The following is a 60,948-nucleotide window of genomic DNA, read 5'->3' on the forward strand; positions in this document are numbered from 1 at the left end:
TGCTTACCAGCAAATTGTAATTAGTGCTAACATTAAGAACATGTATGTAATTATTTCTGCATTTCTTATTTTGGAATGATAGTTATTTTGGCAAGATCTGGGGGTTTGTGACAACTGAGGAATTATGAGCAATATCAAATGTGGCAGTAGGTGGCTCCTGTTCATAGCTTATGCGAGTAACACTCTAGAAGTAGACAGCATGATTGGGAACTTCTCTTTTAAAAACAATACAGCTTTAGAAATAAAGGGAATTGCGTTGAAGAAAGAGAAACCATAGTAGCTCTTAAGTATACATTAAATGGCCCCCTTGTTTGGCCTGTATATCTGACATGCATATGGAGTGTTTGGCCTGTATATCTGAAGTGCATATGGAGTGTCTGAGGCCCAGTGCTTGGCTTCATTTCAGACAACCTGGAGACTATTGGCTTCTCAGACACGGCACGGTAGGTATGTACTCAGGGACCGTGTTGAATGCACTTGCGCATTGATTTCTCTCCTGCGTAGTTTTCATCTCATAAGGAAACACACTGCCATGCCTAGTGGCGAAGCAGTTGTTGTAGACACAAAGGGAGTTTGTGCAATCGGACATCTCGGGCAACAAGTCTGGCACTAATATCTCAAGGCTAGAGCAATTGCACGCGTGCCAGCTGAAACCTGCCTCTGGAGCCCCTGCCGACCCTTCCACACAGTAGACTGGCTGCCTTACCCAAACAAGGAATGTTCCTGTCTACAGTAGAGATGGCCGTGTCAGGAAGGGGTCCATCTGAGAGCAGGATATCTAGGTTAGAACTCTGAACAGCTGTATAAATGTTGTTGTATGTAATGTTCCTCATGAAATTAGAACTATGAATCCAAATGGGTCTCCTGAAGATCAAATTCATAATACGGATAAACTGTTTAATTCAGTGTTGAACCATAGGAAATGCACTGTGAACCAGTACATCAATATAAATCTTTTTTTTTCTTTAAAGGAAGAGCAGGGTTTTTCTTTGTCTTGTGGTCCTAGAGAGATAGAGTCTATATTGGCAGGAAAGGTCTGGCAGTAGGAGCAGGAACAGTCAGATCAGATTTCATCCACACAGACAACTCGCCATGAATCTTAACCATGTGTCTTCTTCATTATTAAGAATCAAATAGGGCCGGGCGGTGGTGGTGCACGCCTTTAATCCCAGCACCCGGGAGGTAGAGGCAGGCGGATCTCTGTGAGTTCGAGGCCAGCCTGGTCTACAAGAGCTAGTTCCAGGACAGGAACCAAAAGCTACGGAGAAACCCTGTCTCAAAAATCAAAAAAAAAAAAAAATCAAATAGTATTGCCTTTAAAATACATGTTAATAAATAAACAAATGACTTTTATTCACACTTGAAATAACATTAATAAATTATTTAATGTATGACTTTAAAATACCTGGGCCCTTGGTTCAGAAGCTTTAGTTGGTTTATGTTTCTCCTTCTAGATAAAGGAGCATTACCTAAAGGCTAAAGAAAGTAGCTGGAAGTGTTTTTTTCTTTTAAAACATCTTTTTAGATGTCTTTGTCTTATTTTTATGTATATGACTGTTTACCTGTGTGTCTACATGTATATCAGGTGTGGGTCTGATGTCCTCAATAGCCAGAAGAGGGCGTAAAATCCCTTGGAACTGTAGTTACAGATGATTGACATGTGGTGCTGTGGATCGAACCCAGATCCTCTGCAAGTGCAAAAGCTCTTACCCACAGACCATTTCTTTAGCCTCGGAAGTGCGTTTTCATCTGAGGGACACTAACTTTGATCGGATCTGCTAACACTATGTTACCACCCCTGATTCCTCTTTTCATATGAAATGAAACAGAATGTGTGCAATAAGCCGGGACAGGAAAGACAATGCTGTGGGATCTCACTCTTTCATGTGTAAGAGAAGGATTATTTCACAGAAACTTAGTACTGTGGGGGTCACCAGAGGCTGTGCTTGGGTTTGGCAAATGTTGGGTAACAGATGCACAATTTCAGTTGAGATGAAGAATTTCAAAGGAGTTGTTTTACATCATATTCATTACCGATAACCATAGCATATCGATTATTTCCAAATTGTTAAGAGAATCGATTTTGAAGGCCTAGTCTTCACGCCACACCACATAATGAAGCTGGGAGGCCGTTCGCTTTAAATAGCATGATTGGGCCATCCTACACAGGTGTGTGAAGCGTCACGTTGGAGGTGACAAGCGTGTGTAGTTTCTTCAGTTAAATTAAGCAAATAAAGGCACAGACATTTCCCCAATTGCACCTTTACCCCTTCAAATAGACTCACTATTGATCATTCAGCCTTGCCATTGACTGGGAGAAGCTGGGTACTGCTTTCCCAAGGCTGAAATCCCCTCATGCCCATTGTTGAGTTTTGGAACTTTTTCATAGGCGGCTCAGGAAGATAATTCAGGCTGTTGAGCAACTGGAGAACTCTGCAAGCTTAAAGCAAGACCAGCAACAAAATAACTCGGCAATCCGGATGCTATGAAATCCACATTTTTACTTAAGATGTATGTGTGTATGTCTCCGTGTGTCCGTCTGTCTGCCCCTCTTCCTTTGAGAGCTGCTCAAACTCCGAATTCCTAGAAGGGGAAGGCCCAGGCATTTCTTGAGCACTGAGAGTCACAAGTGTAGTAGTTTCCACACAGCTTAGCATGTTTCCTATTTGCATTTTAATCATGCCCAACCTTACACTGGGAGGTGTCGCCACTGGATTCAACTCCGAGATGGTTTTTCTGTTAAATCGTGGGTTGAAGGTATTGTGAGGAGAGATGTCAACTCAGCTTCCTGAAGTTGACAGACAGCGTTCAAGTGCTCATGAGGAAGCACATAACAACACAGAGTGAACACAGATGGTTTGGGTATGGATAGCGATCTCTAGGAAGGCGCGCATGTGAAATCCCACACTTGGCTATGACGAAACCACCACCACTCAGTCAAGTTGCAGATGCCAACCAAGTTTTTCCTGATTTTCCTGGGCTGCAATCAAGACTTTCCCCTGGGTTTGGTCTGAACTTAGAGGGCTACTGGGGCAAGTCTCGACAAGGAATAACTGTGGGCTTGGGTGGCAGGGTTTAGAATTTCACATGGATAGGTGCCCAGAAACCATCGCCAGCAGGGCACCTGGAAGAGACTTCCAAGTGACTAGGACAGCTGGAGCACAGCTTTCCCACCTAGAAACTGAGCATTAACTGCAGGCCAGAGACACAAGGAGGATTTCCCACCTAAATATTCACATCACACCCAAATCCTGTAATTTATGAAATGTCAGATAGTTTAGCTTTTGTAAAGTGCAAAAGCTTCAATTTTTAAAGGTATTTATAAGTATTTTTTTGAAACTTGATTTTTTTTGCAATCTAAATATGCATATCTTTATGGGGACAAAATTGTTTGTTCCCTGCCGAAACGTGGATTTGAATATCCCCAAAGAATATTATTTTGTTAGGTACAGTTCTGTTTCTGTGACAGGGAAGTTCTAGAACTGCCACCTCTTTGAAAGCTTCGTAATGAAGTCAGCCATTGCTAAGAGGAGCTCAGAATTCAGCAGGAATCTTGGAAGAAAATCAAGTTTTATCTACTTGATACAAGTAGAGCGTTGCTGTCAGATTTCTGAAGGTTTCAGGACAGGAAAATAGAGGCATTTGAAGAGTTAAGCACAAAGGTTAGCGGGCGTGTTGGTCAGGAGCCGAAATCCCATTCTACATAGGAGGATCCACGGGGAAATGAGCACGATCAGGATGATTATCTTGCTAGTGTGACTGTCAGCTCATTGCTAATGTTAAAAGTTGGATTTGCAGTAAATAATCTAATTCTTCCCGAATGGCCCGCATACAGGTAACTGATGCTCTCTCAAGCATCACAATATTAGCAATACTGTAGAGTTTACATATATGAAGCTGCTTATACTAATAAGGCTCTTAGTCATCTCTCCTTCTTCCCATTGTGGGTCCAATATCTGTAAAATGATATTAAATAGGACAGGAACGGAGTATAGTAATTCTATGAATCATTCAGATGGCAGAAGACATTAAAGCAAAGACAATTTGGTAAGTGATTTCTACGTTCTTTACAGTCATTTCCAGTGCATCTAAAGACTCTGGGCACAGCACACACTTTAAAAATAAGTAAAATAGGAGAACACCATGAACACTTTAAGCTGCTTTCCTCATGTGAAAATAGTTTAACAAGTATGAGGGTCTAGGGCAATGGTTCTCAACATTCCTAATCTTGCAAACTTTTAACACAGTTCCTCAGGTTATGGTGACCCCCCGCCATAAAATTATTTTTGTTGCTGCTTCATAACTGCAATTTTGTTACCAAATTTTAATGTAAATATCTGATATGCAAATGATCTTGGGCAATAAGGTTTGACCCTCCCCTAAAGGGTCGTGATCCACAGGGTGAGAAAGACCCATCTAGGGGCTGCCAATGTGCTTCTGGAGTGAGGCTCCTGAGGAGGGTTATCTTCATCTACTGCTAGTGAGGTTTATCTTTTCCCAGGATGATACGTGAGAGACCAATGGGAGAAAAGCAAGATGTGTTTCAGTTGAACATGTGCCAGCTCCAGTGAGTCACGGCGTCCTCAGCAGACGGGTGGGACTTCTCACTGAGAAAAAAGGCTCACTCCACCCACCCTGTGCACCACGCTTTGCCAGAGCTCAGCACTCTGTAAACTACTTTCTAGACATGTCACCAGGCTCTTTGTGGGTTGACGAGGAAACTGTAAAAGCACTGACCAGAGCAGGAATTAAATCCTACTTGAGTGAAGGCTGACTTTGCACATAGACTCAGCTGTGTGTGTGTGGATGTGTGTTTAATTGAAAAGCTAAGCACCTTTATTTGTGGATTTTGAATTTGCTAGAAACGTTTCAGCAATATATAGGCTATACTTTTTATGTCCCATTTACTTTTTTTTTTTTTTTTTTTTTGGTTTTTCGAGACAGGGTTTCTCTGTGGTTTTTTGGAGCCTGTCCTAGAACTAGCTCTTGTAGACCAGGCTGGTCTCAAACTCACAGAGATCCGCCTGCCTCTGCCTCCCAAGTGCTGGGATTAAAGGTGTGCGCCACCACCGCCCGGCCCCATTTACTTTTGATGAAAATTATAAAAATATTTGCTTATATTTCTTTTTTTAAAGATTTATTTATTATTTTATATGCATTGATGTTTTGCCTTCATGCATGTCTGTGTGAAGGTGTCAGATCCCCTAGAACTGGAGTTACAGGCAGCTGTGAGCTGCCGTAAGGACACTGGGAATTGAACCCAGGTCCTATGGAAGAGCAGCCAATACTCCTAACTGCGAAATCATCTCTCCTGTCCCTATATTTCTTTTTCACATTGTTAAAAATTTATTATAGAATATGTAGGAAAACCCATGAACTTCTGATATTAAAAGGCATGTGTCATGAAAATAGTTTTTTGGGGGGGCAGACCCTCATTATGTGGTATAGACTGACTTCAATGTAGTGATCCTCATGTCTCTGCCTCCCGAGTGCCATGACCATAAGTTGTGCCAACACAGCTATCTTGGCGCTGACTTGTGTAGGTATTGACAGTGGACACCCTGTACAAAATGGTTGCTAGAACATTAAAACTAATGACCTAGTGTTGTGATTAAATTCTGAATGAATACCCAATAGAAACCACTGAAGGTCTCTCTTTTATTTTGGGGGTTATAAGGATCTCATATTATTTTGTATCCAAGAAAAATATCAAAGGACAGAAACCACAGAAATTGGAGTTGGTCAAATGCTACCAATAGCCTTGTGCCAGGTAGAATCACAAGCCAGGACTGAATTGTAGAGAGAGCATTTTATGTAGGATTTTATGAACCCTAATTGTCCAAGACCATTTTTTCCCTCATCTTAGTTGTGTCCTTGCCCAATAGTTCAGTGAGTCATAATAAATGCACCAAGAAAGGTATTTCTGATGGTGTCTCTTTGATGTGTGAGTGTGGTACATGTGCGTGGTGGATGCATGTGTGGTATACATGAATAAGCACACGGAAGCTAGAGAAGTGTGTCAGTGTCCTGCTGTCTGACTCCCCACCTTATGCTTTTGAGGCAGGGTTTCTCACTGAACCTGGCTCTAAGATGGGGTCCTTCACGCTCCAGAGATTCTCCTTTTCTGTTCCCCTGATCACTGGGGTTACACCAGGGTTTTTTTCATGGGCGTTGGGAGCCAAACTCTGGTCTTCACTCCGGCACATCAAGCACTCTTGCCTTCTGTGCCGTCTCACCAGCCCCTGTGGCACTTTGTGACATCCCAGTTAGACCAGAGGAGAGAACACTGGACCACGGGGACATTCCTTAGTGCTGGTGTGTATGTTCTCCACTAACCCTCCTTATCTCCCTTGAATGGCACGGCCCTCCCTTTGCTGGCCAATTCTGCTCCTTTTTACCTCCATGGTTTTAAGAAGATAATTTAAGCATAATATTCTCATCAAGTTGTGAGTGGCTCAATGGAAGCTTCAGTCTTTTTAAACTAGATTTAAATGACAGTTTAAGGATATTCATATTTTTGCTGGTGAAGGCACAAGTTAATCTGTTGTAGGAGTGACTGGAGGAAAAGAGAGGGACAAAGAGGCACAGCAGCTTCCAGACAATGGTGCAGTTCTTCTTCTGTTAGTCTATGGGCCCCTTCTCTTTTTCCTAATTCTATGTTCTGTGATGTGGCAAGTTTTCCTTTTTAAACTCTAGCAGTATGGACTGTGTTTCTATAACTTGCTTATAAATAACACCTGAAATGCTCTATGTCTCACATCCTCCTTAAACCCACAGTCTTTACCTGCCCCACGTAATGCTGGGAAGAGGGAGACGGCCCTGGAAATTTTATTATTGATTATTGCCACAGAAATTTTATTTCTGGATATTCTCTGCAAAAACAAAAAGCCAAGAGGATGGCCACAGGGCATGAAAAGCATCTTTGCTTTAGATTCGGTCAAAAGGAGAAACAAGAGAACAGGTCCCAGAAATGTCACTTTCCTGTGGTTCATAGCTATCCTTTATACAACTAGAGCTACAGTTTGAGTATAATAAACTAATACTGAAACGTAAGTTCAAAATGACAGTAATTTGGGATATGATTATACTTATTGTAATCATGTTAGGCAATTTCTTTCTGAGACAGGGTCTCGTGTAGTCCAGGCTGGCCTCATACACACTATGTAGCCATGGATGACCTTTAACTCCAAATCCTCCTGCCTCTGCTAGGGTTATAGGTATGTGAGATACTGCTTTACTTCTTGCTGGGGATGGAAGACAGGGCTTTGTGCATGTCTGATAATCACTCTCCTGCCTGAACTACATCCCTGTCCCACTGAACACACGTTTTCTAACTCCCAGATAGTAAAGATGTCCAAATACGCCTCTGGTTTTGACAGCAGTGGTAGCGCACTTGCAGTTCTGGCGACTGGTCAAGTGAAACTTGGGACGAGCATGGTGATGCTGAGACACGGTGTGTTTTCATCTGGATTAGTCTGGTTGCCACCGTCTTTTTCAGTTCCTGTGTCTGTAATCCAAAAGTTTGAGTCATTTCATAGACCCAATACATTTTTCCTTGAGTTTGCTGAGGTCCTGTTTCTTGCATCATCTGAAGACATGAATAATATGTTGTACGGCCATGGGTGCTGTTGACTGCAGAGCCAATTGCTATTTGTGACTGGCATGGGAAAATCTACAGGAATGTGTTTGCATTTGTAGCCACCAAACACTGAGTGTGCATAGTCTGCTATGCTTGGCATTTGACAGAGGGATTGTGGGATGGCTGAAATGACCATGGGAAATGGTAGCTCTGTGTTAACATACACAGCCTCATCAGAAAACATAAGGTTATTTACACTTTTCACTGATTTTGATTAGAAGTTTAGAAAAGGAAATGCAGACCAGATTGATTTTCCTGGGAAATACGGAAGTTTTGAGGTACCAGAATGAATGATGCATCAGGTAGAGCAAAACGAAGATTGCTGGTCCTGGCTGCCTCTTGAAGCGGAAACTTTCTATATAAGAGTATGATGAGCATTGATGAGGAAGGGGCTCATGAGCCCCACCCTAGCTGGGGCTCTTTGGACAGTTGATGTGCTAGGGGAGAGTCAGTTTTCTTTAAGGGTGTGGCCCTGATTGATGCCCTATGCTTCAGTGGGTGGCCCCACACCCATCCAAGTATGTGCAGTACTGATTGAAATTACTGGTCTGCTCAGGAAAAAAAAAAAAGAGGACATGAAGTTGAGATGGGTCTGGAGGGTATGAAGTGGATCCAGGGGGAGACAAAGGGTAGGTTGTGAAAGGACTAAAATATATTGTATACATGTATAAAAATTTTCAAGAATTAATAAAAATATTGCAATAAAAATTAAAATAAAAATTAAGATTAAATATGCTGATTGAATAATTAATTTGGCAATATTTAACCTATAGAGCGACAGGAAATTCTCTGTCTTCTGAGGCCCCTCATTCCTTGGTAGGCTGTTTAGTGAGAATGTTCATTGTATTTAACTGAGATAAGTCTAAACAGAAAATTTTGTCCCTCTCTGGTTAAGTGCCTGCTGTCCGCAGATGCCAGGATGTTCAATCTACCAGATGAGTAGTGAGGAAGAGGATTGGGATCTTTAATGCACCCTGAAATTGTGGGAAAGTCCTCATGTTGGTGAGAACTTGAAAAGGTGAGCATGATGTTTTGATAATCCTACATTTATTTGAAACAATTCATTCTAGAATTTTCCTTCAGTATGATCAAAGGGGGAGAAATGAATGGATAGAGAGTTTAAGTTCTGAAACATTTCCCAGGCTCCAGACTTCTTGTGGGACGAAAAGATGGATGTACTGTATCCACGTGTATCACTGCACTGAACTCCCCCAGAACACTGCAATGGGTACCATTCTTTGCATTCCTTACTGGTTGCGTGAACAGGGTGAGCACAGCTGGCAATTGCTCACCATACACTGCTGCTTGTTAGTTCTTGTTTTCTGAAGATAGGTCTTTAGATGTGGAACTCTGTCCTCGTACTAATCTGTAAACTTGTACCCAGTCTCCGGTAACTTGTACCAGTTTCGGGTAAGGCAAGGCCCAATGTCATAATTACGTGCCAACGAAAGGCACACGCTAACACTATCTGTGTAAGCCTGGGTTTCTGGTTAGCATCATTTAAGAGCACCAGGGAGTTCTTGCTAAGAGCAGACTAGCTTAGCCTGGAAAGCCATTGTACCCCAGTTCTTTTCTCACAACCTCTGTCACTGTGTTATGTTAGGAAATGTCATCTTACAACTTCTGTTCAAAAAGTTTCCCCATTTTTCTAAGGGATGCATTTTCAGACAAACCCTCTGAGATTCTGTACAAATTCTAAGAAAGAAATTCTAATAGCCTTAGAACAGAAGTAAAGATGTTTCTCAGTCCTCGTGTCTTCTGCTCATAGGGTGGGGCTCCCTTTGATGGTACATTCCCTTAGTCTCTCAAGGTTGGAGAGGCTGGGAGTGTAACTTAAACTTTATTGAGTCCCCTGGGATTGCTATGCCTTCATATCTCAGGAAAAGACAAAATTACTGTAGAATCCCTTTGAGGTCCTTGGTGAGAGATGACTTGATAGTGTAAAGTACCATTATAGCAAATAGACCCTGCGATCCTGTCAATGAGTGAGTCTAGAGTCAACATTAACACAGTGAGGAGAGTGACTTCAAACCTCCATTGACTCAGGTTTCTGCTAAGGATGCTCATTGTACTCGATCAGTAAATGTTTTCTCAATCCAGAGCGAGCATTACTTTTCATATGAAGATGACTTAGCAAGAAACTGAAACTCGTTCTATCTGCAAAGACGAGATGAATCAAGTTCTGACATGGGATAAGCCCTGACACAGGCAGAGGCTTGTCCAGTGACACACATCGGCGTCAAACAGGAGAAGACTCTAGGTTTGTCAGCATTTCCCAAAGGACAGAAGACCTGATAATATTAATGTGCCAGCACCTTTAAAAACTCATAAGCCTAAAAGAAATTCTAATTTTCTTATGCATTAAACTGAAGAACAAGGAATTTAGTGTTGGCTTTATATACGTGTAACCTTGCATACTTCAATTATGAAATGCATGGTGACAGAATGAATTGATTATTTTCCATAGTCTATTTTCTTTAATTCCTATTAGCTTATGGATTTGAGAATCATTCCTTGGATTCCATTGTGCTCTGGATGGAAGGGGTGTGATGAGGTGATAGATAACAGAATTATAACTTACCACTTCACTTAGCAACAGATATTTATGCCATAGGGTTTTTTTTATGGTTAGGTGTGAGAAAAATGTTTCTTACTGCAAAGTAGATTTTTAGTCAATTTCTTGGTCAAAAGGCTGTGCAGTGAGAGATGTTCGCATTAATATGTCTTCTGTTAAGAAAGACACTTTGGACAATCTTGAAATACTGACAGAAGGCAATGTAACAGCAGACGCATGGACTTTTGATACTGCTAAACTCTCTGTATACGGGTGCGGTGGGGTGTGGTTAGTTATACCAATCCTTTTTATGGGTAAATTTGGTTCTTATCAGTAGGAAATGAGACTGGGCTTTCCAGTCTGTTTTCTGTGTCAAAGGGGAAACGGTTCACAAGCTCCTTGTTTATGATTGTAACCCGAGGTGTTGGGGATTTAGCTCAGTGGTAGAGCTCTTGCCTCGCAAGCACAAGGCTCTGGGTTCTATCCTCAGCTGGTTTGTGTTGGGGGGAGAGAAGTTAAATAATTGTAGTAACCCGATATCTAGAGCTGGAGAAGAGTGGAGTGAAGGGAACCTTTCACTCTTGCAAGCCACAAAGGAACTCAACCTGCAGAAGGGTTGCGAAAGCTTCAGCTTGCATCAGTGTTACCTGTGCGGCTTGCTAGACAGGAAGTTTCCTTGATCTTTCCCATCTCAGGATGGCTCTTCTTGTCTGGTTGGAAATCAGGAATTTCTAGTTTACTGAGAGCAACTGATTGTTTCCCAACTTGCTTCATCTAGATGCTACTCAGAGAAAAGCTCCAAATCATCACACACTAGGACTTGGGCTAGGGAGAAACCAGTGCCGCAAAGGCAGCAGGGTGTGCTGCTTCTCATCACTCTGACTGCAGTGTTGGAAAATGTGTCAAACAAGGCTGTAAAGTCTTATTTACTTGCTATCCCATCTCATTTCCTCATCTTTGCCCTGTACACTCTAGCTTCACCCCTTCAGGGTAGACCCTGTTTGTCCTCATCTCTTTAGAATGCTATCTGCTGTAATTCTGCAAAAGTCCATTTCCCATAGCGAAATCAACTGTTTTAGGATATTCTTGGAATCTACTCCTGCTTTTATTTGAGCAAAGGAAGTTTAGTCCAGTGGCTAAGACTGCCTGGATTCAAAAGCTTCTGAATTATCAACTAGCTGGGTGTCCTTTAAGGGGCACTTTATGTTCCAGGTTTGTTGTCTTTAAGATGGGATAATAAAAGCATCTATCCTATGTCTGCTAATATATTCACTCCTCACAGTTCCCAAACCTGTGTGTGTGTGTGGGGGGGGTGACAGATGTAAAACACCCAAAACAGTGGAAAGAACCTGGTAAAACCATTTAAGTGCTACGTACTATTCATTGTGTTTAGACCACTGGGCCATTTGTCTGGCCCTAACTGTTTGATGTAAAGGGTTTTACTCTTGGATTTAGGAAAATGAAGAGTATTTGCTCCTTTACTCGTTAAAAACTATTGGCTTCTTTACAGGCAGATAAAGATATAAATGCTCTCCAGAAAACCACAACCAATCAGTACACAGACTTGTGAGTCCAGTTCCATCAGATACACCTACAAAACATGCCCATGGGAACACGGTGGAAGAAGGGGCAAAAGCCAGCCAATCAGGGGATTTCTGTAATATCATGTCTCCTAGTAACATAAAAGGCTATACTTGTAAAGCAGTCTCACCAACATGACCACTCAAATGTGGGTTGAATAAAGAAGACACCATGAAGCCTAAGGAAAAGCCTACGAGGCCTCAACCCTACACAAAGAACTATAGACAACCGGGGGGAATTGGTTGTCCAGTGCCAAGTGATCAGCACTGAAAAGAAACACACAAGTGACGTTATAGGGACTCAACAGGTCATATTTAGGAATGTATCTGCATATCCAAATACATATATGCATATAATAACAATTGATTAAAAATGAATTTGAAAGAGAGCAGAAAAGGGCATATGGGAAAGTTTGAGGGGGGAAAGAGAAGGGAGAAACTAATTAAAATGCAATGTCAAAAAATTAAAATGCAACGTCAAAAAGAAAATAATGATAAAAAGGCATAGTGGTGAAGTGAAAGAAATGCGGAAAAAGTGTGACAGCACAAACATTATTCGTAAGTGAAGCGGAGCCTTTTATATCCACATGGGAAAGTGAATTCGGAAGATTCCTGTTTCATACAGTTTGGCAGCTACTCCTAAAACATGTTTCGATTCATTCATTCATTCATTCATTCATTCATTCATTCATTCTCTCGCTCCCTCAGACAAGGTCTTGTTACATAGCTCTGGCAGACTTGGAACTCATTATGAAGACCAAACTGCTTTGAATTTGAGATGTTCCTCTTGCCTGCGTGTTTTGCTTGCTGGGATCACAGGCTTGAGCCACCACACCTTGCATACTTCTTGAAGCATCTGAAGAGATGTTTTATCACTGACAACATTTTATCAGCTCCACAGGTAAGTCACTTCATCCTTATCAGATTGTCTCCTCAGGACCTCTGAGGTGGTGGTGATCTTTGCATTTTTCCAGGTAAAGGTTGCTTTAAGAGTGAATACCTTTGTCTACGGGAATGCCTTGATAAGCTTATTGGTGACCAAAAAGGAGGTTTCGAAGGAACATGAAAAGAAATAGATAAGGAAACTAAGGTACGGGTCGCCCCCTCACCATTTTCCCTTCATTATAACTGCATGTTGCCTCCTCTCCCCGCAAGCAGAAGGTGAGACCCATTGCTGAAGATAGCACATACTGTTTTTGTTGGACATAGAGAAATAAATGGGGCACTGAACTGGACTAGTGCCCCTTTGCCTGCTGCATAGCTTTCATAGAACTGGGGGATGCTATGCAGTCTAGTGGGGAAAAGTCATCAATGGGCTTATCCGGTGGTAGACCCTGTGTCTGCAATACGTACCTGCCAGGCTAGGGGTGCTCACTGTGCGATAGTGGTATGAAAGACGCAAGCTTAACCAGCCTCTTTCTGGTTGGATTTAAGGCCTGCTTTGCACTAGAGAATTCATATCTGGTGCTGTAAACCCCATCAAAAGCCCCTGGCTCTGGAAAGTATAGGCCCTGGGGGAAGCTGCTACTGTTGTTTTGTTAAATGGACATGTTGTCAAACTGCCTCATAAATATTTATGTTTATAACCATAAATTAGTGCTGATGTCAGCCTTGGTTAGAGAAGTTTTTGTTTGTAGTGGGAGATAGTTACTGCTGAGACGGGCTAAGAATAAGTGAGTGTTGAGTGCTTAGCTTTTAACAGTACATCTCTATCAGTCCTCCAAAACTCAGAGGATGTCAAAGAAGAAGTGGAAAGATGTGAAGAGCTGGAGGCTGGGAAGGAGAACTGTAAAATGGGGTCTTTGGATATGGTATGGCTGTTGAACTCATGAACTCACAGCAACTGTGGTTGTCAGCACAAGACTTGAACAAGATGGGGCCAATCAAGAGTCCATCATGGATTGGGAAGGGCCTCACAATGCCCCTCCTTCTGTGGCGTGCAGTTGGTAGGCCACCCCTCTCCAATCTGTTGTTGCCAGAAGAGAAATAATTATTTGATTCAGTATTGTAGGCTCTAGTAAGTTGTCCTTGCTCAAGTAAATAAGCCTCCACCCATGTTCATATAAGCAACTCAAATTGAACTCAGTAGGTCAGAAAACAAGCAAGTAAGCAAGCAAACAAACAAAAGACGAATGTAAGCAAAAGGGGAACCTGTTGAGAAGCAGTGCTTTAGCAGTATTTGAGGGAAAGAGAGAACATAATGGGACAAAATGTCAGAAACATGCTAAATACAAGCATGAAAGTACCTGTATTAGGGTGCCTGCATTAGTTCCTTTACTGTTGACGTGATAACAATCAGTTACCAAAAGTAACTTGTAGACAGAAGTCTTTGCTTCAGAGTTTCAGAGAAATAAGTGTGTACCGTGGTGGGGAAGCAGGTCAGGCAGTTGCAGGAGCAGAGAGGCTAGAGGCCACATCTCATCTGCAAACATGATATAGAAACCTGGCAATGAGATGAAGCTAACTCAAAGTCCAACCCCAGTGATTTATTCTTCAACAAAACTCCATGCTTTAAAAGTTTCATGACCTCCCCAAACAGTGCCACCAAATGGGATCAAGTAGTCAAATATATGAGCCAATGGAAATGTTTCATTCAATTCACTACAGTGTCAAATAATCATTATATATGTATAATATAATGATATAATATATAAATAACCACGGACTTGTGTGTGTGTGTGTGTGTGCAAAGCACCATAGAATCAAAGGAAAATAGAGAAAACAACAGAAATATGGAACCTCAGTAGAAAAGATTAAAGAAAAGTGAAGAAACCCCTGACCAAGCACTTGAGAGTAGCAGAAGCTAGCTATTCAACTGTCCCCATGATTGACTGGGCAGATTGTAGGGTTTTCAAAGGTGTTCTTACTATTGTAAGATTTTGTTTTGTTGTTTTGCTTTCTAGTGCCCAATACCTACTCTCATTTCTCTAAACTCCCAGTGAGACCTGTTATTACTCCTCCACCCCCTTTCCCCTGTAGGATAGTTTTGTAGGGCCCAGACTATGGAAGACTGTACCTTTGACCACACACACACACACACACACACGTTCTGGAATTCCAGGTGCTAAATATCCAGGAGGCATAGGACAGGTTAAGAAAAGATTGGGAGCACAATGGAAAGCTGCTTCCTGGTGGTCCTGCAGCTAGGAAGGCCACCTCCCTTCTCCTTCCCTGCTTAATCAACCACATATAGTGGCCAAGTACTTCAAGTCATACACTTACCATATAATTTATACATATTATCCCATGTTCCACAAGAAACACCAGGTGGAGACTATTATTATGCCTTGAGATGGATAAGAAAGCAGAGGCAAAGTCATACTAATTCTCTAGTTAAAGATCTCACAGCTCAGGAGACCCAGGCTGGCAGAATCAATGTGAGAAAAAGCCTGCCCAGATGTCAGAGGCAGTGTGACACCCTTGGCACCTTGAGGATGGGGGTAGACAATGACCTATTTGTGTCTGAGGGCGGAAAAGTTGAATCTTGGGTGGGATGGGCTTCAAGTTGGATCCAGATGAATACATATACTTTGTGTATCCAGGGAGCCAGGCAGGGAGAATGACTGTTGGCCAAGGACATCATCCTCAGGAAGCTCTTTCCAGACTTTTGCCTGTTACTGGGTTATGGTGTCATTGGAAAAACAACTCCATTTAAAGCATGTTCAGTGAGGAAATACTTAATCAGCAAACAAGAGGGGGCTCTTTACAGAAGAACCTTGGGAAACATAGCTTTATAATTTCTTTCATTTAAATATTTATACTCAAACAGCTATGGGTCTGATTTTTGCACAGAAACTTAGTCAAAGTCAATATTTCCTTTTGTCTTCTTTACAAAGTTTTTAATCCATCCTCAAGGCATTGTTAATCATAAGTTTTTGACCATGATGGTTAAACATTAACCCTGCATCATATTTTTCTCCTGTATGGTAGACCTTTGACCCAAGCAAATGCAATCAGTTTACAGGTAGATAAAGCAATTCAAAATGACTTCAAAACAATTAAAAAGGAAAAGAAATGAATAAAAATCAATATATTTGAAAAATGAAAATATTTCTAGTTCACACCCCCTTTCTCTCCCCTCATATACACATGTCATATATATACATATATATATACTTATATATATGTATATGTATATGTGTGTATGTGTGTGTGTGTGTGTGTGTGTGTGTGTGTGTGTGTGTGTGTGGTGATGGGGATCAAAATGCTAGGCAAGTACTCTACTAATTGACCGATATCCCAGGGACGTTTTCTGGTCTAAGGGATATCTTTACAGTTCTCCCTAGCCTGAGCTGTAGAACTTAGTAATTAATATATATGTGTGTGTGTATATGTGTGAAAGTATACTATATTATATTATACACATATGTATATGATGATATCTAGGTGTTTTGGAATGGAACAAAAGTAGAAAGAAACTTCCTTCTAGGAAATAGCTTTCTGTCAGAACAAAATAAAATTTAACACTATGGCTAAAAGTTATCTTCCATTCACCAGCTTCCTTTACACTGGGACAAACTCAAATACATTTAATTTATAAATATTCAATATAAAATAGAAGGATCATAAAATGGCCTAAATAAAAAATACATAGCATTTCTATGCAGAAGATTATGAACATTTACTAGATTTTATAAAATGATTGCTTGGCATCTTAGCTCATTCTTGGTTTAGAAGACTAAAATGTCCAAAGAAGTCAGCTGTTTATGCGAACATCAATGGAATTAGAAACTTTGAACTTTGGTTCCACAGCTTAGGCCAGGGAGAACTATAACGATGTCTCCTAGACAAGAAAACTTCCTTGGGATGTAGGCCAGTTGGTAGTTATAAGGGGGAGGGGGGTTGTAGGCCAGTTGGTAGTTATTGCTTAGTGTCTTGATCCTCATCACCACATGGAACTAAGTATGTGATCTGCTTGTCTGTACTCTCAACTGTTGAGGTTACAGATAAACATAGGCATGTTTTTAACATGGATTCTGGGGATTCACACTCAAGTCCTCATTCTTGGCAAGTGCTCTTACTCACAGAACAACCTCCCCAGCCCAGATTCCAACATCTTATTCCAGTCAAAGGGCCTCAGCCGGTATCAGTAGGCTCATATTTATGTCACCATTTACTAGCTCTCTGACTGGGAAGAAGTTATTTAAATTCTATGGGTCTCAATTTACTTGTCTATAAAATGTGATAATAACAGACCCATTTCATGGACTTGTTATGGCCATGAATTGAGATAATACATATACAGAATTTAACAGTATGTCTAATGTGTAGAAGTCAAACAGTAAATGAGAGCCACTATAATTAGTGTGGTGTTTGTGGCGATGGTGATGATTTTAGTCTAGTTCACCATCTCTTACCTTTGACCCTTGGTTTCTGTTGAATATGACAAAAGATCTCAAATATCAATTTACCATCTCGTCATTTCAATTGGACTATTGAGTATCCTGAACTAGTAGATAGTCAATGGTTCTGAAACTCAAAGTTATGAGCCTAGATTTGAGATGGCGGTGTCAAATGTCTTGTGTGACATTGCTAGTGGTATCGTCCTAGACAGATGGTCTCTGTGGCAGGCCATCCACTGTACTTTCTAGGGGTGAAATCTCCCCGACCACTTCTAGTTTTGTGAAGTTGGTTATGAGATTTTCTATTGACTTTTGTGGTGTGACTAAAACTATGTCAGTGAATTACTTTTCTAGTTTGCTAGCTGGTGTCCACTCCTCTGGAGGAACAAGTGCATGGTTTCTTTTTTCTGGGGATAAGGTCTCATATAGCCAAGGTTAGCTTTGAGCTTGAGAATGAGCTTAAACTTCTGAACCTTCTGTGTCCACCTCCTGAGTTCTGGGATTAGAGGCATATAGCACTACTTTCTGGTGATGGGAATCAGACCCAGGACTTCCTGCATGGTAGGCAAGAACTCAGCTATTTGAGTTTTATCCATAGACTCTGTTAACAGCTTCTTGAAACTTGATTTCCATTAAAGCACATGACTTCTTTATTTCTATCCAGATGCTCCTCAGTCTCATGTTCCTACGATGTCTCTGCCAAACTTTTATTTTTTTCTCCCTCCACCATCTTTCTGTTTCTCTCTGTCTTGTTTCAAGAGAAGTGCTCCTTATGTAGCCTAGGCTAGCCTCAAATTTTCATCTCCCAAGTGCTGGGTTGATCTCTTAAATAATTTTATCTTATCCTGTTTTTCCATCCCCTTCCTATACTTATGCCAGTCCCATCACAATCTTCCCTTGATGGAGTTCATCCATGTCAAAATCTTTATCTACTTTGACTATAAACAGTGCCTTTTACGTTTTGTTAACTTCCTGAGCCTCATAAGTGTCCCACTTTTCTTCAGAATGGTATATTTCAATTGGAAAAATGGGTTTTTAAAAGTATAATTTTGGAAGGTCTCTATAACTGATTGAAATATTTAGATCTGATGCAGGTTACTCACGGACATCACATTGGTACTACACAAGCACACTGACCCCAAATTAGACCTTAGCATGAGAATCTGATCTGAGCAATGCATGGCTGTAATCCCATTGCTAGCGAGGTGGAGGCACCAGGATCCTTGGGACGTTTTGGCCAGCTAGACTGATGGAAGGAATTCCAGGTTCAGTGAGAGACTTTATAAAATCATAAGGTGGAAAAGAGATTAAAGAAAATATTCTGGCCTCTACATGTAGAAGCACACACATGCATGCACACTTGCACATACACATACACACATAAGAACATGTACACACATACCACACACACACACACACACACACAAACAAAAATCCACATTCCTTGCCTATTATTTTAAGAATCTGATTCAGTAAGTCTGTGGTGGACCAAGGAAACTGATACCTTCCAGACACAAACCTTTGAACTTCTGTCTCTGGTAAACACTGGCTGAGGCATACAAAAGGAACAAATGAACTGAGGCTATCCCATAGAAAAGGAACAAATGAACTGAGACTATTCCATACAGAAGGAACAAAATGGACTGGTTTGCTTTGTTCTAATGACAAAACTTTCTCATGCTCACTTTAATTCTTATTTTTCTACTTTATTCTCATGCATTTTTGCATATTCATAGTTTGTCCATTGGTTCCCTTAAGAACATGCTAAATAAATGTGTTATGTGCACATATGGTGGATTATGTTTTATCCACCTAGAATCATGTCTATACAGGACATATAAACAATGACTTGGAGTGCGGAAAATTTTATATACTCAATCCCAGTAAAGTGCCTATCAGATGATATTTTGTGGGAGGACCATTACTTTCTTTTTCATCTTTGGACACCTCATCAATTCTCAGTCAGCATCTTCGATTCAAAGGAACATTGCATTCTTGGAGTCTGATAGCACTGCATACAGAATGGCAGGCAATCAAGCCTGTTTAGTTCATATTCTTTGACTCTCACCTCTTGATCCTTGTTCCCATTTGGGAGGTAATTGGGAAGGGCAGGGAGGTCCGTTCTGCTGACTAGCCTCTTCTAGAGAGCCAACCAATGGAGCTTTGCTCAAGTTGCTTCTTTTTAAACAATTTTCTCTCAAGTAGAGATCAAACTGCCGTGGTCAAGTGCAGACGAGTTGGGCAGGGAAGGGGAGCTCCTTCTACATTGTCATAGCTTAAATATTGCATGCTGGTCGAACAGCTACATGGCCATCTTAAGCCAGAACACCTGGTTCCACATGCACAGAGTGCAGTAACCATTCCTGCATGCTTGAGAATGGCACAGTGCTCTGCACCACATCCTGAACTCTCGAGACACAACTGACAGTGCAAAACCAGCCTTGTCTGCAGAAGAAGACCCTAGCCACCTGCCACCCATACTCAGCCTCTCCTTTCCCTCTTCTTAGTCCCTAATCTAAAAGAGAGGCACTCTGACTACTTGTATGGTTTGAGTTCTCAGATTATCCTAAATAAGTATGTCTGTGCTAATAGCTGGCTTCTGTTCCTTGACTCACATATATGGTATCCTAATTCATAGATCTATTCATAAACATTTGCAGTCTAGAATCAGCATGCAAGTCTAGAAAGATACATCTCTCTTTTAGGAAGTAAATGTGTAGTGACTGATACAGCGACAGAAGGCATGTTCAACAGTAACATGATAGAATGTGGGTCTCATTCTTTGTTTCTCTTTCTCACTGCGGTCTCCTTTGTGTTCAGAGCTGCTTGTCATGTAGCTATCAATACGGCATACTGCTCTACTGACTTTTTAACTTACCGTCAACCTACATGTGTATTCTGTTAATGCTATAGGAAAGAGAAGTGTGTGCATTGTGTGTAATGTGTGTGATGTGTGTATGTGTGTAAGATCACTATCAGGGACAGAAGAAGATTATTGCAAAGCACAGAAAATGAATCATCAGTGTTATGATGATTGATGTTTAACAATTGACACTGAGGAAATTAGAGACCATTAGAGACAAATCGCTTATTCAGAATGTTTTGATTTGTGTGATGTAAATTCTTGAGTGTCTTTCTGCTTCTAGGTTTAACTAATGTCTCAAGACACTGACTGGTACAAGACTGCACTGAAGGCTGCTCTTCTTCTGACTTCTTCTAAATGCTTCACATCTCTGAAGTGATCTCACGAGCTTCTTCCTGTGACAGAGTGACGCAAACAGCATCACTGTCCTTCCCTACCATGCTGGGTTACTGTCTCCCTTCTCTGTAAGACGTGGGGCTTGTGCTATAGCTATAGCTTCCCACTCCCCACTGCATGTCAGTCTTTTCCTCATCGGCTTCTTCATTACCCTCTGACGAGACTAGAGCAGTTCCAGAGTCAGAGAGAGGAGACACTAAGTGTCTGTTGAGAGAAGTTGTTCCTACCTTGACCAATTTCCCCTTCAGCTCATTTTGCCCTCTTCCCTGTTATATATCCTTCCAGCTTACCCTCTTTCTAGAGTTTTCCATTCCTCATGCAATCTAGCTCCAAACTAGATGTCAGCCTCCAGTAAAGGACATACTCTCATCTTTTGTAATCTCAGAAACATTTATAGTGAGGAAGACAAATTGATTTGTCTCCCTTACTCTGTGCGTGTGTATGTGTGTTTATACATGTGTGCCTTAGGCCAGAAACTGATGCTAGGTAGTTTTCTCCCACATATCCCAGTCTACCTTGAACTCCTGAAACACTGAAATTCTATGCTTAAATATGCATGTGACCACATATTCCTTTTATTTTATTTTATACATAGACTCCCTTTCTGTTTGCCAGTAGTGTCTTCATCATCACGCACAGTTTCTTTTTCCTGCTCATTCTGCTTTCTTTACATTTTATAGCAGCATTTTGGATACAATAGATGATTATTCATCAGTTCTAGACACACGGTGGAATAGCACTGTCTGATGACTTGCAACATATTGAGCCCATTCCAATCTGAATCTGGCTCTGAGAGTGGAATCTGGGCGTTCCCAAGCTCAGCATTTTTTTTAGATTCATGTTCCCTGACCTATGACATTGCGGAAGGGTTGTCTGCTACCAATTGATTGCAGAAGCATCATAGCATAATGATAATTGGAGGCCAGTCACTAATTGAAGCTATTTCATAGAGGGTGGATGCTTTAATGAGAGTAGTTTCTTTTGTTTAATGGTAATCACTCTTAATTCATTTGCACAAAAGAAACCATAGTTAACACAACTGTAAAGTGGAGAAGTGTGCTCTTAATGGAACTTCTTCTAAAAATATTCCCAGATTATTCCTTTTTCCATTGCATATTTATTCTATACATTATATTGTGCATAACTATTATGTATAGAATTATTATATCTATAACTATAAGGACCTCATTTACCTTATTAATGAGAATAGAAATAGAACTGCATAAAATATTTATTTCTAATGAATGTCTTGCTATTATATGGCACAATTAAGAATATTAAAGATTTTAAGTGTCATCTTCAATTGAAATTCACCAAGAGAGTTGCATAATTTAAACATATGAGTGTCTTAGCCTATCAAGTACTTCAACATCAAATTCTGAAAATGCTTAACTTAAAAGAGTTAATTTAGAACATTGCGAACATAAAATACCTCTAGCTCAAGAAATAGTACTAAATCCACACAAAAATTATGTATAAAGTTGGTCCTTATAATGAGTAAATATTAGGAATGACTTAAATGCTCAGTTAAATCAGTTGTGATGCATTTACATGAAGGAAATCATGCTTCACTTAAGCAGTTTGAATTAAGTGTGGGTGCTAAATGGAGGGGGCCCTAATTGCCCTTGGATGGGTGCTGACATTTCTTTTCTTAGGCCTGACAACTGTTTTGATAATAATTTGGAGTGGTCATTTTTATTTTATGTATAATTAATTAGTAATCTCTGTAAGAACCCTTAAGAAGTCATTCCTAGTAATTTTCACAAATAATTTATTTCTAAATTTAATAACTTTTTACACAGACAGTTTCCAATTTCAATGGAATTGAAGAGCCTTTCTCTCTAGGTAGTGAGAATATATTCTCACCTTCAAAGGCAGCCTTTAATAATGTGATGCTTAATACAGAAGAAGACCAACTGACAATAAGTTATAATTAAAAATAGATTTTAAATATTCAACTTTGAAGGTCACCAGAGAAAATTAATGCTTTTTTGTTTGTTTGTTTCTGTATCATACTGAAATCAAAAGACTCAGGATGCTGGTTTCAATAGCTCGGACGTCCTTTTTCCTTTGTTTATATGTTTTCCCCATAGGATTGCAGCCAATATTTCCTCCACTGCAGAATTTGGCTTTTTCCATTCATGTATAGCTTTATCAGTACAGTATTCCTACAGGTCTAGTCTTAGAATAAATAAGCTCACCTGGGAGATACCTTAGAGTTGCTTAAAATAGTAACTGTTTGAATGTCTTGAGTTTTTGTCTTAAGTAGTTCTCCCTTTAAGTTGACCCCTGTAATCAATTTCTCTGAAATGTGTTGTCCTGTCTCCTTAGAACTTACTGTTTAGGTCATCGAGATGCCTTCTTGATGTACCTTAAGCTAATGATTAAAGAAATACACGTACCATGTGAGGCTTTACATGTTAAGCTTTCTCTTTATGACAGTAAGTTTGTGGTAAACGAGAGATTATGCAATATTTGCATAATAAATTAGACTGAATTATGATCTTAGGATCTATTACTTACCTTGTTTTTAAGTGATAAGATCTTTAATATTTTGTAGTGTCCTTTTTTTATCCTTTAAACTTTTATGCGATCTCCAAAAAGTGGACTATTTTTGGATTCATGAGATTTCCAGTTCTTTTCTCCTTAAATGATACTCCTTCTTAGCAGAGTACAAAGCCTGTTATGCGAATCTTTCAGTATTTGTCCAGTGGGTTCATCTGTTTGCACAACTGTAGGTAGCTTCAACAAATAAGGAGATGAAATAAAAGGTACTACTTTGGTGGTGGGCAGACACTGTCTACTTGTTTTTTTAGGACAGAATCTCCTTTATCCCAGGCTGTCCTTTAACTTTCTAAACAGCCAGAGATAACCATGAATGTCTGACCCCCTCCTCCACCTCCTGAGTGCTGAGATTACAGGCATGCACCACCACTCCTGGCTTACGTGGTGCTGGGGAATGAACCCATGGCCTAAGCTGTATGTCTAGTCCACTTTACACATTTGTTCAGGAACACAGGGATGTGGTTTACCTTCCCAAAGTTCTGTCCAGTTGCTAAAAGGAGCCCTTGTTGGTCTATTGGAAACACGAACTGAAATGTCTGCTATGGCTCTTGATTTATAGCAATCATCCAGAAAATGTGAACTTAGTTCATCCTCATACCTAACACTGAATACCTGGCAGTATTTATCATTCTCCCCCAGCTTCTGTCACTGCTGTCAAAAACAACTGAGACTGAACAACTTGAATTAAAACAGAAGAAAAGACACTGAAGTCCCCACTGCAAGAGTCGTTGGTGTTTACAAAACCTGAATGCTGTGACATCATTACACCAGCCCTCTAGGTCAGCTTCCGTATTACTTGTAATACACAATTAGGGAGAATGGAATGATTTCATGTGATTAGTGGGGTAGATTTTAGTTGTTCTGCAGGGGGAGGGGCTAACAATACAAGAATAAAGTTTCCAGTGTAACAAAAAGAAAGCAATAAGGAAACTATGTTCTTGTTACTTTATTATTATTATTTTGTCTTTATGAGGTTGATCTACTTTGGGATATTCCTTGTGATGTCTAGAGGACTGACTCCTTGGAGACAGAAAATAACAGGAGAGAAACACAATGCACTGGGGGCATCAGCTGGAATGTCATCTCTCCGGCAAAGCTGTAGAGCTTCATGGCACAGGCTATACCTGAATGCTTTGATGGGGAGATAACTCCAGATGGAAGCGATTGCACAAGCATACGTCCTCTGATTTGCCAATGCACCCAACAAGGCATCTTTTCTTTCTTTTTTTTTTTTGCATGGGGTTTATGCACAATTTCTGTTTGCACCCGGGGGGCAAGGCAGGTTAATAAGGCCAAGAAGGAGCGGAGGCTGTGGGAGGACATAATAACTGGGAGGACTTCACAGCCTCTACCTGGGGGGAAAGGGAGGAGGGCTGAGGATGGAGGGTGTTGTCTTCTGCTTCTGACTATGTGTTAAGTGGCAGGAGAAATTTTGAAAGCTGCTGTGAGGAGGAGCCAGTGGCTGGGCATGGGGTGTTTTGTGCCTCACTCTCCCCACTTGTAGGAAACCTCTCTACATTCAAAGGTAGTTGGACTGGAAGGAGGGAGAGCAGCCAAGGAAGAAGGCCATTCCATCGCTCCTCCTCCTCTAACTTATCTCTTGTCTCCTGACTCTCTTCCAAAGCCACCTCAGCTGTGCCAACGTGGCCGCAGAGCATCTTGACAAGTAGCAGCCTTTGCCTGGCCTCCCTGTGTGCTCCCGGCCACCCTAGTAGCTGTTCACCATCCCCGGCCATTGGGATCTCTTCTGATGGCTGTGGCCTTCGCTGCCCCAGGGAGCACCTTCTCTAAGCAGCTCCTTTTCTCTCTCCTGGTGAGTAACCTCCAAGGATTAGGGAAGTAGGCATGCTCTCACCTGCTTCCTCCTGCCAGTTGGGTCTTGAAAGTGAGTCTTGGCAGGAAGGAAAGGCAAGGAGGATAGAGAGAGGGGGAAAAAAACTGATGTGAGAACAATTTGGAGAAGAGTCGAGGGGCTTGGGACCTTGGATGGGAGGGGATAAGCTTTCTCTTCCAGCTCCAGTACCTGCGTCCTAATGTCTTTCAAGGGAATCCCTCATTCAGGTTTCTGTGTCCCCCCGCCCCCAAGGAGTGGTGAAATACCTTTTTGGAACTTGGTCCAAATGTTTCTGAGATTTGTTTTAGATACCAGGCATATATAAAGCTCATGCATTTAACATGTTATTCTACTGAGCAGCAAAAAGAGAAGAGAATTCTGGGTGCAGCTATGAATTACTCAAGATGTTCTTAGTTCACTAAGGAAGCCTTAAAAGATGGATAGAATGTTTCACGCGAGGTTGTAGTTCAACTCAGCAAGAGGAATGTGTCAGTCACTGGAATAGCCATGAAGCTGCCTTCCACTTGGGTGGTAGTCACTTTGACCTGTTTACAAGATGCTGCTATGTTTGCTTTTGATGGGGAAAGTTTAACCTCCATCTAGAAATTCTGCACTGTGATTCCTGTTTTATTTGTTGTTGTTGAGTTTTTATTTTACCAAAAATACTTTATTTGTAAATTATGTTTTCAGAATTTGGGGATTTTCATGATGAGCACATACATTTTCTTCATATGAATAATTCATAGTGCAGGTTTGATGATCCACTTCCATGCTATGACTACCTGGAGAAGAACACACAGAAACCACTGGAGTTAGCATTGCTTAAGTAAAATGTGGTTAAACCCAGTTCCTTTTTGCTTTTGGTTCTGGTCCTTGCCTGGCCCCTTATCCCTTGGCTCATCCTTTGCCCTTTCACCCTTGACTCCTGTATTGACTGGGAAGATCACAGCTCCTTTCAAGCCATTTAGACCCCAATTTCACTTGGAGGCAGAGGGACAACTGGTTTTCTGGAGACTTCCATTATTTCTGTCTAAAGAAGATACATTTATGAGGAGGGGTTCTTAAGAGAGGGAGGAACTAAAATGAGGATAGGTTTGGAAATGTAGATTTATCCTATAAAATGTATGTACACGGATATTTGCTTATAGAAATGTATATGTTTGTGCATCCCTTTCTAATTATGAATGGCTTTTCTCACATTGCACCTGTAGACAATTGCCTAGACTTTATCCCCAGCAGGACTGGAGGCATGGTCTAGTGTAATTCTTGGCATTAGAGATGACTATATTTTTAAAAGTCAAATGAATAAGAAGGTCTCTTGTTTTCATATGTGGTTATTTAAATTGTAGCTGTATGCAAGTGTGACCTATACAATGGCAGCTTGCCACATATATGCCTACCAGAGTTGTAAAACAGATTCACAACCTGTTTTAAGCCGCTATGATACACCTAGTAGACTTGAGTTGAGGAAGAAGGATACAGCATCCTTAAGATGAACATTAACTGTTTTGTTAATCCTTATGCAAATATTGAGTCCTGTAAGTTTAGAACTTGGTCTTTGAGAAAAACTGATCACAAATTGATCTGTGTGATACTAGAAAATCTAAACTGTGGTCTTTTTTTATGACCATGAAATTATTTTAATAAAGAGGAAAGTGGATAAATATAAAGTGACACAGAAGAAATAAAAATGTTTTATAGAATTCTACAAGCTCATAACTTTTACTCATTTTTAAAAAAAAATATAATTTGTCTGTGTGCCTTGGAATTCCTATAACAATAGCTGTTTCTTGAATATTATTAAAATTCAGAGAGTTCTGTTAATTTAAAACATGTAGCTAGGTGATTTGAAAACAGATTTTGAAGTTTTTTTTTTCTAAGACAGTCTGAGCAGTGAGTGGATTTAATGACAGTAGATTGATTCTAAGTATTATTTTTATGAGCCTCAAAAATGTTTCAATGAGCCGGGCGGTGGTGGCGCACGCCTTTAATCCCAGCACTCGGGAGGCAGAGGCAGGTGGATCTCTGTGAGTTCGAGACCAGCCTGGTCTACAAGAGTTAGTTCCAGGAGAGGCTCCAAAACCACAGAGAAACCCTGTCTCGAAAAACCAAAAAAAAAAAAAAAATGTTTCAATGATTTCTCATTTCCTCAACAATAACCTCAAAGAGCAAAAATAATAATAAAAAGCGGTTGGAGAGTTAGTGCATCAATGCATATAGAATTCTAGAATTCAGTTCTTTTTCAGGCTGAAGGCCTGTGCAGTTTGTGGGCAGTCGTGCGGGCAGTACTCTATAAATCTGATGGTGTATAACACATTTTGCTGCAATTATATATTAGTATTGTAGTCCTAAGAACTAGTCACTTAATTTTTTCACTGATACTAAATGACCCTGGAAATCCTAAAGACTGTACCAATCACTTCAAAATGAATGTTAAAAAAAGTAAAGGATTAAAAGGTTTGTTTCTAAAATTACTAATAATTTTATTGACAAGACAAAATTGTAATGTAAAAATATGTGATCCAGCATGATACTTGAATTTGTTCTTTTTTTTTTTTAAAGGTTCTGGTGTTATTTTGCAATGCCTGTCAAAAAATTTATCTTCAAGTTCCCGCTCATCTTAAGGCTGAAACACTTGTAGGCAAAGGTGAGACTCTGTCATGGGAACTGGACAGTTGCTACTTACTGCGATTACTTTTTGGCTGCCCTTAGAAGCCTTGGCACAGAAGTTATGTAATTGCTGCTCGGCGTTGAAACTTGCCATACACTGGAAAGCAGCTCCCTTTTCATTCATGGTAGTTGACAGTAGCCAAACTACCAAATTTGGTTTTGTATCTTTCTTGCTAGAAAAATTAGCAAACATCACAGAATGAAGAAAATCCTCTTGGTTTTAACACAGGAAAGCATTGAAACCAGAAGCTTATCTCAAATCAGCTCTTCAGGCACCAGAACCCCTGTGTCAGGTTTCTTGACTGATGAAACATGAAACGAATCTCAAAGTTGAAACGCTCCATATAAAATCTGCACTTGTGGTCGAGAGCAATGAGTACATATTTACTGAGAATTTATATGGTCTATTCCACAGACTAACTTGTGAAAGTCAAACAAGATTTTAGTGCATTTTGCTGTCACAGCCATCAATATGCAATAAGCACTGAGCTTATCAAACTCAGAAAGATTTTATGTAAAGAGTATTTGCATTATTAATGAGAAATATTACACAAGAACTTACTAGGTTTCGCACCTGTTGCAACTTAACTTTTATCTTATTGCCAAATAAATTTTAACTTAATCTAAAAATCTACTGACACCATATTATGATGAATGCAATTTAAAGCTATATAAGTCTATAATGTTCTATAGAACAGCAATTTACATATAATTAAATCATGTATATAATACATACAAATTACACATGTATTAATCATATATATTTTGTTTCATAGAACATTGTATACATATATATCTGTTTCATAGTGTATTATATGTATATAGTACATTGTCTGTATTTATATATGTATATGCACGTTTACATATGCTATCTATAAAGATATAAATACATATATATTAACCTATCTACATCCAGATAGCTTTTGAATCATGACAGAGTCACCACATCCCCTTAAACCCACTATAAGTTGAAAGTAAGGGAAAATGCATTCAGCATACCTAGTTTACCAAGCATTGTATCTTAGCAACAGGGCCCACTGTACAGTTGCAAACATGGTTCCTTACTATCACCTCATCCGAGGATCACTAGGAACAGCTTATAACTCTGGCCACATATTCCTAGCTTGAAAAAGAGATCAGTATTAAAGCCCCATGCTCAAAGTCACCTGCTCCCATACATATATCATTTTCACACTGTTATGAAGTTGGACCACATGTATATCATTTTCACACTGTCATGAAATCAAGGACTTGTGTTCACAAACCTGTGGACACTGGGGAAAGTAGAAGCAAACCAAATCCAATAAAGTTGCAGAACAGTTTGTTTCTTAAATTAATTCATGATGAAAGTAATGGGAGAGACAGGGATGTAGCTCAGTTGGTAGAGGCTTCACTTTTCTGGATGAGGTCCTGGGTTGGATCCTCAGCATAGCCAAAAAGGAAGGAAGGAAAACGGAGGGGGGCAAAACTCCATTAGTCTAGTTTTTACAGCCCCCACGTTTCAGAAGGGCAGGTGTTCAGTGTCACGCCCTCTTTCTGCTCCTCCCGTATTACTGGTGGTTGTCATTCCTGTAAGACTCGTTCCCTTCCAGTTGAGCCTGACATTGCTGTGAAATGTCTCCCTGCAGTGAATCTGGACGAGTGCCTCAAATCAGCCAGCCTGATCCTGTCCAGCGACCCAGCCTTCAGAGTTCTAGACGACGGCACAATCTTTACAACACATGACCTGCTCTTGTCTTCTGAACAGAGGAGGTTCTCCATCTTCCTCTCAGACAGTCAGAGTCAGGAGCAAAAGGAAATAGAAATTGAACTGTCAGCAAAAGAAAAAAAGGTAAAGCCAGTTAGGGCCAGAGGTCCTTACAGGGCCCCCATTGCATCTGCAAGGCTAATGTCATCCTTGAGTGATTCCTTTGTCTTTTGCACTCAACATTCTCACAACCGAGGACTGGACTGTTAAAGGGAGTGGCATATACACTATTTACACAGTTGGTATTGCTGAAGAAGACCATGGCCTGTGAGCAAAATCGGAATATCAAAGGATTCAGATACATTTTGAGGTGTGGTGGGAAGAACAGCTAACCTGAAGAACAAGAACAAGGCTGGGGAGTGTCTCAGAGAACAATGAAGCCGGCCATGCAGTGCCACCCTTCCCTGTGGCTTCCTTTCAATGGGGCTTATGTCACTCATCAAGGGGACCTGCTTGCGTAGTAGAAAACTCTATAAGGCCCCTGTCTTTAGAGTGGCAATGTGGCCCGGTCAATAGGGGTATGTGTGTCTTAAATCCACTGTCTTGTATTTAAGAGTAATGAGTCCTAGGCATGAGGAGATTGCCACTCTTCGTAGCTGCCTTTGAGTAAACTCAGTATAATGACTTAGACTCTTAAAACTACTGATTAATTTTATAAACAGATTTCTGAACTAAACCTCTTTTGATTGCAAAGACCATTCTTCATTGAATTTAATATAAGCTTTGTACTTAATAGAACATTATTCTTTTTATTCAAATGGCATAAAAGCTTCTTGAATAGATGCTGTTCATGTTTTTGTGGTGGTCCAGAAATATTTGTAGACAGGGTTTCCATGGATTTCACCTGTACCATTCTGTATGAAATGAAGCCAGTTCTTAAGTATTTGCTAATAGATCATCAATGCAGGGGCCAGGAAAAGACAATAACTTCACTAAGATGCTTATGTCACCGACCAACCAAATTCTGACTGCTGACTGGTTACATCAGGAAATAGATAGAACTAGGGAAAAGGATGTAGTCTGAGGTCAGTGTGTGTGTGTGTGTTTACTGAAAAAGCATAATACAAATTCTTTAGAGATTGCCCATGATACTGTCATGTATCATCCTTACTTATTTTCTCTATCTTGCAGTACATGGAAAACCACAGTTTTGACAATGCTAAATAATGCTGTATTTCATTGCTCATCAAATGTAGGTATTTAGGAAGAGGCATACAGAAGACCCAGTGCACAAGCGCAGTAAGAGGAGATGGGCTCCAATTCCGTGTTCGCTGATGGAGAACTCATTAGGTCCATTCCCACAACACGTTCAACAGGTCTGTCCCATGGTTTTTTAAATTTTCATATGTGTTAAATATTTTATTCATTTATATTTATTTATTTTACACCCCAACTGCAGGTTCCCCTCCCTCCTCTCCTCCAAGCCTCCCCACCCCTGACCTCTTTTTTGCTTCCCTCCATCCACTCCTCCGTTTCTGTAGGCCTCACATGGATGCCTATTAAATGTGGCATATCAAGCTGCAGTCAGACTAAGCGCCTCCCCTCATATTAAGGCTGGACAAAGGAACTCAGTATGAGCAATAGGGTCCTAAAAGTCAGCAAAAGAGTCCGACAGCTCCTGTTCCTACTGTTAGGAGTAGCACGGGAAGACGATGCTAAACAACTAAAGTGCAACTTTAAAGGCTGGGGATGTGGCTCAGTGGTAGTATGTTTCCAAGCATGCACAGGGTCCTATGTTCTTTCCCCACCTCCCAATAAAGTACATAAATGAATAATGTATGAAATACTAAATGAAGGATTTAAGTTATTAGCAGTACAGGTATCATCTATTCATCACAATGAGGAACATATAATGATTCCATAGAGTTTCTTCATTTCTTATACTAGTTTTTAAAGTGTGTGTGTTTAACGCTTTACTTATTTATTTGGGATAGGGAGCATCAATGCACCATAGAAACATATGTGTATGGGTCAGGAGATGGCTAGAAGTGGTTGGCTCTCTCCTTCCACTATGTAGGTGCCAAGATTTAAACTCAGGTGGTCAGGTTTGGCAGCAAGCACCTACACTCTTGAGCCATCTATCCAACCCTAGATGCTAGATTTCCCAAAACATTCTAAGCATTCATTTGCAGAGAGTAGGTCTACCAGTTTTGCGTAATTCAACTTTGGCTTAAATGAACACTTATCCCCTAAAACTTGGCTACTTTTTGGTTTAGTAAGTGGGCTGACTCGCTGTCACACAGTGATATAAAAGCATAGGGCAGCTTTGGAACAATCTGCTGAAATAATTGTGCATGAAGTTGTATCACCTGTGATTGTACAGTTTTCAATGATAAATAATTTGAAATCACAGGAAGGACAGGACGGCAAAGGCACACTGCTCTCCATGCCTCAGAACTGCATGGAAAGGAAAACATTAGAGATCAAACAAGGGACAGAGTCTGTGGTTTCACACATGGAAAGATGAAGATAGGATGCTGAAAAAAAAGGAAAATGTTGGCTGAAGGAGCAAAGGAAAGAGAGAAAGTGATTGAAAGTAAACTCACACAAGGGTCTAGATAAAGATATAAATCAAGATCTATTTGTTCTGCTGGGCGGTGGTGGTGCATACCTTTAATCCCAGCACTCAGAGCTTAAAAGCTACGGAGAGAAACCCTGTTTCAAAAAACAAAAACAAAAAAAACCAACCCCAAAACATATATTTGTTCCTCTCTAAATAATCTCTTCCTATTATAGATTCAATCTGATGCTGCCCAGAATTACACCATCTTTTACTCCATCAGTGGACCAGGAGTGGACAAAGAGCCTTTCAATTTGTTCTACATAGAGAAAGACACTGGGGACATCTATTGTACCAGGAGCATTGACCGTGAGCAGTATGACCAATTTTTGGTAAGATTGCTAAAATATTTATTTAAGAGTAGGTGTTTATTATTCATGTATTGATATTTTAAACATTATTTTTTACAAATATTAAGTTCTAATAATTTGTTCAATATGTAGAATATTATTAGTATTCAATATAAACTTTAAGTTCCCTTGGCACTAGGCTGAAAAACAGACAGTATGTCTAAGAAGGGGGGCAATGGGTAGAGGAGAGAAGGGTGCGTAAACACCATGACAAAATTTTCAAGCACAGACGTTCGTCTGTATACTCTGGAGAAGTGACAAAGATTTTCTTTGGGCTCAAAGTTCTCTATAATAAAATACTTCAATTACTGTTGCCTATGTTTTTATGTCATAAAACACATGAGATCTAGAAAACAAGATAAGCAAAACAACTGATCTTGGGCTGATGCCCAGAAAGTCTGACCTAGTTGTTTTGAGCTGGATGCCATAACCCAAGGGGTTCTGAATGCAAATATAAGTCGGTTGGGTCTACCATTTCAGGCCTTGCTAAGCATGGTGCTACTTCCTCCTTCCCCATTCTTCAGAAATTTAACCCTTTAATAGCATTTTTGTCTTCCTAGGCATCTAGAACTTATTTACCAATCTGTTTTATTCTTCTACCTAAAGACAAATGTACACATCTGCTTAGCATTCTAATCTTTAAGGGGTGTATAAGAGATATCCATTGGCTTAGGAGGATGATGTCAAGGGACATTAATTAAGTTCTTACAATTCCCAACTTAGTTACCAACTAAGGGAGGTTGATAACCATATTCATAGCCATCTATGAAAGAAGTTAACTGCTGTGAGAAGGAGGGGTAGAGGACTCCCAAGAAGGTGTATTTGTAAAAGAATGGTTGAAGCCAGGCTTGTTGTTGGACAGGCCTGCCATTCCAGCAATGCAGAGGTGAGGCCAGGACAGGAGGATTTTCAAGGCCAGCCTGGGCTACTTAATGACAGCCTATCACAATAGCAAGAGAAGAATGAAAACAAAAATGGGGGGGGGGAGAAGAGTAGAGGAGAGGGAAGAGGGATGGGAAGATAAACAACTACAACCAACTCTAACCTGAGTGGTATTTGACACTTGGAATGTGAAATACAAAGGCAGACAGCTAAATCAAGAGCAGACACAGGGGAGGCTGGTGTTTCCTCTGGAATGTTCATCAAAGAACTCATTAGGTAGCACGAATTTTAAAACACAATTTCCACAGTAGATATTTCACCACGGAGCACAAAGGGTGTGCTGTTGTGACACTTTCTTATTATTTTATGCCTCTTCAGTTCTCTAGATTAAACATGCCTTACTTCTAGTAATCTGAAATACTTTCTGAAGAATGTTTACTGAAGCTATAGCAGAGAGAAGCCAAGCACCATGTAATCTGTTCATTTTGAATTGCCGAAGGGTTGGGAGTGGGAAGCAAGCATTAGGCAGTGGAGGCCAGCAAGAGCTCTGTTGCAGAGCTTTCTCTAGCCCAGCATGCTTTTCATTTTCATCTCTGCTTCTCTTGATCCTGGCAATTGACCCCAGTGTATCCCACACCAAGCCCCACCAGAACTGCTTTCACCTTTCAATCCACACACAAGTGAAGCTTGCTAGAGATGGCACGACCATTTGCTGCCTTGACAGCACCTTCCCAGAAGCAGAGTGGTTACCCAGAAGGTACTCTGCTGGAGACTTAAGAAGCCATCTGCTGTGCTGTTGAGGGATCTACTTCACTTAACACTCTGCCAGAGTTCTGATAAGGGTTGGTTTTTAACCTTGTGTTATTCCTTGTTTCTTACTATAAATACTGCTGGGGGATTGTTAAAATAAGAGTCTTTGGTATTTTAAAAGGTTTTATTATTGCTTGATATTTTCATACATTTATACAATGAATTTTTGTCTTTGTCTGCATTCATCCCCAATTCCTTCACAGCCCCTCCCCCAGTCTCCTCAGCCATGCACTTCCTTCCTGTGAATCAACATTCTGTGTGCCCAGAGCTCCTTTCTTGCTGTGTACTTTGCCAGTTTTACACTTTTATGGGAGAGTTGAATAAAATAATTTGGAGTCTATATTTAACATTAGGCAATTTCCCTTTGAGAACTACCCTGCTTTTCTAATGTTTAAGTCTAAATTGGCATTAAGAAACACCACTTGCAAAATATGTTTTTTTAAACTAGAATTTACTAAGTGAAGTATCACAAGAAGATATAAACAAAAGGCAAACTATAAACTCACTAGAAGCAGAAAGGAATATTTTGTCAAAGGAAAAGTTTTAATTAATATGCTCTAAAATTATATATCAATGTTTTAAAATGGCCATTTAATTATTTTTAGCTTACTATAGAAGACTATATAAATATATTTGTCCCTTTCTCTTTTATATTTTAAAAATTATACTCTCTCTAACTCCTCTCAGCCCTCTCTACCTCCCTACTCATCCAACTTAATCTCTCTCTAAAAAACAAGACAACAAATAAGAAAAAGACACAAACAAACAAATGAAACAAAATACTCAGCAAGACAAAGGTATCAAAATGGGAAGAAAAAAAACCCTCACATGAAAAACATGGCCTTTGTATTGTGTTGGTTTACTGCTCTTGGGTTGGAGCCTTCCCTGGAGTGTGGTTTATACAGCCAATGATGGTTCATTGAAAAACGCGTAGTTTCTCTTTCTTGCAGGTATTAATTGTGAATAGCTTGTCCATTAGAGGTAGCATTTGTGCCCACTTCTCCTTCTAGTGCTGGAATTTCTCTGTTTGACCCCGTGCTGCCCTGTGCTTCCACAGTCTGAGTTCACCTGTGCATCCTCCTGCTGTGTCTGGAGGACACTGTGTCCTTGGAGTCATCTGCCACCTCCAGTTCTTGTGGTCTTTTCCAACAATTCATTATAAAAAGCTATACTGTATGGCTTGTTCTTCCAGCACATCTTATATCTATCCCCGTTCTTTGTATCTTAGGGAAACATAACCTTCAGAAGTCGGTCTTCTTAATTTTAGGCGGCTACTAGCTATCCTACCTACCACAGAGGTGTTCTAACGCTGGATGACACAGCTTTGGCAATATCACATGCAAACATAACTCTTTAGAGACATGAAATATGCATGCTCTAGAATTTTGTACTGGGGGCTTTGATGCAACTTCCTGATCATCCACTTTTATTTAATTTATACAAATGTGAGATTTTAATAATAAATGGCTGTATTTAAAATAATTTCATTTAGCCAATGACTAAGAAAGACAGTTTTGAGGCTAACTCAATATTTATTCTCACTGTGTTCATGTTCTATCTTCCGCCCCATGCTGTGTTGTTTAATCTTGGCTTCTGAAGATTTTCCGGGCAGGTCATTCCATTATTACAGTTTAGTGGGGTTTTTTTTTGTTTGTTTGTTTGATTGTTTAATCATTAAATTTACTTAATCTTATATGGATTCATGACATAGGGCATTTCAACAGATCGCTTTCTATGTATTTTTTCTTATAAAAAGCAAGATTTCTTTACCCATTCAAAATTATTCCACAAATCATTCCTCTTTAGTTGTTGGAGATTTGTACCTTCAAAAATAATCTACAAAACCCTGGCCTCTTTTTCCCTTTTCAACCTGTGGATTAATGCTGATCCCATTCCCAGACATGAGTTCTGTCCTTTGTCATTCTGTGCGTTGTTATGGCCCTTGTGGACCTGTTCAGTTTTGTCATTGCTTGTCCCGAGTTCTCACTCAGTCTACACTAGTTATTCTCACTGTCAGGCCAGACTTCAATTCCAAATCCTGGGTGGAGCTCTTTGAAAGTTCTCCAAGATGACAGACATTTCAACAAAGGAAAGCATAAAAGAGCTGAAGTAAATATATTTCTCCAGAAAAATTGAAAAGGGAAAGGCTATAAAAATAACAGATCCATGGCACTGAAACCATTATAGCAAGTGACACAAGGTCACGGAGCCCAAAGAAGAGGGTGCAAAAGCATCCTTATATGCAGTCCAATATCGGTGGATGAGATATTATTATTTAAAGTTACATGTAGGAAACATGATCTCCAGGGGAAGGGTAAACAGGAGGAAGTCACTGGACATTGGGAGATGTCTTAATGCCGTAGTGATGAGGTAAAAGAATTAATACAGGAGGCTCAAGCCTAAGGAGTAATTGCCTTTATAAAAGGAAAAATGACTGAATGGAATAAAAAGTTTTTGTTTATTTTTAAAAATTTATTCTATATAAGGCACTGTGTTGCTGTGTTAGGTAACGAGAGCTTCACGTCTGAGGACATTTGTCATCTAATAGATAATTTTGGCTTTTATCTAGTCTTAAATTTTAAAACCATCCTTTTGTGAAAAAAAAAATCCATTCAACCTAGCAGGAGAGGGGAGGAATTGTTGGAAGGCTGAATAGTGTGATATTTGAATGTTTTAAATATGGTGGTGAAGGCACAGTGTGATGAATGGTGCTGTGATTATGATGATGTTGCGCTGGTGATGATGGTGATGATGGTGGTGGTGATGATGGTGATTGCCATGACAGTTACAGTGGTGATGATGGATGATGGTGCTGTGGTTATGATGATGGTGATGATGGTGGTGATGGTGATATGCCATGACACTTATAGTGATGATGGGTTCTTAGAGTAAGGATGTGAAGATACAGCATGACCAAGGCAAATGATAAATCATTAATTGGGGGCTTCCTTACAGTTTTAGAGGGTTGGTTCATAATCATCATGGTGGGGAGTAGCCCCAGGCAGGCAAGCATAGCACTGGAGCAATAGCTGAGAGCTCACATCTGATCTGAAAATTGTAGGCAGAGAGAGTAAGACTAGGCTTGGAATGAGTGTTTGCAACCTCAAAGCCCACCCTGGTGACACATCTCCTCCAACAAAATCACACAATCCTTCCTTACAGTCTACAAGCCAGGACCAAATGCTCAATATGTGAGTTTATAGGGGCCATTCTCATTCACACCACCACAATGGCTACGGGGATGATGATGGTGATGGTGATGGAGGTTATGGTGATGGTCATGATGGTGATGATGGGTTGGTAGTGATGGGGATGGGGATGGAAGTGTTAGTTAGAATAGTGGGCTGTTTAGTTCAATATCTACTGAAATATCATACTGAAAATTCACTATGCACCAATCACAGAGTACAAAAACAGCCGGATAGAATTTAGAGGTAAAAACCATTAAATCCTGGCAACTTGGATCAAGATTATCTTATTGTCATGTAGTTTAGGCGATATTAATATGTTTTTATTAACATTTTATTAGAAATGTTTTTATAGAAAATACAGGTAGAGATATCACCTAAATATAATTGTGATATATATCTGTGTATATTAAAATTGGAGCATGTTGTAAGCTTTGATAGTAGTTGTTATAAACATAACTGCAATGAGTCTTCCTGTGTTCTAACATGTCAAAAGTCACACAATTAATTCCAAGAGCACTTGGAGCTCATGGTATGGGAGCACATGGGACTTTGGTAGGAGAATAATGAGAAATGACTCTTCAAGGTGGCTGAAACCGCATGGTGCATGCACACAGTGATATGCATTTTATGCATCGCATTATTGCTTAGCTACACATGCCTGTGCATGTCCTTTTTAAGCAACACCTTTTGCCCTACTTCTGGGCTTGCATTGTGCATGTTTTGTCACGTAGGAACCAGCTGATAATGTTGTCTGCCTTCCAGGTGTATGGATACGCAACCACTGCTGACGGCTATGCTCCGGACTACCCTCTCCCCTTGCTGTTCAAGGTTGAAGATGACAATGACAACGCCCCATATTTTGAAACCAAACTGACAGTTTTTAGTGTGCCTGAAAATTGCCGAACTGGTAAGTTCAAACATTTATAATTTATTTTTGTATGTATGTTCTATGTGTGTGCATTTGTGTGTATTTGTGCGTGAATGTGTGCATATGTATGTGTGTGTGTGTATGTGTCTGTGTGTGCATGAGGCTATCAAGGAGTGGTTCTCTGCACAGTGGATTTGGGGTCTTAAACACAGATTACCAGGCTCAGCAGCAAGCCCCTCAGTCATAAGCAGAGATTTCACAATGATATAATAAAACGATATTTGCACTTTAAAATACTGCAAGGTAAAATGTTTGCCAGGCATGGTGGCACATACCTTAAACCCCAGCACCCAGAAAGCAGATGTCAGTGATATCTGTGTACTCAAGGCCAATCAGGATTTTGTAAGGCTAGCTTTGGCCACATAGAGAGACACTGTCTCAAAAGTTTAATTTTATAATTTTATTTCATGATGTTTTGGTACTTTGGATTATACTCATCTTTTGTTTACATGTTAGAAATGGTTTTTCTATTAAAGGTTAGATTGGTTGGAGCAAATTTTCTTTTTTAAATTGTTTTTATTGAGCTATATATTTTCTTTCACTTCCCTCCCCTCCTCCCCTCTCCCCTTCTACCCTTTCCCCTGACTTCCATTCTCAATTTACTCAGGAAAGCTTGTATTTTTCTCCTTCCTATGTAGATCCATGTATATCTCTCTTCGGGTCCTCTCTGTTGTCTGGGTTCTCTGGGGTTGTAGGCTGTAGGCTGGTTTTTCTTTGTTTTATGTCTAGAACCCACTTATGATTGAGTACATATTATATTTGTCTTTCTGGATCTGGGTTACAATATGTTTTTTTCTAGATCCATCCATTTTCCTGTAAATTTTGAGATGGCATTTTTTTTTTTACTGCTGTGTAGTACTGCATTATGTAAAATGTACCATATTTGCTTCCAGATTCTGGCTATTACAAATAATGCTGTTATGAACATAGTTTAACACAAATCCTTGTAGTATGATTGAACATCTTCGGGTATATACCCAAAAGTGATGTTGCTGGGTCTTGAGAAGGGTTATTTCCTAATTTTCTGAGAAACTGCCACACTGATATCCAAAAAAGCTGTACCAGTTTTCACTCCCTCCAACAATGCAGGAGGGGTCCCTTTACCCCCACATCCTCTCCAGCAATAAGCTGTCATCAGAAATGTCCTTAAAATTCATCTTGTGCTTGAACTTAGGTCATATCTTTTCCTTTTTGTATCATGATTACAATTCTAGTAATCTTTATTTGATTCAGTTTTCCCTAAGGTTACTTGTTGGTGTTGGTGGTACAATATTACAGAAATATTGTAGTGGACAGAGAACTGCTGGGTTTTTATTCAGCTGGGAGAATTCTAGAAGAGGGGATCTGGCTGGTACCTCAGAGAGAATATATGAGGCCAGGATCGTGCCCTAGGCTTCGGGAAAAATGTAAGAAAACTGCCTGGTGTTTACAACATTTGTAATAAGTGTTGTTAGTTATAGCCCTCTGCGTTCTGTTGCTGGGTCATGTCCAGATATGATGCTTCTCTCTCAGAAGTGACTGTGAGGCTCTAATGTCCAGTCTGTGATTACTCTCTGAACAGCAGATTTGTGTAATTCACATTCAATTCTCTCATGTGTGTGTTGACAATCTAATGCAATGATATCTGCATTTTTTGTTTATAACACATTTAAATTATGATTTAAATTTTTGACAAAATTGACTTCATCTAAACAGGAACTTCAGTAGGACAAGTGACTGCCATAGACAACGATGAACCAGGAACCCTACATACTCGTTTGAGATTCAAAATCTTACAACAAATCCCAGATCACCCAAGGCACTTCTCCATACACCCTGACACAGGTGTGATCACCACCACCTCCCCTTTACTGGACAGAGAGGTAAGGGCTCAGTGCCTTAATTCCGCAGTCACTGTGTTTAAGCCGGTAATTACCGCCAGCATGATTACAGGACAGCCCAAGTGCTTACTCCCTAAGCATTCTTCCCAGGCTAAGCCCAAGGATTCTCTGTGGACTTTTTTTTTGCCTCTGCAAAGATGTTGAGATAGTACAAGGTGAAGACAGGTCTGACTTGCTCTCATTGTGCTGATACATGGTCCTGATAACATTGCTCTAATTTATTTCATTTTTGATTTTGAAAACATATTGTCACTATAATGTATGTCATTTTTAAAAGTAACAAAATGCCTTGTTAAGGCAGTTCTAGAGCCACTGGTGAATAGAGCATCCCCATGCTGCACAGGTCCACAGCTACAGGGCTGCTATTGGCACTTCCCCTCTTTAACTCCTGGAATCACTGATGTATGCAAATATACGTCATTTATAGCTGTGCACACACACACACACACACACACACACACACACACACACACACACACACACACACGGGCGGGAGGAGAAGGAGAGTGATTCTTCATAGTCCACCCTTTCCAGACTGTCACAGTCTGAGCCATACAATGTGAAGACTGGCTGCCTTCTCCTACTATCTTTACTTCCCCTATGCCTTTTTAGGGCCCAGTAGCTGATTACTTTACAGTACAAACTATCCTCCCATCGTCTGAATATACCAGTCTTTTTACTCATTTCTCAGCTATAGAGTACCTGGGTTTTGCTTAAGTTTTGCCAATTATGAATGGATAAGTTTAAATTTTACACGTAAACATCTGTGCTTGCGTACTTGGCACAAACATCCCTGTTTTGGTAGTTGGTTCCCTTTCCTTTGTGGTGACTAAACATCTGACAAGATAAACTCAAGGAAGGAAGGGTTTGTCTGTGCTCAGCTGTGAGAGCACAGTTCACATGGCAGGAAGACTGGTGTGAGGCTGCTGGTCACACTTCCTAGTCAGGAACCACAGGGAGCTGAATTCTGCAGCTCAGCTCTCTGTCTCCATTTCCCCTTACACTAGTTCGGAATCTTAGCCTCCAGGATGGTGCTGTCCACACTGTCAAACCTCTGGACACGCCCTTTCAGGTATGCCAGGAGGTGTGTCCCCTAGGTGATTCTAAATCTAGGCAAAGAGATAATTGAAATTAGCTGTACTATTTGTTTGATTTCTTGTTTTGTATTTGCATTTATAATGTTATTTATTAAATAATAATCAGGGGTGGGCATGCAGTTATGTAAACACAGACATACAATTTTAAAAGCATATTTGTAATATAATCACAGCACAAAGAGTATATATGATAACTTCAAGTGAGGGAAAATATCGTTTCCTAATAAAACCTCTCTCCTTCCTTCCTTCCTTCCTTCCTTCCTTCCTTCCTTCCTTCCTTCCTTCCTTCCTCCCTTCCTCCCTTCCTTCCTTTCGTCTTTCTTTCTCTTCTCTCTCTCTCTCTCTCTCTCTCTCTCTCTCTCTCTCTCTCTCTCTCTCTCTCTCTTTCTTCACAGAAATGTGATACTTACAAGCTAGTGATGGAAGTTCGAGATATGGGGGGCCAGCCCTTCGGTCTATTCAATACAGGAACAATAACAATCTCACTGGAGGATGAGAATGACAATTCACCGTATTTCACCCAAACTTCTGTGAGTAGACCTCTGTGTTGTTTAACTAGATTCCTTGACATTAAAAAAAAAAAAATCTAGAATTTGGCAGCTCCCTGAGAACAGATATTTTGTTTTAAATACTAATCATTTAAAAGCAATAGACTGAGAAAAACATGGTTTCTGTAAGAATAATAGGTGAGGTGCTGTAGGTTTTGGATGTAAGGAAGTAGCCTTGCTCTTAGCCATTGAAGAATTCCTTTCTTTGGATGTGGTTCACGTGTTCAATGTTTTCTTAGTTCTTAAGGTTGCTCCAGTTTTGGGATTCTTGGACTTCAATTCCTTTATAAGTTGAAGAAGAGGCTTTCTTTCCCGTGCCCTGTATATTACATGTTTTGAAGAAGGACAGGAATTGGTCTTATATCCTCTGCCGCGGTCAGAGGGAAGCTGTACTCCCAGCTCCTCTTGTGTTGTGCCTTAGCTAGAAAATTATGTGAGACATAATATATGTTGATATTTCCAAGACATGATTGTTTTTTTACTTTTAATGAGCAACTTGGCATTTTTCCATGAGTCTACACCAGAGTTTTAGTCAGAGAATAAGAAGCCTAATACAGTGATGGACGGTTCACTGTCAAAGATCTCATTTATACAGATCATAAATCAGAATAAGTAGGATTTAAATCTAGATCCAATCTTTTCCATCTTCCTATGAATTTATCTCTTGAAGATTATGATTTATCTTTTTAGTCTTTTAATATCTTAGGCTTCTGTCTTTTTTTTTTTAGCTTCAAAGAGTGATGTCCATTATTTGAGTTCTCATAAAAAAAGAGAAAACCTTTCTCTTAAAGTATTTGGTGGTGAATCAAAATAAGTAAAAATAAGGTCATTGTGAAAACTGCTAATTCTGAGCTGTAGTCCTCACTCAGGTGTAGAGTTCTGGCCCTGTAAGCTTGAGGCACCAAATTCAATTCACAATATTGTGAAGAAAAAAACCATCATTTATGTCTCACTATCTGTAAGTATTGTGTGGTGAATATGTTAGTGCAACTTAATTGGTATTTGCTATAGCTGAAGAGGCAGATGAGATGTAATTGTCAAATAGGGTCAGAGAAGACCAAATCTGAGGGTCAGAGAGAGAGAGAATCACCTTACCAGAACTTTGGCCATTAAGACATGAATCACCTTTGGTGAATGGAAGAGATTTGTAAAGAGGATTAGGAAGAAAGAAGTTAGCCAGGCATGAAACGTATTTTTTTTTCCAAATTAGGAGCATCTATATTGCATTCTTTAAATATGATTTTAAATATAAAAACCACTTTGTTAGAGGCACAGTTGTGTAATTAGAAAGCATTTCTCCCCCAGTATACCACAGAAGTAGAAGAAAACAGAATTGATGTTGAGATTCTAAGGATGACAGTCCAAGACCAAGATTTGCCCGGCACCCCTCACTCCAAAGCAGTGTACTCAATTCTCCAAGGGAACGAGAACGGGAATTTCAGAATCACAACCGACCCGAACACAAATGAAGGAGTTCTGTGTGTTATCAAGGTATGTAATAATCATAGACGTATTCTTTGAGGCATTCAAACCTGTGCTTCAGATTTGATATAAAAATTACAGCCTTCTATGAGCCTTTCTCAGAAGAGCTACAGGCAGTTGAAGGACGCACAGGAAGGGGAGTTACTTACTCCTAAACCCAGGAGGAGGACTTGGGAAGAAGGGATTTTGTGGTGGGGAAAGGGGATAAAAGAAGAAAACAGGGGCTTTGACAAAAAGACATTATATGCATGAAGTTGATTTATAGTAAATAAATTAGAAATGAATACTTCCAGTGTGTATATAATGACACAAGTGCAGTATGGTGCTGAAATGGTTTCCACAGACACTTTTCTATTATTGTATTCTTTCTGAGAAGAAACTCACATCAGACAGAAACTTTATTCCTCCATAGATAGGGTTACTAAAGTAGAGCAATGCTGGATCTGACTCTTGCCTTGCTGGCCTACTTTGAGTGTTCACACTCCCTGGTGCTCTTTGAATAACTGGGTCCATGTCTCCCTCTTGCATGCCTTTCCTCTTTTAATTTCCCAGGGTTAGTTAAAAGCTTTCTGAAGAATTTACATTTTGATAAGATTCTCATAAAATTATACTGTATATTCTTCTTCTTCCCTTTCCCCTGGTCTTTTGTATTTCCTCCCTGCTCTTTTTCCTTTAAATTTAACTTGTCTCAGGGATTCTACTTGGATTAGAAACAATTATGCTCTATTTTATTAGTGTTTAAACTTACAATAGAAAGATAAAGATAGGATCTTCAAAGCAAAAGTAGGGAGGGAAGTGATTGAATTTTAACTTTTTTTTTTTTTAAAGCCAGGGCTTCTCTGTAGCTTTGGAGTCTGTGCTGGAGTAGCTCTTGTAGACCAGGCTGGCCTTGAACACAGAGATCCACCTGCCTCTGCCTGGATCTATTAAGTGCTGACATTAAAGGCGTGTGTCACCACTGCCTGGATCTATTAAGAATCTATTAAGAATAATTGATCTTTGTGTCAGCACCAACGTTGGGTAACATTTTAACACTAGGAACACCATTCCCTTTCTGTTAAAAGTTGGACTCAGTCGTGCTCTCTATAACAGTACATTGACTGACAGATGCATGCTTGTTACACAGCCACTGAACTATGAAGCCAGCCGCCAAGTCATTCTGCAGATCGGTGTCCTTAATGAAGCCCAGTTCTCTAAAGCTGCCAATGGACAGACTCCCACAATGTGCACCACGACTGTGACTGTGAAAATTAAAGATAGTGATGAGGGCCCCGAGTGCCAGCCACCAGTCAAAGTCATTCAGAGCAAAGACGGGCTGCCAGCTGGCCAAGAGCTCCTGGGCTACAAAGCCATGGACCCCGAAACAAGCAGTTCTGACGGCATAAGGTGATGAAAAGCCCCTGCATTTTCACTGGGGTATGAGCGACTTATTTCGTATTTAGAAATGGTCAGTGTGTCCCCTCTTTGGTCATTTGTTGTTTGCTTTCTAAAACCCAGGTATCAGAAGGTAGGAGATGAAGATAACTGGTTTGAAATTAATGAAAGCACCGGAAACCTGAAAACCCTAAAAATATTAGACAGAGAGTCAAAGTTTGTGAAAAACAACCAGTACAATATTTCAGTAGTGGCGATGGATGCACGTGAGTGATATTTTCTTAAAATAAAATGTGGATATAGAATGTGTGTCTAAAAAAACGTGGGGCAAGGGCTGTCTGTGTCTAGGCCAAATTTTAGTCCAGTCATTGTTTACATTGTTTGCACTGTGGTGCTAATAGTCTAGAGTGCACAAAAATGTGTTCAGTATGCTTGCTCAGTTTACTCAGATCACCCTTCAGTCCTCTGTCCACCCCTCGAGCAAAGCTACCTGACAGAAAAGAACCGAAGTCTAGTTTTGAGTACTGGATTATTCATTTCTCCTGAGGGATCACTGGGTTGCTTCCTTTCATCTAGATTACAATGATACCTTGAACTTGTTGAACAGGCTCAACCTACCTAAAACAGTCCAGTCCAGGGCAGGTTCATTCCGAGCATCTGTTAAAGGAATAATCCAATGTTGGCTGACACCTTTGGTGGGGTTTGGGATTAGTTCTCCAACCACTGACATAGGAAAAAATAGTTTTCTTCAATGGAGTCTCGCGGTGTAACCAAACTTAAGGGCAGTAGGTGGCCAACACAAAATAAACTATGGTAGTTTTGAAGTTTTTTTCTCCTTTTCTTCTTCTTCTTCTTCTTCTTCTTCTTCTTCTTCTTCTTCTTCTTCTTCTTCTTCTTCTTCTTCTTCTTCTTCTCCTTCTCCTTCTCCTTCTCCCTCTCCCTCTCCCTCTCCCTCTCCCTCTCCCTCTCCCTCTCCCTCGTCTTCTTCTTCTTCTTCTTCTTCTTCTTCTTCTTCTTCTTCTTCTTCTTCTTCTTCTTCTTCTTCTTCTTCTTCTTCTTCTTCTTCTTCCTCTTCTTCTTTTTTGGTTAGGTTACTATTTCTGTGATGAAACACCATGATCAAAAGCATGGTGCCTCCAGGAACCTGGAGGGAGGAGCTGATGCAGAGGCATGAAGGAGTGTTGCTCACTGCCTTGCTCTTTAAGGCTTGTTCGGCCTGCTTTCTTGTAGAATCCAGGACTACCAGTCCGGGGATGGTACCACCCATAATGGACTAGATCCTCCCGCAGTAGCTACTAATTAAGAAAATGCCCTACAGGCTTCCCTGCATCGTGATCTTCCAGCATTTTCTCAATTAAGGCTCCTTCCTCTTTGATGAATCTTGTGTCAGGTCGACATAGAACTAGCCAGGATGTTCACCTTACAAGTCTTTTGCTTATTTATGTATTATATACCTGGTTTCTGGCTTTGTATTTTTGTATGTGCAAATGTGTATATTTCATAATCTATATGTGTTTCTTGTGTTTCCTTTGGTTCTTTTTTCCCTGTTTATTTTGTCCCTTTTGGTTTGTAGCATTTTATCTAATCTTATTATTATTATTTTTTATGTACCTTTATTTCTATTGAGAGAGAAAGAAAGCGTACAGAGTTGGGAGGGTGGGGAGGATCTGGGAGTAGTTGGGGGAGGGGAAACAGTAATTAGAATATTTCATATAAAAACCTATTTTCAATTAAATGGCAACAACAATAAAAGGTTAGTACTACAACAAACTCTATAGAGAGCCTCTGTCAAATATTGTCAACCATCAAGTAGTGATCTCGAAACTTTTGTAATGAGCCCCTACTGGAACCATGTTAGATAGTTTAAATAAATACATGCATATCAAATGTGCTAGTAGTGTGTGCTGGTGTACACATGTACTATTATGCAATGCATTATATAAATCTATATCATAGAAATGAGTGAAATGAAAGTTAAACAGAAGTTTCACTTTAATTATGTACTTCCCTATGTAAGACAAATCCTCATAGAGATAAAGGAAAGTGACCTTGGGCTTTTTAGACAGAGCTAATTCTTTGGCCTCTCTGATTAATCAAAAAAGGTCTCTGCTGTTTTTAGATACACTAACTACATAATGCCAGAGAGTAACAGGCTATTTCTACATGTCTTGAATTTGCTTAAGTTAATAACATACAATGATCCCCCAGACCCTATTTAGGTTATAGTATTTTTACAATTTTTTATATTAAATTGTGTGTGTGTGTGTGTGTAGATAAGCGAATGTGGGTGCAGACGACCAAAGAAGCTATAGATGTTGGCTCCCCTACGACCTGGAGTTGCAGGTGGTTGTGAGCGACCTGGTAAAGATGCTCGTGCTTGAGCTTAGATCCTCTAGAGGAGCCAGCCGCACATGCTCTTCACCCCTGAGCCGCCTCCATAGCCCCTTTGCTGTAGTTTTAAAGCAACAGCTGCATCTACTGAAAGAGAGACAAAGGTTAAGTAATTAAGATGCCAGCTGCTGACTGTTGTGGAGAAAGGGCATGCTGACTCACACACACTATCTGGGCTCAAGGCTTTTCTCACCTCTCAGTTCTCCTGCCTTCGGATAAAAATACCACATCCTCTTCAGGGAGAGGAGCAGCATTACAGAACCCTCCTGCCAGCTAAGAACATCTAGGCTTCAAATGTGAATGTCATTACCGAGTAACCTACCTGCATATTTTCCTTCCTTTAGTTCCACACCTCAAACATATATTCTTTTCATACAGTTATTTTACTATAAGCTCAAAACCCTACAGAATAATGGAGAGAGATTTAGCTGAGAAACATATTAACATAATAAACTTTCCAATTCTGTGAAATTTGTTACTCTTTCTTTAAAATGTTTGTTATTCCTATAAGTAAAAATGAAATCTAAGCGGCTTACACATATATTTATGATGGGAAATGGGGCTCTCTCCCTACTCATTCACTTTTACATGTTGATTATGTATTAAATTCTAAGCACAAGGGCATGGAAACTAGGGGATTATAGATGAGGATTTGGTCTGGGTAATAATGTAAGGTTTACTGTCTTATTTTCTCAGAAGACTCTACGGTATGAGAGTTTTAGCAGTAGAGTGTTTAGATGTCATTACGCATGGAGAGAATTCAGAGGCTCTCATATTGAAGCAGAAAGAGGCAAAGATTATAGAAAGGCTGGCACTGGATGAAAGAAAAATGTAATTTTAATTTAGAGAGGAGGAAATTGCAGAGAGAAAAATATAAGAAAGTAACCTTGTTCTTTAGTGCGGAAAGTAGGCGTGATACAACCTAGGTAGGTTCTGGAAAAGATGAGGATACCACAAAATTTAATGAGAAAATCTTAGGGCAATATAAAGAATAAGTTGGATTTTCTTGAGTTTTAGTCTTTATGTAGGAATGTAAGACTACTATACAATGAAAACTTTGTTTTGATGCTCAAAGGTATTTCTAGATAATAAATTAGGAAGTCCTACTGACTTTAGAATCCAGCCCATTCTTTGAATTTCTCCTGTGCAGCATCACAGCCTGTCAGGCTGATTTCTGTATGATGTGTAGAGGACCCTGTTCTACATACCAAACTCCTAGAACATGAGAATACCAGTGTCCCTCCAAGCCTGCCCCCAAACTCATGTTCTTTAAATTATTCAAATGAGTAGCAATGACAGTTTCTTGATTGTTACCACTAATTCTTGTTTGATTATTAATATTGAACCTTAAGCATTTGTTACTCTGAAAATATGCCTTCACTCTTTCTCATTCCTATTCGTTTTCCCTAGATTGGTTATGAACTCATATTTTTTCCTTTGGTAAACTTTCTCTTCATTAGGTATCAAGATAAGAATTTGATACATGTATGTTTAATGCAGATTTGTGTGTATGTGCATATGCATGTACTGTCTTTAGGAAGCTAGAAGAGGGCTTTGAATTCCCTGATAAAAAGATAAAGTTCTGTGGCTTTGCCCAGGAGCAGACTTAACAAGATGGAGGTTAGGAATGTGGCCAGGGTGTCAAAGGAGTTAGGGTCTCAGTTCCTGAGAAGTTGGCTTTTTTCCTGTGAAGAGGCTGAATTAACAGTCCCAAGGCCTCTGTGTGTTTGCTCTCTGACACTTTTGAGTTTTCCTGTGTTCACCTTGTGTGCACTGCTTTGCAGCTTTCTGCTGAATTTGCCCTGTTTCCCCCCTAAAAACTGGCCAGAAGATACTGTATTTCCTAATAAACTTGCTTGGCATAAAACAGCTTGTGCAGTAACTACCGATACCAGGTTTCTCATCTTCTTTAACTTCTCATCTTCTAGTCCTCCCCCTTCGAATTCTGTCACTGAAGAATGACATGCTTGTCCTTGCCACCTAATGCATATGTTACGATCTAAATTGGGGTCCTCTGAAACAGTAACAAGTGCTCTTCCCCAACAAGTCCCAAATAATGCAAATGTAAATATTTGCAATTCTTCTGCGTATTGAGACTCTCATAATCTTCCAAGTCTGGGCTGTGAAATTCACTACTAAGGACCCTATAACATTGAGGTGTACTTGATACTTGAAACAATTGAGCTCAACTTTATAAAATACCTTTTTTAAAAAGCTTCTTACAAAAGTCTTAAAATTGTTATTGAGTGGCTATCATATCAAAGCAGTATTTTATTTTATTCCAAAAGTAACACACACAATGCTGGAAGTTAAGGGGCCTACCCTAACTTGAGAAGAGAAAACACGGACTCTTTCTAATAATAAAGAACTCCATTCATTCAGGAACTGACTTTAATACAGAAACTTCCATCTAACAATTGATATTTGAAGTCTAGTTCTAGTCATGGTTCATACAGAAAGAGTAGATTCTATTTTGTAAGCATGTCTTCCCTTCTGTACAATATTAACATATTTGCAAATTCTGAAAAACACATCTCAGAGTATTTAAATTGTGTATCTGTTGAGAATGTGTATTATCCCTCCTATCTACAATGAAAGTTTGTATCATCAATATTTATTTTACAATGAGCAAGTTTTATTTTTACAACCCCACATTCCCTCTGGCTCATTGTATGTATGTAAGTGTTATGGACAAGAATCTTTAGCGCATTTCTGTAATAAAATAAGAACTGTACATTCAATTTGAGAAAATTTTATTTGAAGACCCTTATGTAGCATAAAAACATCTACTTTTCACGCATCCACTCCTCATAATGTTTATCAGACAAATACATAGTTGCAAGACTTTAAAATAATAGCTAAATGGATGATAAGTGTTTTTAAATATAGATTTAAATGAATTTCAGTTTGCTTTGCTATGGGGGTAACTTAGGTTCTATTTACCCTAGTTGGCCGGTCCTGCACGGGAACACTGGTCGTTCTTCTGGAAGATTTTAATGATCACCCACCACAGGTTGACAAAGACCTGACCATTTGTCAGCAGGAGAAGGATTATGCTGTTCTGGAGCCCGTTGACCTAGATGGGCCTGATAATGGTCCACCTTTTCAGTTTTTCTTGGATAATTCTGCCAGCAAACTTTGGACTCTAGAACCACAGGATGGTAAGTGCTTAACGTTAAATCTTGTAAGCAATCCCGGCTCAAGATTGCTTAAGGTTTTTGTTTCCACCTTGGTTAGTCATCATGAATACATATGCACTGTAAGAAGTTATTGATTGTGGAAAAATAACACACACACACAAACACACACACAAACACACACACATATATAATTTGTTTCTTGAGACATGGTTTCTCTGTGTAGCTTTGGAGCCTGTTCTGGAACTCATTTTGTAGCCAGGCTGGCCTTGAACTCAGAGATCTGCCTGCCTCCTGAGTGCTGGGATTAAAGGTGTGCACCACCACTGCCCAGCTAAATAATAAGGCCTTAATATTTATCATCTATCTGTCATCATTATAAATATATCTACAACAAATCTATTATTTATCTATCTATATATCATCTATTCTTTAATCAATTATCTATGTAACACCTATCAATTGTTAACCTATGTATGCATGTGTCCGTGTATTAATCATTAGTAATTTATCTTATGCATGTTACACTTAGACTTTTGGTCTAAATATCTTTTAAGAAAATATAAAATTCATTTTTTTTCATTTTTTGAGGCAGGATCTCTCTACATAGCCCTGGCTTTTCTGGGACCTTGGCCTGGAGCTCACAGAGATCCAACTGCCTCTGCTTCCAGACCACTGGGATTACAGGCATGCGCCACCACTCCCAGCATGAGATGGATATGTTTTTAGTGTAAAGTAATGTCAGCTCTTTTCTTAGTTTTTTGAAAAGTCATATCATTTTTAAGAAAGAAAAAGGAATCACTAGAGTTTTGATTGCAGATTAATTTCTTAAAGACACGGCAATGTTGCTGCTGGAATGTCATATTAATATATACGTTCTTTACTCTTTTCCCTTTTAGGTAAACGTGCCATTCTTCGCCAACGACACAATCTCAATTATAACTATTATTCTGTGCCAATCCAAATACAAGACAGGCATGGTTTCTCTGCAAAACATATGCTCTCAGTGAGAGTGTGTGACTGTACAGTTCCCTCTGAATGTAGAATGAGTGCTAAGGAGGAAAGAGACGTTAAACCAAAAGTAATCCTTGGGAAATGGGCCATTCTCTCCATGGTCCTGGGCTCTGCACTGCTACTGTGTAAGTATCATTATCCAAAGTGTATTAACTCAAGTGTTATAGAGCACTTATGTGTTAATTTTCCATTATTGTAACAAAGTCCTGGAAAAAATAATTTAAAAAGGGAAGAGGTTTGCTTTGCTGCCATTTCAGAGACCTTGACCCATGACTAACAGGCTCTGTTGTGTTGTGACCAATAGCACCTGACCAACCAAAGCTACTTACCTTTTGGCAGGTAGAAACCAAAAAGAGAGGGAGAAGAGGTTAGTGTTCCACTCTTCCCTTGAAAAAACGTGTCTTCAGTGATATGACTTCCTCTCATTAAGGCCCACCGTTTGAAGATCCTGCTACCTCTCAGTAGCACTCTGAGGTAGAGACGAAGACATTAACACATAGGCCACTGGGAACAGCTTGTTCCAGCTACAGTGGTCTAGAAAGACATGCAGCAGTTCTTTATATTAATGACAGGTATAACTGTCAGCACATGTATAATTGTTAATGCATATGCCCTTTAAAAAACTTGTCCCTCCTTTGTAAGTGGGGTTCTGAGTTATAGATGAAACAGCAATAGCAGCAGTTTAAAACTATTTAGAGGTCATGTTTAATTCTTCAGAAGTTACTTATGAGACAGTGAAGATTTCTGAAAAGCTGTACAGATAGTTTTTAAAATCTTATTTTCAAATTATTTGTTTTTTATTTTTTTGTTTATTGTCAGATTATTTTAATATCTACCAGAATGTAAAACAGTATTATTTTACTGTGCTTTCTCATTTATTTAGGTATTCTGTTTACATGTTTCTGTGTGACTACTACGAAGAGAACAGTCAAAAAATGCTTCCCCGATGATGTGGCCCAGCAAAATTTAATTGTATCAAACACTGAAGGTCCGGGAGAGGAAGTGACGGTAATTAAAATTAAAATCCCACTGAATTCTACAGTGATTCAATGAACATAATTGATTTCTCTGTAGTAATAACAAAATGTAAAAGTTATTGACCCTTACTGCACCAGGAAGACATTGAAGTGCCCCGCACAGTTTTTTTTCTATGTCCATTTATATTGGTGTCAAAGAACGACGATAACACTCAATAATATAATGACACAAACAATGAAAACACATGTTCTCACTGTTCTATAGGGTAGGAATCAGAGATAAAATATTGACAGAGTCATGCTTTTCTCCAAAGGCCCCGTGGAGCGATGTCCTAAGCTTTATTCCCTTCTTGTCCCTTGCCTTGTAACCACAAAAAGCGATTTTCATGGTATTATCTCTTGTGTGTTTTATAATCCAAATTTCCCTTTCTGTAAGAGCACTGGTCATATTAGACCATATACTCACCTAATCTGGTATGGCTTCCTTGAAACTTAACATAATCACATCTGCACTTGAAGTGAGGACCTCAGTGCATGAATTCTTGGGGGACAGAGTTTGACTCAGTATGTCCGTGATATGGTTCTTAAGATTATCCTGATTTTGCATGTGAAGGGCATAGCCAGCATGTGACTTATCTATGGTAGCAAAGAGTTGGTTTCAATGCCATTGATTGATTTTCAAACTCTCTCTTTAGGAGGCAAATATTAGACTCCCCGCACAGACATTCTGTGATACAAGCACATCTGTTGGGACTCTTGGTGGCCAAGGAATCAAAACACAACAAAATTTTGAGATGGTCAAAGGAGGCTACACTTTGGAGTCCAACAAAGGAGGTGTCCACCACACCTTGGAGTCCAACAAGGGAGGTGTGCTGGGAGCAGCAGACACTGGCCGATACACATACACAGACTGGCAAAGTTTCACTCAACCCCGGCTTGGTGAAGTAAGTCCCCCAATTTCTCAAGTGCCCACTACGTGAAATCCCAACATGATTTATAAACAGAATATCCCAAAGTACTATTTCATACACCTGAAACACACCTTTCCATCTCTTATGCCAGTGCAGATACTGATGTCAAGGGCAAACTCAGAGCAAAAATACTCTTTCAAAGTTCAGTTTTTAAAATATGACTTCCAAGACTTTAGGGCTAGTTTATGTGGATGCCATTGAGATACTAAGAGACTGATATCTTCTACACTAAATATTATCAGAAAAAGATCTGTGAAAAATTGACTAGTATTATGAACAGATCATAAATTGCCAACATTTTACCAGCATGTTGGAATTCTATATGTAAGGTTAGGACATCTTGCCTATCTAAATCAACTAACTAGCTTTGTGAGCTTTAATCTTAGGTTCTATGTCAGGATTCCAAGTACTTTCCTTGTTTGTTTCAGATTACTCAGACTGGTGTGAGCCACATTAGTGTGTCTGATAATTATAGCTGCATAACATGTTATATATGTTCCTCATGTTATATATACATTAATGTATTAGACTCTTACAACTACATAGCAGTATAAATGCAAGAACCACAACCTACATTGGTTTTCTCCCCATATATGAAGAAACAATTTAGGTAAATTTTAATTAGATATACCTTTATTCAAGTGGGAAGTTGTAAGTTATTCCTGTGATATATGCATAGTCTTAGTTCTTATAAATGTGTTCACTCTGGCCATTTATTTATTTGCTATATTTTAAAAATGAATATAATATAGACCAATCATGTGCGTTTTTTATATGTAGGAATCCATTAGAGGACACACTCTGATTAAAAATTAAACAGTAAAAGGTAAATTCAAGAATCATTTTTATGCTAGTCGGTTTAGGTGTCTTTTAAAAGACATAATAAATTGTGTCTTTTCTCCACACAGAAGGTGTATCTGTGTGGACAAGACGAGGAACACAAGCATTGTGAAGATTACGTCCGTTCGTATCATTATGAAGGCAAAGGCTCCATGGCCGGCTCTGTGGGCTGTTGCAGTGATCGGCAGGAGGAAGAAGGGCTGGAGTTTTTAGATCACTTGGAACCGAAATTTAGGACATTAGCAAAGACATGTGTGAAGAAATAAACATTTTGGTTAGTAGAGCGACATCTGCAGAGAATACAGGGGCGTCCCTGGATGCAAAAGGATAGCAGTTTGCAGGAGCTACTATGCTTATTGAAGGTGACGTCATCTATAGATGAGGATGCTTTACCAACCACAGCTCTTCAAATTCTCCTTGTCTCCAGAACTTCTATGTTGTGTAGGCAGGAAGTTATCACTGTTCCTTCTCTTTCTGTGCATGTATGCATTGCCCTCTCAGGGCTGGACCGTGTCTGCAGCTGAAACTGGTGATGTTTGAAACTTAAGCTCTTTTGCACGCTATGCAAGACTCTGTGGTGGAGTTGGGTACTGTGGAAGCTTAAAACAGGAATCTGCACTGTGTATATACAAATTAAATATTTTCTTCAAAATCAGGGGGAGAATTCTGTTTCTAAAATTTTTTTCTTTTGTGCCAAGATATCGTTTTCCCTCTCCTAGACTAGCTTCAGATAGATTTTTAAGTATTTTTAGATGTAGTCTTTTGTGTGTCTAAATAGGCTTAAATCTTGCTAAACTTTCCACTCCTCCAAGGAGCACTGTCTTCACTCAGGAGCCTACTAGGCTTAGTCCTCAGATCGGGCTCCTGGAGCTCCTGTTGGAATGACATGGGTCACAACATCTTGAGCTTAGAGATTGGTTAAGGAGTCCATGGAAACACTGGACTCCCAATCTCCACAGGCTGGCTTAGGCTCATGGACATATTTTGTTTGTCTGAGTTAATGTGGGAATACTTTACATTTACAATTACATGTCCAAGTATTTTGGGAAGAGTATTAGTTACTTAATTTGATACTGATGCATTATTTCAGTGGTTTTCACCCGCTCTTCATCTTCAAACCTTTTTCCAATGAGTCTTAAAGTCATCTAGTTGTTACTGGCACAGGGTTTAACACTTACTATGTGTCAATGCTACGCTAGCGTCATACTGGAACTTACTACTCAATACACTGAGTATTAATTTGGTAATTACTCAAAGAAAAACTGGAAGACTAGAAATAATTAAAAATTTTAATCTATTGCAGCAACACATGCTAAATATTATTGAACTGTGAATTCATAAATATTTTAATATGAGTGGACATTTTAAGAAGGTGTGACATTTTAATAAGATGTTATTTTACTGATCTATAAAAAACTATATATTTGAATGATATTTTGTGGAAAACTACAGATATGTGCCAAGTTATATCTCATGGAAACTTTACATTTAAACTAAATTGACTTTCTTAACCCATTCCTTTCTGTTGTCAAAATAGATTTCTGTTTCATTCAGGTTTTGTAATTAGTCCTATTGTCTCAGTCAAAAAAGGAGTTTTATTATTGTGAAATTGGATACGGGAATAAAATGAAACATGGCTTTGATAAACCAGATTTGGTTTTGCAAATCTTCCATTATGTATTATTTTTTTGCAATCATTGTATGATAATTTGGAGTGGTGAGGTGATTTTTGCTTTTTGAAGAAATGTCACTCTGACAATGTAGATTATGACATTTTAGGATCTAATAGTATCAATTTGGAAATGCATCAAATGCCACAGTAAGTTATATTCTTCAGTATACTTACAGAACATTAAATGAGCAGTTACAGTCATTAGCTTAAAAATAGCTTAATATGTGTTGTTTGTCTTCATCTTCCTCTTATACTTGCTGAATTATAGATGAGGAAATTTATCTCTAAATTAGGAAGCACAATTGACGTTCACAGTAGATCTTTTTTTATCAAGAGAAGGCTCCCCGAAGTGTCAGAGAGTTATTAGAAAGCATGGGAAATAATCTGTATTAAGCATTTTTAGCTATTTTAAACATTTTCAAGCTATTATCAAAACTTATCTCAGAGAAATTATATTTATTGTTGGATTTATTTAGGCAACTCTGAGCAATTCTCTTTTTGCATCAAAATTTAAATATTAATTGTATGATGAATTAAATCTATGAAACCCTACCAGACTGTAATTTAGTTTACTAATAAAGTACTGTATTTCATACAAATGTTGAGTTAATTGTTGATTTAATAAATTAATAGTTATAAAATGCTTTCTGTATTTCAACATCTATGAGGACCAGACAATCCGGTGTTTTAGATGTTAAGAGTTTTACTCTCCTTTTTGCAGTTTATCAGTCAAAAGTGGCTTTTAAAAATCCTAAATGAAATGTCAGCCATGGAACAGTCCATATTGACCCAACCTGTTATCTGCTTCTCTGTTAAGGGTATGGGAATACTGTATGCAAACAGACACTGCCTTTGTCTTTCTACTTAGGGAAGCATGGTAGAGGTCTAGAAGGAGAGCACTTTCTGAGAATGGATAGATTCACAGTGTTAAGGACCAATCAAATAAGTGAATATACAATAGACACCCTTTGGAAAGATGTTATCGGCAGAAATATAAAATTTATTATCTTAGCTGGGTGATGGTGGCGCACTCCTTTAATCCCAGCAGTCGGGAGGCAGAGGCAGGTGGATCTCTGTGAGTTTGAGACCAGCCTGGTCTACAGAGCTAGTTCCAGGACAGGCACCAAAGCTACAGAGAAACCCTGTCTCTAAAAACCAAAAAAAAAAATTATCTCAGATCCTTCTAACCAACAGTAGCCATTTTTAAATATATATGTATATGCGTGTCTGAGAATCAGTATGAAAACCCTCTGACACGGCCCTTGGGTGTCTGATGTATTTATAATATATGTTGTGTAAAGATAAATTGTTTAAAATCTGCATTACTTAAGTTATTAATGAATGGGAATAAAGTACCTTTTAATAAAAAATCTATAAAGTTATAAGCCATTTACTGGTTTGCAACTTGGGGGAAGCAAAAGCAAGCATGTCCTTCCTTTGGTCAATGCTGGATCTGAGAATATGAATACACAGTATTTGAAATGTGTATCGCTTTGATGAGCAGATGCCTTGCTGCAGTCTCTTTTTTGTATGGTTTGTCATTGGCTTGCTCTTAAAGTTTTATTTTGCTGGGTGTGACTGCTACAGAATATCATAGGAGTGTTTAAGACGTTATCAAAACCAGTCTTTTGTGTCAAGTAATCCCATTCTGTCAAGAGTGTTCTTCATCTTACTATTATTATTTCTAGTCTGGCAAATCATGTAGAAAAATACCAAGACAAACAAGGTCTAGGAAGATGACTAAGCTGATAAAAAGTAGCTGCTGTGCAAGCCTGAAAACCCGAGTTCAAATCCCCAGGCCCCATCTAAAAGTGGGACTCCTACACTCCTACAGCATGGTGAAAGGTGGAGAAAGGAGAATTCCCATAAAACAACACGATACCTGTCTCATTCAAGGTAGAAAGTGAGGAACAAAACCCAAGGTTGTCCTCTGACATCCACTTCTGAGTGTCTGCATTTATACATACGAATGTGTATACACACACACACACACACACACTCAGACATATACACTCATATACAACATATACACACGTACTCATACACACTCATACTCACATACATATACACGCATTCTCACACACTCACATACACATGTACCTTCAAACATTCCTACATACTTTCATATTACATGTACTCATACACACTCGTATGGTTATTCACTGATATACAGTCACATACACATACACTCACACATACGTTTACACACACACACACACACACACACACCCTCTCACACATGTGCTTACATACTTAAATACCACACACACACACACACACATACACACACACACAGACAGACACACACACAAATTTTTAAAAGTCAATTTAAAAATTTTAGGAGCAGTAAGAACTCACTAAGTAAAGGAACTGGTTTTTAAGCCCGAGAACTAAATTCAGTCCCTGGGGCCCACACAGTAGAAGGAAAGAATGACTCCTACAAATTCCCCGCTGACTTTCACACATGTTCTTTTGATGTGCGCACACACATGTGACAAAACATGAAAAATTAGTAGTCTCATGCAATGTTATTAAAATGAATTCTTTTAAAATGTTGTGTAAACATATGATTTAATATATTTTAACTCTTGTTTATATTAAATCATATATTAATATTCATATATTAATGTCAAATGTTGAATTTGATTTTGGGGTTTTGGTGTTGAACATTAAAAAGATACATTGCTGATCCGCATACGTGTGCTGCTGTTCATGGCAGTTACAGCAGAGATTCCAGGGTACCGAGCATCTATCTCCTAATATCTATTTCTGAGTCTAACTTTCTTGAGTGGATATATGCCTAGCTAAGACACCATTATTTATTATCCTTCTAAACTAAATGTGATATTGTCTTAAATATTATGCATGAAGCTCATGGGTAAGAATCTAAAGAGAATTAATTTCTCTGAAAAGAAGCATTTTTCTATCCCCTTTACTATATTTAATACGTGACAAGTCTGGTACTAAGTAAGTCATTTGGTGTACACCATATCAGAGGCTTTGAACCAAGAGTGGCAGAAGTAAGAACTGAGAAAGACTAAAGCAAAGAACAGTGGCCCACACTTTTAATTCCAGCAGTCAGGAGGCTGGAGGGTCTTCTTCAGTTAGAGATGAGCCTGTGCTGCAAAAGGAGAACCTGTTAGTAAATAAATAAATAATAGAGGAAAAATAGACAAATGGAAGGATGGACAGATAGATAATAGGTAGGTGATAGATAGATAGATAGAATAGATGGATGGATGGTAGATAGACAGACAGATAATAGTAGATAGATGATAGATAGATAGATAGATAGATAGATAGATAGATAATAGATAGATGATAGATAGATAGATGATAGATAGATAGATAGATAGATAGATAGATAGATAGATAATAGAATAAAGGGTTCCTTGGTAGCTTGGTGGCATCTTGGCCAGGCCATCAAGCACTTTAATGAACTTCTGTGAATCACAGACAAAAAAAAATCTTAGTTTTCTGTTATGATATAGCTGATTCTAAGCTGTTAAATAAAGGTTGGTTCCAAATATTTTTTAGCCTAGATTTTGATTCAATGAGTTAAATTTCTAGATCCTCTCCCTCTTTCCTCATCCTCTTCCCCACCTTCTGTCTTTGTGCCAGGGTCTCATGCAGCCTAGGGTGGCTCAGAGCTTGCTGTGTGACCACAAAAGACCTTGGCCTTGGGGTTCTCCTTCCTCAGCCTCCTGGTGGTAAGATCAGAGGAGTGGGAGCCATGTTGACCCATAATTCATTTTTTTTCATTCAAAGTTCAGCCTAGGCAGGTTGGATGCTCAACTTACTAGACCTGGATGGAGGTGGGGGTTCCTTGGACTTCCCACAGGACAGGGAACCCTGATTGCTTTTCGGGCTGGGGGGAGACTTAATTGGGGGAGGGGGAGGGAAATGGGAGGCGGCGGCGGGGAAGAGACAGAAATCTTTAATAAATAAATAAATAAATAAATAAATAAAAGAAAAAAAAAAAAAAAAAACAAAGTTCAAACCAATGAGGGCTGATGATATTTTAGGGTTCTTCCAAACAACCCCAAAGCAAAGTGTGGGTAAGAATTAGCCACTACTGGAAATAAGACCAGCCTACTAATGGGCAGCTAGAAGATACTGTATTTCTGCTCTACTAAACCCACAAGCCTGACTTTAGAGGATTTAAGAGACCTGGTGTTTTCTAGTGAGCTGTTGTGTGATTCTCTGTCAGGTCATTGAACCTCATCACGTTGACCCTTCAACATTAGGAATAATCTTGCGGTTGATTTTATCAACCAAATAATCATGCTCTTGGAATTTAAGGACCTGTGTTTTCCTTATTGTTAGGTAGCCCCCCCCCTTTCTAATGGGCTCAGCAAATTTTTGTCTTTGCTTTTACTTTTAGCTATGCTAGGGATGGAAGCCATCTCATGCCTGCTACACAGCTCTGCCCCAGCGCTCTTCCCCCAGGCCTGAAGTTTTTCTTTTAATTGTTGTTATCCATGGTATTGAATACCTAATTGCTGCATTAAGTCAGACCTCTAAATGAGAACGACTTCCGTCATTGTACACTGTTTAAAGTGCCGTGTGCTATATTTGCAGTGCTTTTTTCTTTCCTCCTGTGAATGGTGTGGTACTGCCCTAGGCACCTCCAGTCAGTCAAACACAATACTCACTTGCAATTTTACAGCCCGAGGCATGATCTCGCTTTTCAGTTCATTACAATTCTGTTTCTTTATTTCCATTACAATCCCAAACCATTTTCTGTGCTTTCTTGAATAGATTTCAGCCTTAGAGTCAGTAAAGGTGATCTTGACAGAGATGGTGGCAGTTTCAATCTGTGACAAAACAAATTTTATGGTTTTGTTGTATGACCAATGCTTATTATGGCTTCCAGTGAACTGCACTGGAATTCTGTTGTTCTATGTTACAGACTATATAAGACATCTTATTTATCACAATGGAATGGCTAGGACCTGTATTCGTCTGTAAAGGCAGGTGGAGAGTGGATTAAAAGTAAAGTTAATTTTTCTCTAGTGCAAATTAAGGCAGATGTTGGGCTCATATGGAGACAACCTAATCAATGTTATTGGAATCATTATTTTTATTTATTCTCTTTTGCATAAATTACTTCAGAAACACAAGATGACCAATACAATTTCTACTATCACACATGTCTCTAAAGTGACTGTCTACTAATCTACAAGTCTATAGTTACCTGACTATCTAAAGACTGGAAGATTAGAGACAGGAGATAGATTTACAAATTTAATCATTACAGTTCTTTGGTAGGTTTTAATGACAGAAATGGACAAAAAATATCACATGGAAGAGTAAGCGTTGTTTTTTTTTTCCCTCTTTGGAAAATTGAGGCATGGCTCAGTCAAGGCAAGTGATAACATTTTATTGACACAGAAGTAAAGACCAGAGCCAGAAAAAATTAGAAACAATAAAAAGACAGAATCAAACAACCAAGAAGCAAAGAAGCCCCAAAGAGCAACTAGAAAGCCTATATTAAGAGAACAGGTGAGAGATGGTGGTGAGCAGGGAGAGCAGGTGAGATGATCACATACACAAATGATCTGGGAGCTTGGTAAGAGGCCCAGGAAGAAGAGGCTGAATCACGCCGCTCGAATTTCTTGATCAAGTGGGAGGACGACCAAGTCAGTAAGTTC

The 60,948-nt window shown here is 39.4% G+C and overlaps 1 protein-coding gene across 1 annotated transcript; it reads left to right on the forward strand.

Moving 5' to 3' along the window:
- The first annotated feature begins 24,689 nt into the window (after positions 1 to 24,689).
- Positions 24,690 to 55,893, forward strand: Dsc1 (desmocollin 1). Its single transcript, XM_075970882.1, has 16 exons — positions 24,690 to 24,752; positions 27,336 to 27,420; positions 29,072 to 29,274; positions 30,387 to 30,506; positions 31,927 to 32,082; positions 37,746 to 37,890; positions 39,607 to 39,773; positions 41,284 to 41,418; positions 42,742 to 42,927; positions 44,045 to 44,304; positions 44,416 to 44,558; positions 49,632 to 49,844; positions 50,720 to 50,959; positions 51,718 to 51,842; positions 52,507 to 52,755; positions 53,691 to 55,893. The coding sequence occupies exons 1-16, from the start codon at positions 24,690 to 24,692 to the stop codon at positions 53,886 to 53,888; spliced, it is 2,688 nt and encodes an 895-aa protein (XP_075826997.1). The 3' UTR covers positions 53,889 to 55,893.
- Positions 55,894 to 60,948: the final 5,055 nt, after the last annotated feature.

This window comes from Microtus pennsylvanicus, chromosome 4 (assembly GCF_037038515.1).
Source record: "Microtus pennsylvanicus isolate mMicPen1 chromosome 4, mMicPen1.hap1, whole genome shotgun sequence".
In the NCBI taxonomy this organism is placed as follows: Eukaryota; Metazoa; Chordata; class Mammalia; order Rodentia; family Cricetidae; genus Microtus; species Microtus pennsylvanicus.

What these genes read in the sequence shown, in the direction of transcription:
- Dsc1 (XM_075970882.1), top strand. Translation starts at nt 24,690, where the DNA reads ATGGCTGTGGCCTTCGCTGCCCCAGGGAGCACCTTCTCTAAGCAGCTC. An exon ending in AGCAGTATGACCAATTTTTG is followed by an intron (nt 32,083 to 37,745) that starts GTAAGATTGCTA and finishes TCTGCCTTCCAG; the next exon opens with GTGTATGGATACGCAACCAC. An exon ending in GTCCGGGAGAGGAAGTGACG is followed by an intron (nt 51,843 to 52,506) that starts GTAATTAAAATT and finishes CTCTCTCTTTAG; the next exon opens with GAGGCAAATATTAGACTCCC.